Below are 72,089 nucleotides of genomic sequence, written 5' to 3'. Positions count from 1 at the left end.
GATTGACAAAGAAAGAGCTAACGGAAAATGAAAGGGCTAAGAGGTAGGCATTTTCCTTACATACAATGTAGCTTTGAGAAAAACATGTGCCCTCAAATAAGTCTTTGCATAGAAGCCTTCTACTAATTAACTGATGACATGAATCAGTTGACATGATCCCAGTCCATAATTACCATCATTAAAGAATGGATTGGAGGGGAGGGAGTTAGGATACAGGTCAATTTACTTTTCAGCTTTCCCTCCTTGCAGGTTCTCTTTTTGAGACAAGCTGTCAGAATAGATAAGCGGCTACTCTGTCCACCTCCATCTTATAGAAAATAGTACTTAACACAACTCAAAATGACAACAGAATTGAAGCAACAACAGAATTAAAGGTGACATCTCCTGTGCCGTATCTTCAGAAAGCTCTGCATAGAGCAAAATTATCCCCCTTTCAGAGACAAGCAGATGGGGACAAGCAGATGTAGGACCACATGGAATTGTATGATTCTGTCTTATCAGCAGAATCAGGAAAACAAGAATTTCAGGGAAAATTACTGATGGAAATATATCTGTTCACTCATAAGACCATAATGGAAAATTGTGGTTAACTCTTGTGTCTTGAGTCACAAGAAAAATGGTAGTTATTCTCACTAACAGTAACAGAGGACTTCTCTGTTCAGCCAGCTTCTAGATTCAATTCTGGCTTTTTTTTTTTTCTTTCTTTCTTTTTTAAGTGTAACTAGGCGCTCTCAGGAAAAACAAAACCCTAGCCTGTCTTTCTTGTAGAAAGACACTTTCCCTTGTGTTGATCTTTCTCTCCTATGAACCCAAACTCCAATTTGACTACTTTCATTCACAATATTTTCCACTTTTAGCAGAAGGAAACATTCTCATGGAAATGTAAGCCAACTTTGGTAGATTTGTCCTCTTCGTTTTTCCAACCCTCAAAATGAAACAACCTTGTTCTTTCTATTGAGTGCTTTTATTTATTAATTCAACGAACATTTACTGAGTTTTTCTATACTTTAGGCAATGAGCTAGACTTTGTCATTCCAATGATAAACGAGAGTTTGTTCTTGCCTTCAAGGAGCACATAGTTACTCTAAGATTCTACTTCTGTTCTCATGATTCTGGCCACATCCTACATAAAAGGGTTTCCTGAACTACGAAAACAAACTGCTCATCGCTTTGCCCCAGCCTGCTTTCAACTCTCCTGACCGCCAACTTCATTACTGCTTCTCATATTTCCAGCCAAATATCAACCAGAAGACTTGAAGTAAGCTACTATCTTCCACATTATGTATGATTTTGACTTTCTCAATGACAATTCTTGCTCTCCATCCTGGCAATGCTGTAGTCTTAGTTTGTATTAGGTATGACCTTCCTGGTTCAATTTATCCCTGGAATTCTCTTACACCTGACTTTAGCCTCAAGGATACAGCCTGGAGACCAAAGGATTAACCATCAACTCCAAAGCCTTCTTTATTTGTTCCTTTCATCCCTTAGGTGGATGGAGCCCCTGGCAAATATTTTTTATGGAGCCTTCTGTCTATATAAGCAATTTTATTAAAAATAGACTAAAAAGTAATGGGTTCATATGGACTGTGATGATCAATGGAGGTTTAGAAAAATATATAAAGAAGAAGTACCTAAATATTTGTATATTGTGCAACCAGTGCGCAAGATGATTCTTCAGGTACCATCTCTTCCTGTTCAGGTCCAGGAATCATATCTTCATGTTCTTCATTGTCAAATGTGTATATTCCTGTATGATTTTATAATTCGCACCATGAGATAAAGGTAGCAATGTGGTTATTACTCACAATGCCATGGCTCTTCAGAAACTCTTTGTATGGAAACAACATAGATCTTGCTGCCTTTGCAGCTCCTAATACCATTTATTTAAGGCTGGTTACATCATTATTCATGAGATTGCATCATCCTCATGCTTTCCATGGATACTGGCTTTCACTGACTATCTAAAACGTTTTTAATTTGTTTCCTTGATGACAAACATAACTGCAAGTTTTACCCAGAGTATGCAGGAAAATGTGAATGACAATTCATTTTCTGTAAATGTGAAATATAATGTTTGGAAATGTAGAGCATAAACATAGGGCAACTTATCTTCAACCATTTTTAAATCTCTGTGTGATCAATAATAGTAGAACCTTTTTTAATTCTTAATATTGAGTGTTTTCTCTTTTTCTCCTTAGTCATTCTCTACAGAAATTTATCAATTTTATTAATATTTTCAAAGAACCCATTTCTGGCTTCCATGATTTGCTCTATGTGTATCTGTCATGTGTTTCATTGGCTTTTTTTAGTTATCATTTCCTCCTTTCTCCTTTCTGTGTATGTAACTTGCTCTTCTTTTTCTAGTTCCTTGACATGGAAGCTTAGATCATTAATTTTTAATCTTTCTACTTTTCTACTTGTACATTTAAAGTTATATTTTTCCTCTAAGTCCTGCTTTAGCCACATTCTACAGGTTTTAACCCCTCATATATTTGTCATTGCTCAGTTCAAAATATTTTCTCTCATTGTTCTTTCTTCTTCACAGGTTATTTAGAACAGTGCTGCTTAATTTTAAGCATTTATAAATGTTCTAGTTGTTGTTCCACCAGTCCTCTGTCAGTTCATATTACTGTGGTGGCTTGCACATTGATGCTGGAAGCTATGCTACCTATATTTCAAATACCAGCAGAGTCACCCATGGTGGACAGGGTTCAGCAGAGCTTCCATACTAAGACAGACTAAAAAGAAAGACCAATCAATCTACTTCTAAAAACCCTGGTCACTGAAAACCTTAAGAATAGCAGCAGAACATTATCTGATATAGTGCTAGAAGATGAGCCCCTGAGGTCGGAAGACACTCAAAATATGATTGGGGAAGACCTCCCTTCTCAAAGTACAGTTGACCTTAATGATATGGATGGAGTAAAGCTTTCAGGACCTTCATTTGCTGATGTGGCATGACTCAAAATTAGAAGAAATGGCTGCAAGCATTCATTAATAATCAGTATGAAGTAGAAAGTATGAACCTAGGAAAATTGGAAGTTGTCAAAAATTAAATGGAATGCTTGAAGATAGATATCCGGGCATTAGTGAACTGATATGGACTGGCTTGGACACTTTGAGTCAGACGATCATATGGTATACTATGCTGGGATTGACAAATTGAAGAGAAACGGCACACATTCATTGTCAAAAAGAACATTTCAAGATCTATCCTGAAGTACAACACTGTCAGTGATAGGGTAATATCCATATGCCTATATGGAAAACCAGTTAATAGGACTATTATCAAATTTATGTACCAATCACTAATGACAAAGGTGAAAAAATCAATTTCTATAGTCTGAAATTGATCAAACATGCAATCAAGATGTATTGATAATGACTATTGATGGAAATGTGAAAATTGGAAATAAAGAAGGATCAGTAGTTGGAAAATATGGCCTTGGTAATAGGGACAATGCTGGAGGTCACAAGATAGAATTTTGCAAGACTTATTCATTAGAAATACTTTTTTTCAACAATATAAATGGCACTATACACATGGGCCTCACCAGATGGAATACGCAGGAATCAAACCTACTATATCTGTGGAAAGACACAATGGTAAACCTTAATATTATCAGTCAGAACAAGGCCATGGGCTGACTGTGGAACAGACCATCAAATGCTCATATGCAAGTTCAAGTTGACGTTGAAGAAAATTAGAACAAGTCCATGAGGGTCAAAGTATGACCTTAAATATATCCCATCTGAATTTTGAGATCATCTCAAGAATAGATTGGATGCACTGAACATTAATGACTGAAGACCAGATGAGATGTGGGATGACATCAAGGACATCATACCTGAAGAAAGCAAAAGGTCATGAAAAAGACAGGAAAGAAAGACAAGACAAAAATGGATGTCAGAAGAGACTCTGAAACTTTCTCTTGAACACAGGGTAGCTACAACAAATGGAAGAAATGACGAAGTAAAAGCTGAACAGATTTCAAAGGGTGGCTTGATAAGACAAAGTAAAATATTATAATGACATGTGCAAAGACCTGGAGTTAGAAAACCAAAAGGGAAGGACATGGTTGGCATTTCTCAAGCTCAAAGAACTGAAGAAAAAATCAAGCTTCGAGTTGCAATATTGAAGGATTCTATGGAATAAATACTGAAGGATGCAGGAAGCATCAAAAAAAGATGGAAGGAATACACAGAATCACTGTACCAAAAAGAATGGGTCAACATTCAACCATTTCAGGATGTAGCATATGATCAAGAACCGATGATATTAAAGGAAGTGGTCCAAGCTGCACTGAAGACATTGGTGAAAAATAAGCCTCCAGGAATTGACGGAATACCAATTGAGATGTTTCAGCAAACAGATGCAGTGCTAGAGATGTTCACTCGTCTATGACAAGAAATTTGGAAGACAGCTACCTTGCCAACCAACTGGAAGAGATCCATATTTATGCCCATTCCAAAGAAAAGTGATCCAACCAAAAAACCAAACCAAACCCAGTGCCGTGGAGTCAATTCCGACTCATAGCTACCCTACAGGACAGAGTAGAACTGCCCCATAGAGTTTCCAAGGAGCGCCTGGTGGATTCAAACTGCCAACCTTTTGGTTAGCAGCAGTAGCATTTAACCACTACGCCACCAGGATTTCCAGTGATCCAATAGAATGTGGAAATTATCAAACAATATCATTAATACACACACAAGTAAAAATTTGCTAAATATAATTCAAAAACAGTTGCAGCAGTACGTAGTCAGGGAACTGCCAGAAATTCAAGCCAGATTAAGAAGAAGATGTGGAATGAGGGGTATCATTGCTTATGTCAAATGGATCTTGGCTAAAAGCAGAGAATACCAGAAAGATGTTTGTCTGTGTTTCATTGACTATGCAAAAACATTCAACTGTGTGGATCATAACAAATTATGGATAACATTGCAAAGAATGGGAATTCCAGAACACTTAATTGTGTTCATGCAGAACCTGTACATAGACCAAGAGGCAGTTGTTCAAGCAGAACAAGGGGATACTTCATGGTTTAAAAATCAGGAAAGATGTGCATCAGGGTTGTATACTTATTCAATCTGTATGCTGAGCAAATAATCTGAAAGGCTGGACTATATGAAGAATGTGGCACCAGGATTGAAGGAAGACTCACTAACAACTTGTGATATGCAGATAACACAACCTTGCTTGCTGAAAGTGAAGAGGATTTGAAGCACTTACTGATGATGATCAAAGATTACAGCTTTCAGGATAGATTACGCCTCAACATAAAGAAAACAAAATCCTCACAACAGGACTAATAAGCAATATCATGAAAAATGGAGAAAATATTGAAGTTGTTAAGGATTTAATTTTACTTGGATCCACAATCAACATTCACGGAAGCAGCAGTCAGGAAATCAAACGACATATTGCATTGGGCAAATCTACTGCAAAAGACCTCTTTAAAGTGTTAAAAAGCAAAGATATCACTTTGAGGACTAAGGTGCACCCAACCCAAGTCATGGTATTTTTCAATCGCCTCATACGCATGTGAAAGCTGTACAACACATACGGAATTGACACCTTTGAATTATGGTATTGGCAAAGAATATTGAATATACCATGGACTGCCAGAAGAACAAACAAATCTAATTCAGAAGAAGTACAGTCAAAATTCTCCTTAGAGGCGAGGATGGTGAGACTTTGTCTCCTGTACTTTAGACATGTTATCAGGAGGGATCAGTCCCTGGAGGAGGACATCATGGTTGGTAAAGTCAGCAGAAAAGAGGAAGACCCTTGACGAGATAGACTGACACAGTGGCTTTAACAGTGGGCTCAAACACTTAGCAAGGACTGTGTGGATGGCACAGGGCTGGGCAGTGTTTCATTCTATTGTACATAGGATCGCTATGAGTCGGAACGGACTTGATGGCACCTAAATACAAGTTATTGTTCTGTTATTACTTCCTTAATTAATTCCACCATGGTCAAAGAACATAGTCTACATATTTGCAATTTTTTGTAATTTGTTGACATTTGGTCTGATATTTAGCATAACGTCTATTTTGGTATATAACCATGTGTGCTTCAAAAGAATGTGTACTCTGTAGTTGTTGGGTGTAGTATTTTGAATATGTCAAATAGATCAAGGCGGTTGTAATGGTTAAGATTGTGTGTCAACTTGCCTGGGTCATGATTCTCAGTGTTTTGGTAGTCGTATAATGTTGTGATCATTTCCCTGTTGAGATGTGATAGGTCACCACCCCATAATGGGATCTGCTGTGAGCAGCCAATCAGTTGAAAGGGAGTGTCCTTGAGTATGTGGCCTGTGTCCAAATATAAGCAGACGTTCTGGCAAGGCTCAGGGGCTTGTTCTGGATCCTGCAACTGGCCGTTTGTCTGACCTCCGGTTCTTGGGACTTGAGTTAGCAGCTTACCTGTGGTCTTGTTTGCCAATTTTGGGATTTGCTGATCTTCACAGCCTGTGAGCAAGAGCCCTGCTCTCTGACCTGCCGATCGTGGATTTCACAGCCCCTGCACCTACGTGAATCAGGAGAGGCCTCTATCTTGATCCACAGACTTGGGACATTCCAGCCTCTACAACCACATCAGCCATTTCCTTGATACGAATCTCTCTCTCTATATATGCATTTATACACTTTACTGGTTTTGCTTCTCTAGAGAACCCAACCTAAGACAGTAGTTATTCTTTTGCTCAAGTCTTCTGTCTTTACTGATTTTTTTATTTTTTCTATTATTACTTACAGATATTTATTAACATCCCCAGCTTTGATGTGAATCTATTTCTGTTTAGTTTTGTCACTTTTTGCATGTATGTTTTGAAGCAATTTTAATAAGTTTATTCAAATTTAGGATTGTTATGTCTTTCTAGACAATTGACCATTTTAACTTTAGAAATGTCCCTATTTGAGTCGAACTGCTGCACTTTGGATTAGCGGTTGTAGCTCTTATCCACCGTGCCACCAGAGTTTCCAATACTTTCACTTTAAAGTTTAAAGGTACCTACTAACATTTTTTTTAGTTAATGGTTAAAAAAATGGTTGCAAGGTATTTATTTCCCCAACTTTTTTTCAATTTATCCCTGTCCTTATATTTAAAGCATGCATCCTGTAAACAGAATGGAGCTGGGTGTTATTTTTTAATACAGTCTGACAGTATTTCCCTCTAACTGGAATGATTAGTCCATTTACCATTAACATAATTTTTTATATAGTTGCATTAAGTGTACCATCCTACTATTTGTTTTTTATTTATCCTATGGTGTTCTACATTCCTATATTTCTCCTTTCTTTCCTCCTTGGGAATCAAGTGTTTTTATTATTCCAGAGGTCGCTATGAGTTGGAATAAACTCCATGGCAACTGGTGGTAGTGATATTGGCTTTCTAGTTACACATTTTGAGATTAATCTTAGTGGTTACCCTAGAGGTTATAATAGCTATACTTTAATATACCCCAAATAGGCTTAAATTAATACTTCTGCTACTTCCCCCAAATGCAAGAACCTTACAATGGCTAACTCTACTTACCCCGTCCCTGCCCTTTTTGCAGTTGTTGTCATATGTTTTACTCCTACATGTTTTATAATCCTCAGAAGATATTTTTATTATTGTTGTTTTAAACAATCAATGTTATTTTAATTTACCTACACAATTACCCTTTCCAGTACTCTTCATTCCTTCTTTTGTGCTGCCATCTGTGATCATTTCCCTCCCCAATAAAGAACTTCCTTCAGAATTTCTTACAGTCGTGGGTCTGCTGTTGACAAATTCGTTCAGCTTCTATTGTCTGAGAAATCTTTATTTCATCTTTATTTTCACAGAGATAGAAATCTAGGCTGGTAGGTTTTTACAAATCATTTTCAAAATATAATTTCATTATTTTCAGTTTCCATAGTGACCGTTGAAAATTCAGCCTTATTCAGTGTTATTGTTTTAAAGGTAATCTACCTTTTGTCCTCTGGCTACTTTTAAGATTTTTTTTTTTCCTCTATGGTTTTGAGAAGCTTACCTATGATGTTATTTCCCATAGGAGATGTAGTTTTCTTTGTATTTATTCTCCATAGAGTTTTCTGTGCTCCTTGAATCTATCAATTGAGGTTTTTCATCATTTTTGGAACATTATCAGCCACTACCTTCAATTTTGATTCTCTTTCTCCTTCTGAGGTCCAGTTTATATATATACATATATATATGTATGTATGTATATGTATTTTATATATGTATGTATGTATGTGTGTGTATATGTATTTTATATATATGTATGTTTATGTATATGTATTATATATGTATGTGTATGTATATGTATTTTATATATATGTATGTATGTATATGTATTTTATATATATGTATGTATACGTATTTTACATGTATGTATGTATATGTATTTTACATATATATATGAATGTTTTAGTGTGTCCCACAGTCTTTACACACAGTTCTTTCCTTCTTTTTTCTCACTATTCTTCAGTTTGGATATTTCAATTGACCTGTCTTTGAGTTCAATATTCCTCTTTTTTCGATGTGCATTCTGTTGTTAAACTAATCCAATTGTGTCTTAATTTCAGATTTTATATTTTTCACTTCTAGTACATTATTTTTACAGAATACAATTCTCTGTTGAAATCTTTAATCTATTCACTCACTTTGTTCATCTTTTATTCTCTTTATCATTACTTTGTAGTTCTTTTCTACTAATTATAGCAGCTGGATCAATGTTGCTCTGCTTTTATTGCTTCTTCACATGTGCCTTAATTTTTTATTGTATGCTAGACATTGTGTATAAAAGAACCTTAGAAACCTCATATGATAGTATTTTCCCCCAGGGGGCATTGATTTTTTTCTTTGTTAGGCAGATAGGTTGGGAGATAATCGCCTGAATCCAATAAAGAATTAAGCTGTGCTGGAGCTGGGTTGCAGTTTTCAGTAGACTCAGTCCATCTTTTACTTACCCCTATTCTGGGTTTATGGAGCCCTGGTAGCTCAGTGGTTAACAGCTCGGCTGCTAATCAGAAAGTCCTCAATTCGAATCTATCAGCTGCTCCTTAGAAACCAGGTGGGGCAGTTCTATTCTGTCCTATAGGGTTCCTATGAGTTGGAATCAACTTCATGGCAATGGATTTTTTTTTTTTTTTTGTATTCTGAGTTTATAAGGAGCAGTGTGCAGTGGTGCAGTGGTTAAAGCACTCAGCTGCTAAACAGAAAGTTTGGCAGTTTAAACCCACCAGCTACTTCATGGGAGAAAGATGTAGCAGTCTATTTCCATAAAGAGTAAAGCCTTGGAAACCCTATGGAGCAGTTCTACTCTGTCCTACAGAGTTGCTATGAGTCGGAATCGACTCAATGGCAATGGGTTTGGTTTTGTTTTTTGGTTTATTCTGGGTTTGTGATTCAGGATTTGCCAGGTCTGTTTCCTCTTCCCTGAAATATTTCAGGATATTGAGGTCTTCCCTTCAGATATTTTGGCTCACTCTTTAGCTCCCCACAAATTACTTAAGAGAACAGCTGTGTGTTTAATGCAACCCCTCTATCCCAGAGGACATTACCTCCAAGGATCCTAAGATTGCCAGGGATTTCACTCACTCCCAGCTCAGGAATCTCCTCAGTTATGAACCCACTGATTTGTCTTTTCCCCAGTAGAGTCTTACCACATATATCAAGCTCATTCTTTAGCTTAAGTCCTGAATCAACAAACACTTGCGGGGATGAAAAGCCAGTAATATACAGTCCAACTGGAAGAGCTCTTTCCTCTCTAAAATTTTAGTTCCTCTAATTCTCATTGCTTCCACAACCCTCCACTATATACAAAATAGTATTTTTATCATATATCTTTTTTCAAGTTGTTGCATAGGGAACATTGTTCTTCTGCTACCTAGTGCTTCTACCTTAAAGTACACCTGCCACACCACCCTTTGCCGTCGAGTGACTCTGACCCATAGCGACCCTGTAGGACAGAGTAGAACTGCCCCATAGAGTTTCCAAGGAGCAACTGGTGGCCTTGAACTGCTGATCTTTTAGTTACCAGCCAAGTTCTTACCTGAAGCATAAGTACATACGTATATTACTTTCTGATTTGAAGCAGCAATGATGCTGCTTATGAATGCTTCTCTAATACTTAAAAATTAAACAATTGATTAAATTATTGGCAAGCATTTGCTAGTATTAACTAGTGTGAGAGAAAAACCAGAGTCAGCACTAACTCTTCTGCTCCCACAGCCCAGGGGGATAACGGAAAAGAATCAGGGTTCTGATAGAAAGAAGGAAAGTTAATGATTAGAGAAAATGCCAAAAAGGACAAAAAGGTAAAAATGTTAAAGGAATTTAGAAAATTCTTTTATCTCTTGATAAGTTCTAGCTCACATCATTACTGTGCTGCTAAAAACCTCACTTTGATAATCAAACCCTGAATGATTGCTGTATCAGACAAATGCTTATCAGACAAACTAGTTAGAAGGTCATGTACATGGAAATGCAAGAGAGAAAAACATCAATATATTTCAAAAAGTTTCCCCACTGACATAAAATCAGTCTGTCACCAGACTTTCAAATACAGTAACACTTGTTAGATAATGTTGACTTTAGTTGTTTCAGTTGGCTGATGACCAACATGTATTTGGAAGTCAGCAGTTCTGTGTTTAGTCATCTAATGCATCATTTGGCTGTTTGCAGCGTTATTTGGCTTATGTTGAGAGCTCTTTTTTTTCCCCCTGTATAACACTTCAGTTCTCAGCCAGCTATTTAAGTTAATTATAAATTTTACTGTTATTGTCAAAAATTACCTGTTCCAGAGTTTGGCTACAGCACGTATGTTTGCATAGTCATATATGTAATGACTACTGTAACTCCAGTGAAAGATAACATCTCTCCAGTGAGAGGTTGAATCTCTCTCATTCCCCTTACGAGAAATAAAATCCCCTGAGTTCCAACAAGGTATAATTTTCTTTTGACAAAATAAATCTATTTTTTTAAAAAAATAGCTTGAAAAAATTTGATACATCATTTTATCAATCAAAGCAAATATTTTCTTCTGCAGAAAAACTGATGAGACAGGAAAATTTTAGGAATTTTACAAATATATTTTTAGGAGTGTATTTTAGGGATATATTATGTTTATTCTAACTTCATCCCTGTTTTTTCCTAAAAAGATACTAATTTAGCCTTGCTATAATGACACAGTCTGATAAAACATATTCTTAAGATTCAAGGCTTTAACCACCATTTTTCTTAAGTCTCCAAACTAAATTTGATTGGATTTTATAAATTAGATAAAAATTGTAATCACCCATAGTATCTAATTAAATTGGTTTTACTTAAATAAACATTAAAATTAGTTGGTTGGAAACAAACATGATATTCAAGCCTAATTTTGTATAAGGGCCTTTACATTAATTTTTTCCTAGATAGGACAAAAAGGTAGAGCTCCACATGCTAATGAGGTTAAGAAACCAACTACTTCCAAATTTCCATTTCTAACGCATGTCAGCAAACAGCGGATGCTAACAATAGTAGGGTTGTGCTTTTGAATCCTTTAAAAACAAGGCCATGCTTTGAGAAGGCAAAGAAAACATGCATTATAGATTTGAAATCTGTAATCTGTCTCTCAGCCTCACCCAGGGTGCCAGTAATGCTGTCCACTTCCTGGGAGTTCAGCTGTCACCAGGCCCTATTCCAGTGACAATCAGACCTGGTGGCTCTTTAAACCAAAATCAGTTGCCGTTGAGTTGATCCTGACTCATGTCGACCCCATGTGTTACAGAGTAGAACTGTGCTCCATAGGGAGCCAGGCCTTTTTTCTGAGGTGCCTCTGGGTGGGTTCAAACTGCCAACCTTTCCAATTAGTAGTCCAGCACTTAACCAAGTGCGCCACCCAGAGACTCCTGGCGGTTCTTTATGAGCTTCTATTTAGCACATGGATGCATCCCTGAATGAACCGTCCTTGGTCCCAAAACGATCAGTGAGCTACAGCCTTCCTAATCTAGCCCCATCAAACATGCAGGTTCCTGGGAACTAAGTCGGTTTAGCCTTCCTCTCTGCACAATTGATAATGGCCCTGATCCTATGTCCTTATTCCTATAGAGACTTGTTCTCTAGGGCTGGGAACATTTCCAGACTCTTTCACCTTGTTTCTGCCTGGCCTTCCATCTACACACTCTAGATACCAGTCACAAACAAGGATCATGGCCATTCTGAAGCCAACCTTTGGATTCACTTGAATCAGAAACCCCTCATTTTATTACTTAGATCCATCCTGACTTTTCCACTCTCGTTCAGACTATATGTTGGACTGTTTTCTTGCCCCTAATACCCTGTCAGTTTTCTCAGCCTCCACCAATGTCATTACCAGTTCTGTCCCATCCCCAGGTCAATCCATTTGCCTTAGAATGAAATTTTATTACAACATGCAGCTAGGCAGGACTGCTAATGACAAATGGGTATGATGCATATTAGAACACCTGCATTTAGTTGACAGCCACATAATGAAAGTCACCTAACCTCATGAGCTAGTGCAAAAGCAAGTGACTATCCAAAGGAAAAACCTTTTATTTCCTTCATTAGCATAAGCGGTGTTTTCTAAAACTGTGGTTCCAACTTTGTTGCTAGAGAGCAAACAGCTGGTGGAAACTATAACAAGAAAGGAGGCTTAAAGAAAACTGTGATTTTTACAGTTCTTTCAATAAATGTGTGAGATGGCCAATCTGAAGGAATAGGAAAAGAACTGACAATGAATGAAATACTGTAAGGTCCCCTCCTCAATTATATGATCAGAAGCTTTTCCATTGTGAAGCACGGAGGTAAAGATAAGAGTGAAAAAAACAAACCCATTGCCATTGAGTCAATTCTGACTCACAGCGATGCTAACCTTATAGGACAGAGTAGAACTGCCCCAGAGGGTTTCCAAGGAGCGGTGGGTGGATTCAAACTGCCAGTGTTTTGGTTAGCAGCCAAGTTCTTAATCACTGTACCACCAGGGCTCCAATAGAGTAAGTCAGTCTTATTAAGCAGGCACTTTTTTTTTTTTTTTATGTACTATTTAATTCTCACATCAACCATAGGAGGTAGGTATATACAGTGAAACCCGTGAGAGCCAGAACTCAATGGGATTGTCTTATTTTTCCAGATCTCACAATCTTTCTGCCTTTGACAAGGTGCAGTCACCACTTTACTATTTCTATTTAGTGGAAAATATTCGAGTTTTCCTTCTCTGACAGGTTTCCACCTTACACAGGTTCTGGCCTTTGCAGGCTTTACTGTATTATAGATGAAGAAACTGAGTCATAGAAAGTTTAAGCAATTTACCTATAGTTTAATGACAGCTTATTAAATGGCAGAGTAAGAATTCAAACACAGGTAATCTGATTCCAGGGTACTCTTAACTCTTTCACCATACTGCAAAAATTGCAATGTAAGTAAAAATTAAACATCATGTAGAAATGAATGCAAAAATTCCTATGTGTCCTGTTTCACACTAAAATATTTCCAAAGGGACTTAGGAAAGCCTTTATTCTGTAGCAAGACAAGAACACAAGTTCAGGAAATTTCTTGTACTTAACTGAATGATTGATTTATGGTCAAATTTGAATCCAACATATCCTTTTGCCTCCCTCTATTATCCTGTCATTAAATATTTAAGTTCCAGCAGCAGTGTTCACTGGGTCTCCAGTGGGATAGACACTATGAACCTACTTGACTGGCTACTTAACATGGCTAAGTCTTGAGGGGTTAAAGCGTGGTGGACATTCTGGGAAAATAAACACTCTTTTTTACCAGTTAGGACTCGGACTCTGAATCCCAATTTGGTCCCTTGGTGAGCCTGGCCACACCTCTATGATGTTGGGAATCTTTTCTGTAGGGAATAGGCAGACCAAATGGCCTCTTTGGCCCTTTTCTTCTGCGCCCCATCCTGACCTTAGTCTTTGAGGTCTTTCTTTTACAAAGGTGAAAAGGAAGATGGAAATATTAGCCCACAAAAGAGCCCTATTCCCAAGGGCTTAGGGAGTGCACTTCATCCTCCCTTAGTCTTCAACTCTACACTAATCTTAAGAAGACTTTCCAAATGAGGATCCCAAAAGTACAACAGCACCAGACCCGTTCTATTGCACCAGACCTTGTTTCTGGAAGACACAGAAGCTAAATGACATGTGAAGCAATCACCAAAGGAAGGTAACACAGTGAGGGAAACCATCTAAAGTGAGCCTGCCACTTGAAAGACAAAACTCTACATGGCAGCTTAACCCAATTATGTCCTTGTCCTATCTTCTTCCTTCTCAGGAGAAAAGATCAGATTATGTTGTAGTAACAAAGAACCCTAAAATCTATGTGACTTATAAGAACAAAAGTGTGTTTTTTTTTTTTTTTTTTTTGCTCCCTCACATCCAACATAGGTCAGTCACTGTCAGGTGGTAGAAGACAAGAGACCATTAAAATCTCCAACTGGCTCTCAAAGCTTCTGCTTCCATTTATATTTCATTGGCTAAAGCAAATCAGATAGTCACTACTGAGTTCAAAAGGCAAGAAAGTGTAATCCTACTGCCAGGATGAGCAGCAAAAATTGCTTGATGCCCATGAAGTAAAAAAGAACATGAAGTAGGGAAGTATAATTTGCCCCAGAGAAGGGCAGTGAATATTTTAAGCAAAAACACAATCTACCACAGGTTGTGTCTTTTTGTCAGGTGGGTATTTGTATTCTATGCTACGTAATAAATTACTGCAAATTTAACAGCTCTCATAGTTTTTTGGGTCAGTAATCTGAGCACAGCTTAACTGGGTTCTCTGCTTCAGGGTCTCACAAGGCTGCAATAAAGGTGTTAGGTAGAGCTGTAGTTTCATCTGAGGGCTGGGCTACTCCCCAAGCTTGCATGGTGTTGTCAGTGTTCAGTTCCTTGTGGTTGTAGGACTGAGGCCCCCATCTCCCACAGGCTACCCATGTGGACCTTGCAACACAGGTAGCCACAATGTGGCAGTTTGCTTTCTTGAAAGCCTATGAGGGGGGTCTCTAGAGCAAGTCTGCCACCACAAAGACCATTTTATTAAAAAAAAAAAAAATCATAGAAGTGATACCCCAACACTTTTGCCATATTCTATTGGTTTGAAGCAAGTCATACTTGAGGGGAGGGGATCATACAACATCAGGAACACTCAGAGGTGGGAATCACGAGAATTACCTTAACGTTTGTCCTCCACAGGTGGCAGGGTGGGGGGCCACCCCTAGAGATTAGAGTATACCGCTAATATACACTTTAAAAACTTAGCCAAAGAATATTCCAATTATTATCAGAGCATTATACTGTAGCTCCATGAACACGTAAAGCTAATTTATTTAGACACTGGGATTCCCTGGGTAGCATAAATGGATAAACATCAGACTACTAACCAAAAGGTTAGTGGTTCAAACCTATCCAGGGGTGCCTCAGAACTGGCAATTTGCTTCCAAAAGGTCACAGCCTTGAAAACCCTATAAAGAAGTTCTTCTCTGCACATATGGACTTGTCATGAGCCAGAAACAACTCAGGGGCCTCAATTCAATGGGATCAATCGATTCAACGGGATCAATTTGATGGAATCAACTCAACAGCAACAAATAATGACAATTATGGAACCAGTTTTATTTTAATCCCATCATATTTCTGCTGCCCTGTGGCGGCTATTCCACATTTACTAGAAAAACCATTTAAGAAAATAATTGGTCATGATACTGAAGAAAACCATCTCTGGGCCTCTGTTTTTTACCTTGGCTACTAGTAAGAAAAAAAAAAAATTTTTTTTTTTTTTAATATGTACTAAAAATATCTTCACATCCTAAGATCTGTTTTACCTTCTTGTGAGCTATCAGTTAGCATTTCCACATTAGTCACAGACTATGTTTGTCGCCAGAATACCTAATAAACATAACCTATGCAAAGCAGCTCCTATCAAGAGAAAATGCCAATCTCCTGGTTTCCATAATTAGTCTATAGTGTGTGTTTACAAGCCAAGCAGTTCAAATGAAAGACATTGCCAGAGAACACACTGAATGAAAATGTTTGCTTACCAGAAAGATATTTCTAAATGTTAACTACGACCAATTTGGTTTTCCCTAAGCCTAAAATAATGCTGCAAAACACTCTCAAGTACAATTCGGCAAAAAATACATCTAGCCATTTGTAGTAGTTTATGGTGTATATATATTATGAGGAATGATTTGACTTGAATCAATTTCAAAGAGAAATACAAACATTTTATAGAACACGGATTGTGTTATATTGCAGTACTAATCAAGTGCCTGTTAGACGGGATGTATAATTTTCTCTCTCGATATAATAATGAAAGTGCCCTTGTCTTTCAACACAGTTTTATAATAAAATAAAATTATATTTACACACAGCTGCTAAATGTCACTGGTAATACCAATGGCAATATAATTCCTGACCCCAAAGATTGTATGTTGTTCCTGTCCTCAAAGACCCTGGAAGTTAACATGACACCGCAAATGAAAACTCTGAAAAGGAATTATATCTGGCATATAAGCAGGTTAGAAGATATTTAACCTGATTCATAAAAAGGGAAATATAAACTTGAACAGCATGATATAACTTTTCATCTAATATAGTGTCAAAGATCAAAGTGTTTCAAAGTGCTGTGTTGGCCATGGTGTGGGGTAAAGAGGCACTCTCATATGTTGTTAATGCGAGTAGAAATTGGGACAACCTTCTTGGCAGACAATTTGGTAATATCCATCAAAAACTTAAAATGCATATCAACATAGATGTAGCAGTTCTCCTGCCTAGATTTATACTCACACATTAATGTAAGCACATTTTCTCAAAAATAACTTCCAAAAAATGTTATAGAGTGAAAAAAAGACAAATGCAGATGTATGTACATGAGCTGTTCCCACTCACGTAAAAAATTGGAAGTATATATGTATATGTGTATGTACTTTTTTTATTCTTTTTTTTCCCCCTCAAAGGATAAACAAGGACCTCTTAGTAATGGCTGTCTCTAAGAAACAGAGACTTGGAAAGCAGAGTAAAAATACATTACTTTTTATCATACAGGTATCCCTGACTTACGACAGGGTCCCATTTCAACAATTCCAACATAAGTTGGTTCTGATGTAAGTCAAATACATTTTTATTTTAGTTTTCCTTTTTATCGCCTTTTACTTTCAGTTATCTTTATAAGTCCAATCTTTGAACATCTACAAGTGAACATCTGAGAATGGTAACATCAGCAAATTACATGCTACAATACTGTCTGTAGTACATATTCCTAATGCTAAAATGTACAAAAAAACAAGATGGTCGTTAAGTACGGTTCATCATAACTCAAGTATGTCGTAAGTTGCTGACTACCTATATAACCTTTAGTACTGTGGGGTGAAGAATTATTTTACCCAATGGATTTGGTCTTTGTCCTTCATTTCTGGGAGGTAACCTCTAAACTCTTGGGACTTTGGAGTGCCATAGGGTCGCTATGAGTTGGAATCACTCTACAGCAACAGGGTTGGTTTTTGGTTAAAGTGTCTTTGTTATTCATGAGGGCTTCAGACCACACCTGAGAGTTTATGCTAATTAATGAGTTGACTCATGTAAAGTGGGGACTGGCCACACCAGAAAGACCCACCAGGTGATATCAGTGCAACCTCCTGGGAGGGTACAGGTACTGGAGATTGCGTTCAATCAGTTGACTAATAATTCAATCAAGCATGCCTCCATAATGAACCCAATAAAAACTTTGGACACTGAAGCTCAGGTGAGCTTCCTGGTTGGTGACACACACAGATGCACCAGGAGGGTAATGCGTCATTGGGTCATGGAAGTTCCATGTTGGCGACCCTCTCAGACTGCACCCTAAATGTCTTTTCTTTTATGTTGTTTATAATAAAATTGTAATTGTAAATACAGTGCTTTCTGAGTTCTGTGAGTTATTCTAGTGATTTATCAAACTAGAAGAGGTAGTGGCAACTCCCAAATGTATAGCCAGTTGGTCAGAAGTGTTGGTGTCTTGGGGATCCCTAAGTCTGTAGCTGGTATTCTGAGAGGGTACTGTTATTATTGTTGTTAGGTTCTGTCAAGTCATTTCTGACTCATAGTGACCCTATGTACAACAGAACAAAACACTGCCCAGTCCTGTGTCATCCTCATAATAGCTGTTATTTTTGAGCCCATTTTTGCAGCCACTATGTCAATATATCTCCTTGAGGATCTTCCTCTTTTTAGCTGAACCTCTACTCTACCAACCATGATGTCCTTCTCCAGAGACTGGTTCCCTTCTAATAACATGCCCAAAGTACATGAGATGAAGTCTCACCATCTTCACTTCTAAGAAGCATTCTGGCTATATTTCCTCCAAGACGGATTTGTCATTCTTTTGGTAGTCTATGGTATATTCAATATTCTTCACCAAAACCATAATCCAAAGGTGTCAATTCTTCTTACCCCCCCCCCCAAAAAAAAACCCACTGCCATTGCAATTCTTCTCAGGTCTTCATTTTTCATTGTTCAGCTTTCACATATGTAAGTCACCTTGAATACTAAAGTACGCCTGACCCAAGCCATGGTGTTTTCAATCGCCTCATATGCATGAGAGGGTAGTATGCATGAGAGGGTAGTAGGAGCCCTCAAATTTGTAGCCAGCAGGTCAGAAGTGTGGGTAGTCTGGGAAACCCCTGAATTGCAGCTGTTGTCTAAAGTCTTTGGCAGATTTAGCAGTCTGGAGTACTATGCCCCTCTAACCTATGAGATCTGACCTAATTCCAGGTGCTTAGAGTCAAAAGAACTGAAGAATCGATACTACATTGCAGTTAGTGTCAGAACAGAGCAGAAATGTCCTCATTTTCTAAGTACCATTTGAAATTTTTTTTACCATTCCACTTTTTCAAATAAAAATAGAATAAATAATTTAAAAGATGAAACTGACTTCATCTGAATGAATCAGATACATTAAAAGTCATATTCTAATTAAAATTATGGAGTTGTATTTTGGCTTCCTAGCCTGATTATGTTTCAAATGTTCTTGAGAGGTAAAATGGATAATGGCACAGTTGTCACCCACAAAGCTAATTTCCTTCTTTGGCATTCTGAGAGGTATCTATGGTTTGAAGGCATCCAGTCTAGGATAACCAGAGAAACTCAGCCTGTTGGGTTCAGGGTCATCCTCTGAAGGCAAAAGGGTTGAGGTCACGGGGTTGAGAAACTAATCTGAGATGGACCCAAACTCTAAATCAAACCCTGATAGTATCACTGCAGAAGTTAAGCCATTTGATGAGGAAGGATTCAGAAGCCTCTCAAAATGTGATTAGGCAAGACAGCTTTGGGAAGTTTTTTATGATCAAAGTATAAGACAATCCTAAAATTGGATTCCCAGGGTTTGAAGACTAACAATGGGCCACTAATCAGCACAACTTCTCAAACCCACCTAAGTTTAGTCTATTCACGTGCTCTTAAATCAAATTTAGACCATCCCCTAGTGGTTAAGTCTAGAAGAGACATTCTTTTCTATCTCACTGTGGACAATGATTTAAACAAATGGGGCTTATTTTATTATAAGGATAATCAAACTAATAAGAAAGGAAAATGTAATCCAATTCACTTATAAATTTAGGACCTGCATTCACTAACAATGGAGGCTAAGACAGAGAAGACAATAATTGGTAGTAACATTTATGTTCTAGATGATAAAATATTTGAAAAGATTTCTCTGCTTTAGAATTGCCTTTTCTTCTGACCTCACAGCCTTTCAATTGCCACACTTCTCATTCTACACAGCACTGTAGGCCCCCACCTCTCTCAGCTGCAACTGATACATTGGCCCTAATTTTTACTTATGTGGGTTAATAACATGTTACTTTGGTGTACTATAAGGCACCAAAGACAAATAAGCGTTACCTTATCTTCTAAATTGCCTAACACCCTTAGGGAGAATTTGAATCTCACGGTTAGAACTGATTCACTTATATTTGTGTCACCGAATTTGGATTTTCAAAATTCAGTGTTAGTATGACTATAGTGTCTGAACACTTCCCAGAATACACGGTATCTTCATATAAATACCAAAACATCTATGAGTTTCTAAGTAGCACATACTAATATAAAAATGCAGAAATACATATGTTTGCAGACTTTTGCGCTCAGCGATTTGTTCTGTTTTATTTAGTCCTAGTGAAACTCTGACACTTCCTAGAGGGCTGACTTCTTGAAACTGCCTTTTCTCACTTGAGGCTGGAAAGAGAAATATGTTTTGTTATTCTTGGAAAACCACTGTAGAGTTATAGGTGGAAAAGAAGAGGTCTCTCACATTTCTAGGGTTTAATATCAGCTCTTCAGAACTTCTCCCCTTATGCAATGCTTCTTATTCCTCATTTTAAAGGGAAAGGATTATGATGTAGTTATGATGTCTTAAATAATAAAACAGAACAAAAAATAATATACTAAAACAGCAGATGAAAAATTTTAAAACAATTAAAATGAAAGCTGCATAATGTCAAAGAATAAAAAGAAACCCTGAACCCATAAAGGGCCCTTTGAGCACATTCAAATGACTAAAAAGCATTGTAGATATAGGATACCCCAAATGATAGACTCTGGAACTCTCTGGAAGAGTTCCTGGGTTGGAGCTCTGCATCATCCTTGATCTCGTGCCAAAGGTCCATGCATACAGTAGGAGGAGTACATTTATACATTCAGTTGGTGCACTGATAATCAATCACCAAGAGTCAACCCCAGCGCAAACTCATGGTGACTACAAGCCCTCTCTCTCTCCTCCCTCAACTCTTTCCATTGTCTTAGAAAGTCACATACCTGACCCTTGTTGGGTGTTGAAATAAGATCAACCAATCTGTGGTTGCAAGGTAACAGAGTCACCATGCTTGGCTGAAGCAAGAGTGAAAATTAGAAAGTCTTACTGTGGATTACAAAGCCCTACAAAATCTGAACCATTCCCTCTCTGACCTCATTTCTTGTTGGTTTTTCCCTCCTGTACTTTGCTCCAGCCACACTCACCTCCTTGATGATTCTCTATAGACCAGGCACACACCTGCCTCAGGCCTCTGCATTTCTTTTCTCTGCTTGGAATGCTCTTTCCACATATCCTCATGGCTCCCACTCTCTCCTCCTACAAATCTGGCTTAAATATCACCTTATTGTCACCAACCCAATTAAAATTCCCTCCACTTCTCCACCACTCCTGATCCCCCTTCCCTTCATCTATTTTTTATATACTTACCAAATCAAAACCAAACCCAGTGCCGTCGAGTCGATTCCAATTCATAGCGACCCTACAGGACAGGGTAGAACTGCTCCATAGAGTTTCCAAGGAGCGCCTGGTGGATTTGAACTGCCGACCCTTTGGTTAGCAGCCATAGCACTTAACCACTACACCACCAGGGTTTCCTATAGCACTTACCAGCTTCTTAAATACTAAGTAATTTAATAACTATGTTGATGTATTTCTATCTATCCAACCCCCCCATACACGCTTATTATATACACTAATATTATAATGTTATCTCCATAAGGTCAGAAATTTTTGTCTATTTTCTTCACTGATATAGCCTCAGTGTCTACATAAATCTTCAATAAATCCTTGAATAAATATATTAAAAATACGCTAAAAATAAAAATGAATAAATACATTAACACTGTTAGGCAAATCAGTTCTTTTACTGTGTAGCATAAAAGTAAGCCCAGGTCAAGGAAGCACGATCCTAGGCCCAGAGCCATCAAGCAGCACCCAAGAAGTGTACAGAACAGCAGAAGTAAACAGGGTCAAAAATTAATGTAGCAGAACTTGCCAAAGTCCTTGGTATTAATGCTACAATAAGTCTAGGGCAGCAGTTTTTCAAAGAGCTGCCTAAAGGATTTTACTGCTTTTTAATATAGAATAGCTCCAGTCTACCTACTCAACCCTACCCTGCATAGACATTCCTCTGGCTTCAAGGGGCTTTAGACATTCTCTGATCATAATTCTTCAGTTCTCTTTTTCCTTGAAGTGGCTCTTTCTCTGAAAGGACAGATGACCCTGAGGGTGATTCTAAATAGTCCCATTGCCATCGAGTCGATTCTGACTCACAGCAACCCTAAAAGACAGAGTAGAACTGCCCCATAAGATTTTCAAGAAGCAGCTGGTAGATTTGAACTGCTAACCTTTTGGTTAACAGCCAAGCTTTTAACCACCACACCTCCCTAAATAGTTCAGTAACTTAAAATTTGGCCCCATCCTTCTCATCAGCACTATCAACCTCCAAAGACACCCACTCTGATATTAATAAGGGGACCTATAGCAGCTACATCCAGTTGATTTGATGGGGGGGAGATTCTCATCCACTCTTCTACTCCCTTAGAATCATTCTGTGATATTACACTCAATGAGAATTATTCTCAATGTCTAGTTTTGAAGTAGTTGATTTTATGCTATGAATGCATGCTGCCCCCCTTTTATCTGCTCATGATTTACAGAATACACTCATGTTGTCACCTTTTTCCTGCATCACTGATAAGTTCAGGACCCACAATCGATTTGTAATAAAAAAATAATATTTCTTGGATGCTAAATCTTCTTGGCAACTGAAAACAATTGGGCATCCTGTATACAAAGATACAAATCAGAGGGGAATATTGATGTCTATTAAGCAAATAAGGTGTGCTACACACTTAACATATGTTACCTTATTTCAGCTTTATAAGGAACTTTCACAAGAAATGGAATATGTTTTACCTCATCAGCTAGATTATCAGCTCCTTGAATCATCAACCACGTTCTTCTTGTTCATCACTGTACCCCTGCATCTACCAAGATACCTGGCCCATAGTAGGTGCTCAGTAATTTGGAATAAATGAATGGATAAAATAAGGTTTGTTGTCCTTACTTACCAATCTGACCCACTTCCCAATTCTAAATCCAATCTATCAGTTTTATTTTATTCACAGGTAAGAGCCTCACAAAAGAGTTGGTACATTCCTTTCCTACTTCCCAAGACAGCTTCTTAATGCAAGCATGGCAATCATCAGATATCAACTTGGTTAATACAGAGGAACATCATATTGTCACTGCTGGATTTAATTCTGACATAGAATCTTTAGTAAAACATCCACTGCCTCAAACGCCAAGTTGCCCTGTTTTAGATGGTTCATTGAAACAACCTAGAATGAAATTCAAGATTCCACACACACAGAGCACTTTCATAAATACATATCATGTTCTTAAACCATGAGCTTTCCTCAGGACACCTTCTATCAAGTTACAGGTTATGGAAACAACAAAGCAGTTTATGGTTTCATTTTAATTCCCATTATCCCATTAGGTACGAATTAGACAACAAATTTGCACCTGTTTCTTGGCTTCAATCTTCTTGTAAATTGTCATTGGCATAGAGTTAAGCATGACTACTTATGGATGACCATTTTTTCATGTGTTCATTATTTTTAGTTACAATGAAATTATTATTCTGCTCATAGGCTCACTCAGAGACTACTTAAACCTAGAAAAGTAATTTTAACTTCAACTCCTTTACTTAATTATTAAAACCAACTGATGGCCCCTCAGAGCTTTGAATATTTTTTAGTAAAATAATGAAACAGTAATAACAAATCCCCTAAGCATTATTTCATAGCAAACATTCCAGAGTCCTATTCTCACAAACTCCTATTAATAAAACTTTAAGGTCAGTTTGACTTAGATAGAATTATTTCAGCCAGGATGGCACAAGCGAAATGTGACATTAATCCCTTGAGCTGGGGGAAAAAATCTTCACTAATAAAAACAGAGAGGAAGAGTTATGAGTTGTTAATAAAACTGAACTGTCCAGAAAAATTATAACCAATACCAACAATCATATAAACAAGAGAGTAAAATAGGCATTCTCCTTTGTTTTTTTAGTTTCTCAATATTTTCTTAACTATTTTCCTGAACGTTCTCTCCAGGTGAACTTTAAAATCAAGGTACAATGAAACTTGTGAAAGCTAGAACTCTAGATGACTGCCTTGTTTTTCCCAGCCTCACAAGTTTTCCACTTTTGACAGGATGCAGCCTTACCACTTTTCTATTGCAATTAGTGGGAAATATTTGAGTTTTCCTTCTCTGGCAGGTTTCTGTCTTACACAGGTTCTGGCTTTCAGAGGTTTTACTGTACAGAAAAAGTCCCGTTTAGGGTTTTTATTACAATTATTGGAACACCAGGGGCTCAGTAGTTAAGCACTCAGCTACTAAAGGAAAGTTTGGTGGTCTGAACCCACCAGCTGCTCTGAGAGAGAAATATGTGGCTGTCTGTTTACATAAAAATTACAACCTTGGAAACTCTGAGGGTAGTTTACTTTGTCCTATAGGGTCACTATGAGTCAGAATCGACTGGATGGCAACAGGGTTAATGGGGATTACAATTATTACACTGAATTTATAGATTAATTCAGGAATAATTGATAAATTCACCATACTGAATCATCTACACTGTAAATATTATACCTCTCTGTTTTGTTTTTTATCTTTTATGTATTCTTCAGTACAGGTTTAAACTTTTTTGAAAATACATACCTTAAATATTTTTTGTTAAATTTATTCCTAGGTGTTAAAAAATGTTTGGTGCTCTAGTGAATAGGCTCCTACCATAGCTACAGATACTTAAAAATAAAAAAGTAAATTACACTCAGACTCCATTCTTTGACCTGATTATCAATATGAGGCCAAGTCAAAATTCAAGTGTAGTCTTTTTAGGTTTGTTTTTTAAACTATATCAGAAGATGATGGTTCAAAAGAAATTATTCAAAGAATATCCTGATCAGAAATGAAACATGTACAATATGATGATAATTATATATGATAATTATATTTAGCTTTAAACAAGCAGTCAAGACACATTATAAGACAAAAATAAGAAATAACCTCATATAACTTCACAGAACATCATTAGCATAGAGCTCATTGCAATACCTACACTGGCTCTTTCAGAGCCAAGAAAAGAGGACACAAGAGGAGCATTATTCCAGCAACAGCTGCCAAAACTTTTCTGAGGCACATGCAGAGATTATAGTTTTGAAATTTCCATTTTATTTACCTCCTCAAATCCTGTACTAAACACCTATGGACTGGGTGGTTTCTCCTTGCAAATGATAACCTGTCAGTGTCTTCACAAAAGGATTACTAGAGACAAATAGATGGCTTATTATTAAAAACAAGGTTTTTTTGGATTGGGAACAGAATGGTATTTATCATAAAGATTTCTTGTCGTGGATTGAATTGTATCCTCCCAAAAATTATGTTGACATTCTAACCCATATACCTGTAAATATGAACCTGTTTGGAAATAGGGAATCTTTTTTGTTATATTAACGAGGTCATACTGGAGTAGGGTGGGTCCTAAACTTAATCCCTTTTGAGTGGTGTTCTCTAAAAAGAGCAGAATAGACACAGGCACACACAGGGAAAGTAAACACCATGTGATGAGGAAGACAGATGCATCTATAAGCAGCAAAGGAATGTGAAGGATTGTGGCAGCCACCATAAGCCAGGAGAGAGGCCCACAGAAGGAATCTACACGGCCAAGGCTCTGATTTGAACTTTTAGCCTTCAGAACTACGAGAAAATAAATATCTGTTCTTTAAAGCCACCCACATTGTAGTATTTTGTTATGGCAACTAAGACACTCTTATTTGCTGAGCTTTCACAGAAGCAGAATCACTTGCTAGACATTTCTTCGCTATATGCTTTATGTCTTCTTTTTTTTTTTTTCCTCATTTAGCTTTAAAAGTCACATCTTCCACTTACTGAGTTTACTAAGAAGCCCAGTCATTTCCAACTCTTATGGGATGAAGCAGACATCTCAGAGAGTTCTAAGAATAGTTTGTCCTATTTAAGAAACACCAGATGGAACAGCTAATGCCGTGCCTTGCCTCATCTGTGCTGTCAACGTGGCACAACTTCTACTTTCTATCAAAATCAGAAAAGTTTTTGCCTCCAAAGAAAGAGAAAGGAGAGAAGCATCTTTCCATCTTCCTCCTCTAAAACAGCTGCATCATAACCTTAGCCCCTACCCCAGGATCAGTTTCTAAAACAGGGATATAATCAGGATTAAGTAAATTTCTTGATTAAGACTTGGATAATGGTATTAGGTTGGTATTGGGATTTCAGTGCTGTGTTATCTACATATATCTAAAAAGAGGGGAAAGTGACATCCCTGCTAGGAGAATCAGAAACACCGAGGTTTCTGGTCATGTAGTGGAAAAAAATGAGAAATCAATTTCTTTCGCTGTACTCCCAGAAGCGTCTGTCCTCCCTCCTCCTGAATGTATCATCATGTATATTCATTCAACTTCCACCAGTGTCTACAGAAGATCTAACCAAAGTTTGCCTTCACTGGGGACATAAGTGTTTAAAATACATAAATGGCTATATTAGAAAAAAACCTGGAATAGAAAATATCTCAAATCAAAGGGTCAGCTTGATGTCTCCCTGGCTTACAGGTCATTAAACTGCAGATGGAAATAACAGAAGAAAATGCTGAGTAATGAATGTCTTCCTTAAGATTTCCCAATAGAACATTGATATTGCCAGCTGAACTCAATATTTTACCTAGCCATCTCTAAGTCAGCTACTATTGCCACATCACATTTATAAAGTTCTCTCCTAGGGAGAAGTTATTCTCCTGTATCAGTCATTTGCACCATCAGCCTTTTATAATCAAGAGGCCAATTGTCAAATTATAAAGAAATCAAAGGTTAGTCCTTATCAGGAAAATTTTGGGGAATCCCATGTTATAAACTTCGCACTACCTAGCAAAGAGCAAGGTGTGAAGTATAAAGATTTAGCACTAGCTCTTCCCCAGAAAACAGATTCAAGCTCATATTCCTCATCTGTAAAATATAGATAAATTAGACCCACTACCTTCTGGAAACAACAGTTGATCAACTTTTTGTGTGTTTATTAGTTGAACCAACGTGTCATATATTTTCTCTCCTATGAAGTCTATCTCTTGACATCAAAGGTGTTGGGGAACCAAAAAGATCTAGGAATATAGCACTCTGTACTTCCCTTAAACCCTGGTAGTACAGTGGTTAAGAGCTACAACTGCTAACCAAAAGGTCAGCAGTTCAAATCTACCAGGTGCTCCTTGGAAACCCTATGGGGCAGTTCTACTCTGTCCTGTAGGGTCACTATGAATCAGAATCTACTCAATGGCAACAAGTTTGGTCTTTTTGGTTTTTAAAGTTACTGGAAGGGGAAGAGAACTAGTTTAAGTCATAGTTTGGTCCTTCTTACATACAGATGATGATGAATATGAAGTTGAAAAGAGATCATGGGCCAAAGAGAGACAGGAGAAGATATCAAAACCATGGAGTTTTCATAAATTAGATGAACAGGCCCCTGAGCCACTGAAAGTTGACCCTATATCCCCAAAGGTGTTATTATCAGACAGAAATCACCATTCTTAAGTTTTTGTAAGTTATTCTCCTATTCTAGATGACACTTCCAGACATAATGTTTTGTTCAAGTTCAATTTGATTATTTACCAATTCTTTGTGTGTAAGAATAAAAACATTAAAGTAAATATTATTAACAGCTGAATATTAACAGAGGCAAAAAGTATAGTGCAGGGGTCAAAATGTATTAGTCAGGATGGAATAGGCTATGCTGTAGGAACAAATTCACTCTGAAATCTGAGTGGTTTAACAGAGCAAAAGTTTATTTATTGCCCACATCACAGACAAATGTGTATTAGAAAGAGTTCCTTGGTAGCTCTCATAAATCGTGACTCAGAATTCTTTCATCTTATGACACTGACATTTTAAAATACATGGACTTTGTAGTCACGAAGTAAGAAGAAAGAACAAGGATGAGGAACACCAGCTCTTAATCGTTTCAGCCCAGAAATCACACAAGTCAATTCTGCTCCCATCATACTGGCCAGAACTCAGTCTAATGGCTGGGAGGCTGAGAGATGCAGTCTTCCTGGTTCCCAGAAAAAAAAAAAATAAACACAAAGCACGATTTCTGCCACAAAATACATGGGCAGGCAGACAAGGGATTGGTTCCTACAGGGCCTCAAGTAAATTGGCTAACCTCTCCTCACCTTAGTTTCTCCATCTGTAAAATGGGAATAACAAAATATTTACCTTGAAGGCTGTTTTGATGATTAAGTCAATTATCTCCACAGATTACCTGGCCCAAATTTAATGTTCAATGTAGGATAAAAAAAAAATAAAAAAAAAAAATTTTTTTTTTTTACAGCCATTGCTAAACCAAAAAAAACAAAACCATTGCCGTTGAGTTGATTTTGACTATTAGTGACTCTAAAGGACAGAGTAGAACTTCCCCATAGGGTTTCCAAGTAGCACCTGGTGGATTCAAACCACCGACCTTTTGGCTAGCAGCTGTAGCTCTTAACCACTACACCACCAGGGTTTCTGAGCCATTATTGTTACCATTTAAATAGCTTGGGGTGTTTACAACTGGCCCTTAAGACCATTACGGATTTCGGTGCCATCAAATCATAACACTAACCTAGCCTTTAAAATCATCCTGTTGTGGTGTGAGCTTATATACTTTCAAGCTTGCTTCACCAAGATCAAACTCTTCACATACAAACATCCATTTTTTATTTATCACAGCTCTGTACTCCCTGCTTTCTTATGGAATGTTTCAATTGCTAAATTCTTGAGGTATTTAACCTGATTGTTAACCTTCTGAGTTCTGATGTTTGCTTTTTTCTCCCTTATATGTTTCTTCCCTTTACGGTTTTTTTTTTTTTTTTTTTTTGAAGTAATGGGTTGAAAGAATTAGAGATAACATTCTGCTAAACAAATACCTCTTGCAGAAGGTTTATTGTTTTCAGAAACTAGTTTGGAAAAACATCAGAATTCCTGAATATCTTCGTAAGCAATGGAACCTGAATGACAGCATTTTTATTATTTTCCTATTTAATTTTGCCTTATCATATTAAAGAACTCAGTTTAACACAGGTAAACAAACGAATATACCTTTCACACTAAGCGCTGCTGTATTCAGATGCAGAAAAGACTACATTTCAATTGAGATGCATCTTCTAATTCTCTACTTTGGAAAAATTAAGTAAGAGTTTTAGGGAAAAAAAAGAAGTGGATGAGAGCTCTAATGTTGCTTTTTCTCATTATGCCTTTAAGATTTGATTCACACTACAAAGATCTGTCAACACAATCATTCAGGTGGCAAAAGAGAGAGCAGCTTCTACCTAACTAGGAAACCGATATTATTCCTGGAGTGTTGTCATCCTGCAGGGTTTGGATTAACTCAATACGGATACTTCCTCTTCAGCGCTGTTACAAATCACTTCTGGTAGTACCAGAGGTACTGCTAAGAAGCATCCAACACCCACCAAGAAGTTATTTAAAGATGAAGTATGAAGCATTCTGACTGCTTCTGGATTATCTTTGCTGCATTTCTTAACGAATTCTTTAAAAGGAAGCAGCAACCTTTCTTCTATTAGAGTTCCATAAAATCTGCTTGTGCATATATCAGCTTCAGTCAAGACAAAAATACCACCTTAGAAAACAAGAACCTATCCACCAGAAGTAGTTCTTCTTATACCTTTAATTACTACTGTATCAGCATAATTCAAAGGCAATCCTGACTCAAGCATATCTGTGTTACAGAATGGATCCTAGAGGCTCCTCCAGTACCTGGTAGACCATTGAGTTTCCAGCTACTGCTACCCCTATTCCGTTCTCCAACTTTCTCTCCCCTTAACTAGGAAGAAAAGTTCAAAAAGCTCAACAGACCATCTTATTAATGTCTAATGCTCCAGGGTTTTTGGAGTTTAATGCTTCAGGATAGTCCAGCCCTCAAGAGATGACCTAAGAACTTGGTTTCCACTCGAACAAAGGCATTAAAAGGATAGCCAAATTGTTCTTTAAATCCATTGCCATGAACTTCTCCAATTCCTTAAATCATCTTGCACCTTAAATTTTGCCTTTTCGGGACACGGCGAAAGCAGTGTTCACAGGTCAATTTATATCAATAAATGCACACATACACAAAGAAAAAAGGCCAAAATCAAAGAATTATCCCTACAACTTGAACAAATTGAAAGAGGGCAACAAAGGAATCCTTGGGTACCAGAAGAAAGCAAAAAATAAAAATTAGAGCAGAATAAAATGAAATAGAAAACAGAAAAACAAATTGAAAGAATTAACAAGACCGAAAGCTGGTTCTTTGGAAAAAATAACAAAATTGATAAACCATTGGCCAAACTGACAAAAGAAAAACAGGAGAGGAAGCAAATAACCTGAATAAGAAACGAGATGGGTGATATTAAACAGACTCAACTGAAATTAAAAGAATCATATCAGATTACTATAAAAAATTGTGCTCTAACAAATTTGAAAACAGAAGAAATGGATTAATTCCTAGAAACAAACTACTTACCTAAACTAACACAAACAGAGGTAGAACAACTAAATAGACCCATAACGAAAGAAGAGATTGAAAAGGTGATCAAAAAACTCCCCCCCAAAAAGCCCTGGCCCGGATGGCTTCACTGGAGAGTTCTACCAAACTTTCAGAGAAGAGTTAACACCAATACTAATAAAGGTATTTCAGAGCATAGAAAAGGACAGAATACTCCCAAGCTCATTCTATGAAGCCAGCATATCCCTGATACCAAAATCAGTAAAGACACCACAGAAAAAAAAACTTACAGACCTATATCCCTCATGAAATTAGATGCAAGAATCCTCAACAAAATTCTAGCCAATAGAATTCAACAACATATCAAAAAAATAATTCACCATGACCAAGAGAGATTCATACCACGTATATAGGGATAGGAAACCCTGGTGGTGTAGTGGTTAAGTGCTACTGCTGCTACCCAAGAGGCCGGCAGTTTGAATATGCCAGGTGCTCCTTGGAAACTCTGTGGGGCAGTTCTACTCTGTCCTGTAGGGTCACTATGAGTTGGAATCGACTCGATGGCAGTGGGTTTGGTTTTGGTTTATACAGGGATAGTTCAACAGTAGAAAAACAATGAATGTAATCCATCATATAAATAAAACAAAAGACAAGAATCACATGATTTTATCAGTTGATGCAGAAAAGGCATTTGACAAAGTTCAACACGCACTCATGATAAAAACTCTCAGCAAAATCGGAATAGAAGGAAAATTCCTCGACATAATAAAGGGTGTTTATACAAAGCCAACGGCCAACATCATCCTAAATGGAGAGAGCCTGAAAGCATTCCCCTTGAGATCAGGCACCAGACAAGGATGCCCTTTAACACCATTCTTATTCAGCATTGTGCTGGAGGTCCCAGCCAGAGCAATTAGGCTAGATAAAGAAACAAAGGGGATCCAGAAGACATGATCTCATACACAGAAAACCCTAAAGAATCCTCAAGAAAACTACTGAAACTAATAGAAGAGTTTAGCAGAGTATCAGGGTACAAGATGAACATACAAATATCAGTTGGATTCCTCTACACCAACAAAAAGAACATCAAGGAGGAAATCACCAAATCAATACCATTTACAGTAGCCCCCAAGGAGATAAAATACTTAGGAATAAATCTTACCAGAAATGTAAAAGACTTACACAAAGAAAACTACAAATCACTACTGCAAGAAACCAAAGAGACCTACGTAACTGGAAAAACATACTTTGCTCATAGATTGGAAGACTTAGCATTGTAAAAATGTCTATTGTACCAAAAGCCATCTATAGATGCAATACAACTCCAATCAAATTCCAAAGACATTTTTGAATGAGATGGAGAAACAAGTCACCAACTTCATATGGAAAGGAAAGAGGCCCCAGATAAGTAAAGCATTACTGAAAATGAAGAACAAAGTGGGAGGCCTTATTCTACCTGATTTTAGAAACTATTAAACTGCCACAGAAGTCAAAACAGCCTGGTACTGGTACAATAGCAGATACCTAGTCCATTGGACCCCCACTTGTCTGTCAGTTTGCCGTACTGTGGGGGCTTGTGTGTTGCTGTGATGCTGGAAGCTATGCCACCAGTATTCAGATACCAGGAGGGTCACCCCTGGAGGACAGGTTTCAGCTGAGCTCCCAGACTAAGACAGACTAGGAAGAAGGACCTGGCAGTCTACTTCTGAAAAGCATTAGCCAGTGAAAACCTTATGAATAGCAGCGGAACATTGTTTGATATAGTGCAGGAAGATGAGCCCCCCAGGTCAGAAGGCATTCAAAAGATGACTGGGGAAGAACTGCCTCCTCAAAGTAGAGTCGATCTTAATGACGTGGATGGCTGATATGGCACGACTCAAAATGAGAAGAAACAGCTGCAAACATCCATTAATAATTGGAACCTGGAATGTATGAAGTATGAACCTAGGAAAATTGGGAATTGTCAAAAATGAAATGGAACACATAAACATCGATATCCTAACACATTAGTGAGCTGAAATAGACTGGTATTGGCCATTTTGAATTGGACAATCATGTAGTCTACCATGCTGGGAATGACAACTCGAGAGGAATGGTGTTGCATTCATTGTCAAAAAGAACGTTTCAAGGTCTATCCTGAAGTACAACTCTGTCGGTGATAGGAAAATATCCATATGCCTACAAGGAAGACCAGTTAATAAGACTACTATTCAAATTTACGCACCAACCAATGGGGCCAAAGATGAAGAAATAGAAGATATTTATCAGCTGCTGCAGTCTGAAATTGATCAAACATGCAATCAAGATGCATTGATAATTAAGGGCAGTTGGAATGCAAAAGTTGGAAACAAAGAAGAAGGATCAGCTGTTGGAAAATATGACCTTGATAATAGAAACAATGCCAGAGATTGAATGATAGAATTTTGTAAGACCAACGACTTCGTTGCAACTACCTTCTTTCACCAACATAAATGGCAACTATACACATGGACCTCACCAGATGGAACACACAGAAATCAAATTGACTACATCTGTGCAAAGAGATGATGGAAAAGCTCAATATCATCAGTCAGAACAAGGCCAGGGGTTGACTGTGGAACAGACCAGCAATTGCTCACATGCAAGTTCAAGCAGAAACTGAAGAAAATCAGAGCAAGTCCATGAGAGCCAAAATATGACCTTGAGTATATCCCACCTGAATTTAGAGACCATCTGAAGAATAGATTGGACGCACTGAACACTAGTGACCGAAGACCAGATGAGTTGTGGAATGACATCAAGGACATCATCCATGAAGAAAGCAAGAGATCAACAAAAAGACAGGAAAGAAAGAAAAGACCAAGATGGATGTCAGGGGAGACCCTGAAACTTGCTCTTGAGCGTCGAGCAGCTAAAGCAAAAGGAATAATTGATGACGTAAAAGAACTGAACAGAAGATTTCAAAGGGCCTCTCAAGAAGACAAAGTGAAGTAGTATAATGACATGTGCAAAGAGCTGGAGATGGGAAACCAAAAGGGAAGAACACCCTCGGCGTTTCTCAAGCTGAAAGAACTGAAGAAAAAATTCAAGCCTCAAGTTGCAATAGTGAAGGATTCCATGTGGAAATTTTAAACGACACAGGAAGCATCAAAAGAAGATGAAAGGAATACACAGAGTCATTACACCAAAAAGAATTAGTCGATATTCAACCATTTCAAGAGGTGGCATATGATCAGGAACCGATGGTACTGAAGGAAGAAGTCCAAGCTGCTCTGAAGGCATTGGCAAAAGACAAGGCTCCAGGTATTGATGGAATATCAATTGAGATGTTTCAACAAACTGATGCAGCGCTGGTGGTGCTCACTTGTCTATGCCAAGAAAAGTGGAATACAGCTTTCTGGCCAACTGACTAGAAGAGATCCATATTTATGCCTATTCCCAAGGAAGGTGATCCAGCTGAATGTGGAAATTATAGAACAATATTATTAATATCACACGCAAGCAAAATTTTGCTGAAGATCATTCAAAAATGGCTGCAGCAGTATATCGACAGGGAACTGCCAGAAATTCAAGCTGGTTTCAGAAGAGGACCTGGAACCAGGGATATCATTGCTGATGTCAGATGGATCCTGGCTGAAAGCAGAGAATACCAGAAGGATGTTTACCTGTGTTTTATTGACTATGCAAAGGCATTTGACTGTGTGGATCATAACAAACTATGGGTAACACCGCAAAGAGTGGGAATTCCAGAACACTTAATTGTGCTCATGAGGAACCTTTACATAGATCAAGACGCAATTGTTCGGACAGAACAAGGGGATACTGATTGGTTTAAAGTCAGGAAAGGAGTGCGTCAGGGTTGTATTCTTTCACCATACCTATTCAATCTGTGTGCTGAACAAATAATACGAGAATCTGGACTATATGAAGAAGAACAGGGCATCCGGATTGGAGGAAGACTCATTAACAACCTGCGTTATGCAGATGACACAACCTTGCTTGCTGAAAGTGAAGAGGACTTGAAGCACTCACTAATGAAGATTAAAGACCACAGCCTTCAGTATGGATTACACCTCAACATAAAGAAAACAAAAATCCTCACAACTAGACCAATGAGCAACATCATGATAAATGGAGAAAAGATTGAAGTTGTCAAGGATTTCATTTTACTTGGATCCACAATCAACAGCCATGGAGGCAGCCATCAAGAAATCAAAAGACGCATTGCATTGGGCAAATCTGCTGCAAAGCACCTCTTCAAAGTCTTGAAGAGCAAAGATGTCACCCTGAAGACTAAGGTGCGCCTGACCCAAGCCATGGTATTTCCAATCACATCATATGCATGTGAAAGCTGGGCAATGAATAAGGAAGACCGAAGAAGAGTTGACACCTTTGAATTGTGGTGTTGGCAAAGAACATTGAATATACCATGTACTGCCAAAAGAATGAACAAATCTGTCTTGAAAGAAGTGCAGCCAGAATGCTCCTTAGAGCAAGGATGGTGACACTGAGTCTTACATACTTTGGACATGTTGTCAGGAAGGATTAGTCCCTGGAAAAGGACATCATGCTTGGCAGAGTACAGGGTCAGCGGAAAAGAGGAAAACCCTCAACGAGGTAGATTGACACAGTGGCTGCAACAATAGCTCAAGCATAACAATGGTTGTAAGGATGGCACAGGACTGGGCAGTGTTTCATTCTGTTGTGCATAGGGTCACTATGAATCGGAAACGACTGGACGGCACCTAACAACAACAACAAGTCCACTGGAACAGAATTGAGAATCCGGACATAAATCCATCCACATATGAGCAGTTGATATTCGACAAAGGCCCAAAGTCAGTTAAATGGGGAAAAGACAATCTTTTTAACAAATGGTGCTGGCATAACTGGATATCCATCTGCAAAAAAATGAAACAAGACCCATACCTCACACCACGCACGAAAACTAACTCAAAATGGATCAAAGACCTAAATATAAAATCTGAAATGATAAAGATCATGGAAGAAAAAATAGGGACCACATTAGGAGCCCTAATACATGGCATAAATAGTATATAAAACATTACTAACAAAGCAGAAGAGAAACTAGATAACTGGAGCTCCTAAATATCAAACACCTATGCTCATCTAAAGACTTCACCAAAAAAGTCAAAAGATTACCTACAAACTGCGAAAAAGTTTTTAGCTATGATATTTCTGATCAGCATCTGATCTCTAAAATCTACATGATACGGCAAAAACTCAACTACAAAAAGACAAATAACCGAATTAGAAAATGGGCAAAAGATATCAACAGGCACTCCACTAAAGAAGATGTTCAGGTAGCTAACAGATACATGAGGAAATGCTCAATATCGTTAGCCATTAGAGAAATGCAAATCAAAACTACAATGAGATTCCATCTTACTCTATCAAGGCTGGCATTAATCCAAAAAACATAAAATAATAAATGTTGGAGAGGTTGTGAAGAGACTGCAACACTTATACACTGCTGGTGGGAATGTAAAATGGTACAACCACTTTGGAAATCGATTTGGCACTTCCTTAAAAAACTAGAAATAGAACTACCATACGATCCAGCAATCCCACTCCTTGGACTATACCCTAGAGAAACAAGAGCCTTTACATGAACAGATATATGCACAATCATGTTCACTGCAGCACTGTTTACAGCAGCAAAAAGATGGAAGCGACCAAGGTGCCCATCAACAGATGAATGGATAAATAAATTATGGTATATTCACACAAGGGAGTACTACGCATCGATAAAGAACAGTGATGAATCTGTGAAACATTTCATAACATGGAGGAATCTGGAAGGCATTACGCTGAATGAAATTAGTCAGTTGCAAAAGGACAACTATTGTATAAGTCCACTATCATAAGAACTCAAGAAATATTTTAAACAGAGAAGAAAATATTCTTTGATAGTTACGAGAGAGGGGAAGGAGTGAGGGAGGGAGAGGGGTAGTCACTAATTAGATAGTAGATAAGAGCTATTTAAATGAAGGCAAAGACAACACACAATACAGGAGAGGTCAGCACAACTGGACTAAACAAAAAGCAAAGAAGTTTCCTGAATAAACTGAATGCTTTGAAGGCCAGCATAGCAGGGGTAGGGGTTTGGGGGCCACTGTTTCAGGGGACATTTAAGTCAACCGGCATAATAAAATCTATTAAGAAAACGTTCTGCATCCCATTTTGGAGAGTGGTGTCAAGCGGCCATCTAAGATGCATTAATTGGTCTCAAACCACATGGAGCAGAAGGAGAATGAAGAACACCAAAAGACACAAAGTAATTATGAGCCCAAGAGACAGAAAGAGCCACATAAACCAGCTACTACATCATCCTGAGACCAGAAGAACTAGATGCTGCCCGGCCACAACAATGACTGCCCTGACAGGAAACACAACAGAGGACCCCTGAGGGAGCAGGAGAGCAGTGGGATGCAGACCCCAAATTCTCATAAAAAGACCAGACTTAATGGTCTGACTGAGACTAGAAGGACCCCAGTGGTCATGGTCCCCAGACCTTCAGTTAGCCCAAGACAGGAACCATCCCCAAAGTCAACTCTTCAGACAGGGATTGGACTGGACAATGGGAGAGAAAATAATATTGGTGAAGAACAAGCTTCTTGGATCAAGTAGATACATGAGACTATCTTGGCATCCCCTGTTTGGAAGGGAGATGAAAGGGCAGAGAGGGTCAAAAGCTGGCCAAATGGACACGAAAAGAGAGAGAGGAGGGAAGGAGTGTGCTGCCTCGTTAGGGGGAGAGCAACTAGGAGTATATAGCAAGGTGTATATAAATTTTTGTATGAGAGACTGACTTGATTTGTAAACTTTCAGTTAAAGCACAATAAATTTTTTTTTAATTGCCTTTTATAAGATGACTGTGCTGGATCTCTGCAGTTATCTCTAGCAGTTGTTCTTAGCCGTCATAACTAACTTTAAAACTTTCAGGGGAGGTGGCATAAAAGTCTCTCACGAGTGTGAGGTGACAAACCCACTGAACTTGTTGACTATTCTCTCTGTTGTTTGACTCCTTTAAAGTCTCTTTACACTCATTTGAACAAGAATAGAGAAACAAGAATCCTTTAACTTTGCTCCGTGGTAGTCACCAAGAAAGCATTTTGAGAACGACTTGAGTTCTTAACAGATTTTATCATGCCAACTACCCATTGCTCCTCTGAGCACAGAAAGCTTGGAGACAATTTTGATTACATTCTAACTGGACTTGTCATTCTCCTATAAAGAGGGCTCCATCAGGATCAGGTCTGGGAGCCCTGATTAATAAGTAAAGCTGGAAGGAGCTAACCTCATCACATACCAAAACTATTTTTATGGCTTATGAGGGCAAGGTGTTTAGCTGCATGTCTTGGGTAACTAATTTCTCCTCCCTGAATCTCAGTTCCTCACATACAAAATGAGATAGTACCGACCTATTCTCTTCAGAGGCGTGAAATAATGGTTCCGTCTATGACCTCACTTCTGGGATAAAGTGAAAACAGTACGGAATGAAACAAGAAAGTGTTAATCAAGTCCTTCGCAAATATAAAACGGAGATAAAATTATTGGATACAAATACACAAGAAAAACTTTGACAGAGTGACTGACAGATTACATGTGTTAGCCAGGGGAGGCCCATCACACAGATAAAACATATAATCAGCTATGAAATATGATTTTGGTAAAACCATGAAAGACAGCATGCCCAAATGTATCTTCTCCACGAAGCCCTCAGTTGAGGGCTTGAGCCCTTTAAAAATCAAAGCATGTACTGGGAGAGGAGGGTAACAATAACATCTTAGCATTAATGGGTTTATCAGAAAAGATCAGACCTTCTAAGAACTCATGAAGGTTTCAGAAGGTTTTATAAAGGGTAAGGCAGGACCCCTGGCCCAGAGGAAATTGGTAGTAATAGAATGGGGTGCAGAGAGGGATGCAAACACATTAAGGAAGAAGAAAGAATCAGAGTTACTGAAAAGCAGCTATAAAGGAGAGATCAGTTCACAAAGACATATATAAATTCCAGATACTACTGACAGAGGAGGGAAACAGGACCTCCAGAGAGACAATTTTCAAGCTACTGATCTGAGTTTGCTTAATGCCAATTGACACAAATTGATCTATAAATCTGGATGAGGCCTGAACTTTTTTGGTGGTTCAATGGCCCCAGCTATGACAAAGGTGTCTCAAATGCTGGAGTTAATAGATAATTCTATCACTTCCTCACCTAAGGCTTCCTCTATTAGAGAAAGCTAGAGGTTGAGAGTAACTCCCTATGTCATGGGCATTTTCATCCCCTCCCTTCATTGAACAGCCTCATCATTTCCTATGATTCTAAAAAGATTTATATGCTAGGTTTCTGAGAATCAAACACATAGATCAAAGCAGATCTCTAGTCTGGCCTTATCCTTTCACAGCAAGTGGTCAATGGCAAGGAACCCAGGCTAATATTTAAAATCAATGCTCTGAATATACCAGGATGGGGTACAGAAAGGAAAATTCATTCCTTCTCTGGTCTGCTTTGAACCTTTCTATATCTAAAATAATATTTAAGAGTTTGCAGCCAGGATTGGTTTTCAGTTCTGTCATAGACATGGGAAACTGTCTTTCATGACCTGCATCAGGCAAACAAGCAGACTTGCTCAGTTTGCTGGAGCAGTTCATTTGACTCACAGACAAGAGGGAGTCTCACAAAGGCTGGGCCTCAGACTCACTGTATTGCTCTAAGCTCTAGTCATAAGGGCAATATCTATCATTTGTTGAGCACTTACTATATGCCAAGTGATGTTCTGAATGTTATGTTTACTCATTTAATCCTCATTAAAATGCTATGGAGTAGTACCATTAATAACTACAGTTTCTAAATAAGAAAACTGAGGCACAGATAGCTAAAGTAACTTGCCCACACACACACAGCTAGTAAGTGGTTTGAAAAGAGCCAAACTGACTCCAGAGCTTAATCACCTCACTGCACCTCCTCCCATTGCTTATGCCTGCTGCTAAATCTCCTTCAACTAACTTTAGAGGGGGTCTTCTTAGGCCATCAAGCTCCCATAAAAGACAGCTTTAATGCTGAATGCCCTTGGGTACCACACTGTTTTCCTCAGAATTCTGTTCCCAAGGACATCAATCAGCAAGCTGTGAAAAGAGAATATCTACTGATGTAAGTTTGGGAATTCTACACACTATATCCCCTCACAGAGTTACAATTCACACAAGCATCTCAAAGGCAATGAGAAGTACTGCAGTAAGGAAATCTGTTTAATTTTGTTTAACCCAGCTTGTGTCAAACTTATTTGACAATAGAAATCGTTTTGTTTTAAACCACGCATCAATTAACATTCTAGGGAATAGGATTTGTGGAACATCAGCTTGAAGAAAGTTGGTCTGGAGCCATTATGACATATTCAAGCTGTTCTACAGATGGCTTAGTGGGCTGTGTGTACTCTGAGCCCTGAATGGAAACTGAGAAACATGCCTCTTCCCAGGTGACTTTAGGGGACCAAAGAGCAGGACGTCTGGTACTATAGCAGTGGCTGTTAATCAGGGGTGATTTTGGCCCCCAGAGGACATTTAGCAATATCTGGAGATTTTTGTCACAACTGGGGTTTGCTACTGGCATCTAGTGTTTGTATAGGCTAGGGATGCATCATACTACTCACAGGACAGTTCCCCACAGTACAGAATTATTCAATCCAATATGACAATAAGGCTACTGTTGAGAAAGCCTGCCTTAAAGAAAATAACAGAACTCGACTACTAACAGAAAGGTTGGTGGTTCGAATTCACTCAGAGGTACCTAGGAAGACAGGCCTGGCAATCTGCTTCCAAAAGGTCCCAGCCTTAAAAACCCTATGGAGCAGTTCTACTCTGTATACATGGGGTTGCCGTGAGTCAGAATCAACTCAATGGCAACTAACATTTCTGACTTATACTCAGGCAAAAGACCTGTCCATTGGACTGTAAATTTCATGCTTCCACAAGCAAATAGCTGTATCACCAGGACATGGCACTGTTCCTGTAACATTACAAATACTCTATGAATGTCTGTTGACTGTCTAAATAAAGGATCCTTCTCTAGGCTCTGTAAGCTGCGGAACTACGAAACAAAGTCTTTTCATGTGGAATCTCAGTGGTTTAGGAACTTCTAACTAAAGGAAAACCCTGACACAAGCCTCCTGATTCAGAGAGACTGGTTGAATTTAATCTTAGAGGCCAAAGGAGCAGATGGTAGATTAAGGCACCCTGGTCAGCAGGCACATTTTTGTAATGATGTCCCATAGTCATAAGGAAACCTGTCCTATCATTGAGTGCAATGGCTGGATAGAATAATCAGTTAGGGTTTCTTTGTGCTAGGAGACAGTTCTTTTCCTCTCTTTTTGGGCTCTTAGTACTAGCATTCCTCCAACCCAGAATAAACGGGTGAGTCTGGCCCCCTGGGTTTGGAAGAAAGAACTGGACTAAAGCTAAATGTAAACAGCTTGGAAAATCAATAAACTGAATGGAAATAAACTCAGTTGTGTCCTTGCAACACCCGAGAATAATGTTTCGTTGTCTTGAGAAATCAGCTGGGGGCCTAGGAGAAGTGGATTTTGATAGTTTGAGGCCATGCAAGACCAGGGATCTTTGTTCAGTATTATGTCCACGATACTGTTCTGTTGTGGCCACAGATTTCCTCAAACTAGGTGCACACATGTCCATAAAGGATTAGGTTCCAGCCTCTCAGCATTTAGCTTTTTCTACATTCCAAGTTTGGAGTAACTGCACTGGGAACCATCTGCTACTAAACGTCTGGTTGGATTTGGATCTGATCCATCTCTGCCAGGTGCCTGATAGTCACACACTCTGAAAATCCCAACACCAAAATTATATTTGCATCAAGGACCTAGGGTTCCAAAATGATCCAATTAGGAAATATTTTTAGAACTCGGCTTAATTTTTCTAAGGCTCAGACTTCAAGGATTAGTATTATTACATAATTAACAATCTTTGAAATGAAATCCAATTGAATATAGTTTTTAAACTAGAACATTTTTTACCAGGGTTTGGTAACTTCGTTAATTTAATATATCCACACACTTTTTCCAGAATTAATACTATTTTTGTACATATTTTCCAGAATTATAGTATTCATAAATTTTTGCCTAAAATTAGTAGATAATGGCAAATTTTACTTGGTTAGATTTTGTTCTGGCAATTAACTACATGAACAACTGCATCCTACATAAAACCAGCTGCTGTCTGAGTCAGTTCCGACTTAGGGCAACCCCATGTGTGTCAAAGCACAACTGTGCTCCACAGGGTTTTCAGTGGCTGATTTTTTAGAAGTAGATTGCCAGGCCTTTCTTCTAAGGCTCCTCTGGGTAGGCTTGAACTTTCAACCTTTCGGTTAGCAGCCAAGTGCATTAACCATGTGCACAACCCAGGAACTTCACATCCTATTAAAAAACAAAAAGAAAAAACCCATTGTCATCTAGTCAATTCCGACTCATAGCAACCCTATAGGACAGAGTAGAGCTGCCCCATAGGGTTTCCAAAGAGCAACTTGTGGATTTGAACTGCTGGCATTTTGGTTAGCATAACCACTGCATCACCAGGGCTCCCCACATCGTATATAAAACCAAAAACCAAACCCATTGCCATTGAGTTGATTCTGACTCACAGCAACACTATAGGACAGAGTAGAGCTGCCCCATAGAGTTTCCAAGGAGCACCTGGTGGATTCGAACTGTTGACCTTTTTTTTTTTTGTTTTTGGGTTAGTAGACATAGCTCTTAACCAGTACACCATCAGGGTTTCCACATCCTATATGCTGCCCCTCAAACAGCTATCTAAAAACACAACACTGCCAATCCATAGACCTATATACTCAGCACCATAATGGATGACAATTTTGTCACTCAAATAGCATTTGAAGTTTTTTGAAGAATAAAACCATGTCTTTCACTGCTTTATATCTATATTGTGCTAAATATATAACAGGTATTTAATAAATACTTCAAAAAGTCTAATTTTATCACCCAGGGACCTTACTAACAATGACAGGGGTAATGGCTAATACATATTGTGCATCTTCTATTTGCCAGGTATTGTGCTAAGCACTTTACATACATCACATGCTTTTTCCAATAACAATATGATGTAGTTTCAGACAAACCCCCATCTTACAAATAAAGCAATTGAGATTTAAAGAGGTTAAGAAATTTTCCCAAAGTCGCGAAGCTAGGAAATGGCAAGTTGGAGTCAAAAACTCAAATCTGACTTCAGAGCCTATCTCCTTTATTACTGTTTTTCCCCAGCTATAGACACTTTCCCCTTCTGGTCTTCTTGTGGGAAAGGATTGATATGTATTCAGTAATTCCAGGCAGCGAGCTAGCATCTTAAATCGTGTATGCTTACTGGAGGTCCTTCCTGGGACTCCAATTCATCTATCACCTTCCTTCTTTAGTACACAAGTCCAACTCATCCCCCTACTAGATAACTTGGAACCTTGAGTGTTCAATGCTCAACCCAGGTGTCTGGAATTCTCTACAGAGTCAGAGGAGCCACTTACTTAGTGGCAAACTAAGAACCATTATTTAGATGGTCCAAGGAGACTGAGAAGGTGGCACAGGAGAAAACAAGTGTTTACAGAATATTCAAAATGCATCTTGTAGAGCATCTAGTTCAATCCTCTTATTCTATACATACGGTCTCACGAGGTGAAGGGACTTTCTTGAGCTTTTAGTAATTAGTGACAGAGCCAGGAACTAGACCCCCACTCTCCTCTCCTTTAGGACCCATTTCCACTACACCACATTCCCTCCACCTCAAAAGCAAACACCAGTGTTTTATGCCAGGTGATGCAAGGATTTTTCCAATGACCCTTCTTTCCATGGAGCTTTCTAAAAATGGAGAAGGGAATTATTTATAGACCTTATTTCAAGGTGCTTTTCAAATATCTAATTATCCAATGACCCACACAAGAGCTAGAGGTGGCAAAGGACAGTGGATTGGCTGTGCATTTTGTAAGCAGTCATGTGATGACCCAAACTCCAGTGCTTAGACAATGAATGCTCAGGGTGAGGATGCTTGGAAGTGAAGGCAAACATCTGTGCCTGTCATTTAAATATATGCTGAGGACAGGAAAATATCTTTGAAAAGCTCTTAACCCATTAAAAGTAGGTAGCAGAGTGTTTGATCTCTAAATGACATCAACAAACTTTGCAAGAGTTGTCAGGGGCAGATTTTTTTAAAGCATTCCTTTGGGCTTTCTAAATGATGCAGCATAGGAGAATACAATTACGAGTTGTAGGAGAGACTTCAACTTGAAGCATTTATAATACAATCCACAAGTCTTAGAAATGTTTCCATCTCCCAAATTAGACTATTTCCATCTGGCAAACACTGCTATTTGCTTTGGGAAATGAATGGAGCCGAAATGACCATGGCTGCTTTTCAAGGTTTCTATTCAATGTGGGCAGCATTCTCATGCCCAGGTCTAACTTGGTTTCACTGCTCTGAGAGTACAGCATCACAGTTATTATAGATCAAAGAGAAAGATTAACTGTTCTGGGAAGAACCAGAGAAGACAATAAAATTATAATCACATATCCTGCGATCTGGCATCAGGTGTTAAAAGGCATGAGCCAGAAAGTTCTGGCAAAAGGGTAGATAGAAGGAGGCATAAAGAAAGACACAAAAATAATCAAGATGCACAATGTTTCCAGTTTTTTCTTTTCTCCTTTTTAGCCATTTTGCAAAAAAAAAAAAAAAAAAAAGAGAGAGAGAGAATACCATCAGAGAAATACGCATTTTGTCTGCCTTATGCTTGAGGTATCATCAGTGATACGAGTGATGACAGCAGAGTCTTGAGCAGGGAGCTCCACCAAAAATAATCACAAAACATTAGCTCTCTAGGCTTTTTTTTTTTTTTAAAGAACTTAGGTTCTTTTCAGCCACAAAATTTTCTCTTTATCACTGCTTATATTACATCTCCCTTCACCCCCTCGAAGATCCTCTTACTACCCTCTATCCGTCCTCATGTTCACCAACTGGCTCTATGTTTTCCTTGGGAAAATACACCCATTTCTGAGCTACCACTTAACCTGATGTAAAACTAGGTAGCTTCAGTGGGTCACCATGTTGACATCATTCCTTCCAATTGTATGTGGTCCTCTAGTGTATACCCCACATCTCATTTTCTACCCTGCTTTAATTTTTAATGGCATTAACTCAATGAGCAAAAGCTTTGGGACTTAATGCTGTCACACTGACTTCTCACAGGACTCCTTGTCAATCTTCCCATTTCCATACATGAGACCATGATGTAGGCAAATAAAGCTTACAATTGCCCCTAGAGCTACAACCCTTTTGTTCTCTCTCTCTCATCTCAAATAACCTATTTCTTAAAGGTCTTGGGACACATTCTTTCCAGAAACTGGGTTGTTGCTGTTATTGCATGCCGTCGAGTTGATTCCAACTCACAGTGCCCCATGTGACAGAGTAGAGCTTACCTATAGGGTTTTCTGGGTTGTAATCTTTATGGAAGTAGATCACCAGGTCTTTCTCTCACAGAGCCACTGGGTGGGTTTGAACCACCAACCTTTCAGTTAGCAGCTGAGCACTTAACCATTGTGCCACCAGGGCTCCTTTAGAAATCGGGTTAGAAGGTAATATATCATACCACAATCTAGTACCCCAAATCGTCAGTCTATCTCCCAGAACTGAGCTTGACCACTTAAATTTTCTGTCACTCCAGGATAACTTGTTGCCTATTAGGACGTTATTTTGGCTGTTCAGAAAAGGCTCTTTCTCCCTAAGTTCAGCCATGCATCTATCATTACCAGCTGCTTCTGAGAATCCCACTGCAGACTCAAGCAAATAAAGCCACTAGTGGCCTTCCCAAACATGCCCCAAAGTGTCAGAATTTTAACAATGTTAACGTTAAGCAGCCACTTCCTACCTATCCTATCCAAGGGTCTTGCTCTCTATGTGAAGTCACCAAATGGCCCACCTTTCACAGTGAATTCATTTAAAGGATGCTCTAATAGTATATGTGTATATAACTGAAAAATTTTTCTATACTGTATGTGTTGGTCATGAAGATCTATAGTTTAGGTACGAAGTTTAAGAATTACATAATTATTTAAAAATAGATAATATTCTTATCCCGTAATAGCAAAAAAAACACTCCATGAAGTTTTCTCTCAACCCAACCACAATAGCTTTTATAATTGCCATGCCTCATTTAAAAATATCCTTTCCTAAATTGTATTGCTTGTGATTTTTGCTTCAGCCATTTATTTAGCAGATATTATTAACCTTATTGGAAATCCTCGTGGTGTAGTGGCTAAGAGATATGGCTGCTAGCCAAAAGGTCAGTGGTTCAAATCCATCAGGTGCTCCTTGGAAACTCTATAGAGGCAGTTCTACTCTGTCCTATAGGGTTGCTATGAGTCAGAATCAACTTGATGGCAGTGGGTTTGGTTTGGTTATTAACTTTATTAAGTACTTACCACAAGCAAGGTATTGTTCCAAGTGTCTAGATCCAAACCTTGGCTCTGATATTTTAATGCCTTTCTCTTAAGTTGTTCTAAGGATTAACAGAGATTTTAGACTTAAATTAAGTATATAAGCAGAGGAGTTCTGGAAAGACTGTGAGGAGCTCTGTGCACCCTCTCAATAGCAAAACAACATAGTATTAAAATTATTTTTTAAAATATATAAAACCTTTGATAATTGTCCTAAGGGGATACAGTAAATGAAGAAAAAATTATTCAATAAAATTTACCAAATCTCTGCAAGAACAAAAAGAGTCTGTGGCATTTACATCACCAATCTCTCCCTCCCACTCCCATCCAAGCTCAGTATGATAGACACTCTACTTGGGCAGGTATAGCTAAGAACACAGGACTGCCTCTCCTCCCAGCTCCCAGTTGAGGGCTACAGTATCTCCTTCGGAGGAACAGACCACCAGCACCTCTCACTTGCCCTCAGCTCTGTGTTGCAGAGATTCTATTCAAGGCAAGAAGACCCTGAGAAGTCTAGGGCTGTCTTCCTTCATCATCCCCCACTCAAAGAGTGAAATCTGTTCCCCAGGCTCACAGGTTGAGAACACTGGCTCTCCGATCACTCTCACCACAACTCGTTCATAGGGCAGAGGTTCCATGTCAGGACAGGCAAGCCAGAAAGAACAGGGGCTGCTGCCCTAGTCCAGCACACTTCTAGGAATGCCTTTATTTCACCTTCATTTTTGAAAAACAGTATTGCTGGATATAAGATTCCTGGTTGAGGGTTTTTTTTCTTTCAGCACATAGAATTTATTATCCCATTACCTTCTGGCCTCCATTGTTTCTGATGAAAAGTCAGCTTTTGTATTTGGATTCCCTTGTACGTGATGAGTTATTTTTCTCTTGTTTTCAATTTTTTTCTTCGTATTTGTCTTTCAACATTTTTACTATGATGTGTCTAGGTATGGCTCTCTTTGTGTTTATCCTACTTGGAGTTTGTTGAGGTTCTTGGATGTGTAGATTAGTATTTTTCATCAAACTTGAAATATTTCAACAATTACTTCTTCAAATATTTTTCTGCTCCTTTCTCTCTCCTCTTCTTTGGTTACTCCTGTTTTGCATATGTTGGTATTCTTAATGATGTCCCACATTTCTCTAAAGTTCAGTTCAGTTCTCTTCATTACTTACTCCTCAATTCTTCAGATTATATAATCCTTATTAATTTAGCTTTAAGTTTGCTGACTTTTTTCTTCTGCCAACTCAAATTGACTAGTGATTTCTCATTTCAGTTATTGTACATTGTACTTTTCAACTCCAAAATTTCCATTTTGTTCTTTTTTTAAAATAATTACTATCTTTCAGTAATTGAGCGAACAACTTGACAGGGATTGACAGGAAAACAGAAGACCTGAACAAACCTATAAGCCAAATAGACCTAACTGACATCTACAGAACATTCTACCCAACATCAGCAGAATACACTTTCTTCTCATGTGTACAGAAGTTTTCCCCAGAACAGGCCATATCCTAGGCCAAAAAACAAGCCTTAAGAAACTTAAAAGGATTGAATTCATACAAAGCATTCTTTTCAACCACAGTGCAATGAAATTAGAAATCAAAATAGAAATTTGGGGAATTAACGAATATGTGTAATGAACAACAGACTCCTAAATAACCAATGGATGAAGAAGAAATAAATAGAAACAAGAAAATACTTTGAGATAAAAGAAATGAAAAAGAACCTACCAATATATCAGCAAATGGTAGACCTGATGTCTTCTATGTTCACATTTCCCCTCTGTTACTCTTAAGGGCTGGTGGAAAAATAAAGAGCAGTTTTAGGTGGAAGTGAATAAATAGTTCAGAACCTCTTCCAAACATGACCATGTCACTCTTATTCGTCAGAAACCATCAAAAATAATGATAATAGTAATAACAAGCATTTATTGAAGAACTGCTCTATGCCCTGTGCTATATATAGTGAGCTAACATACATTACTTAATTAAGCAATTTCTGCCTTTGCCCACAAAACAAGGCATGTCAAGAACTTCCATCGTTACACCATGAATATCTCCCGTCTTTCTGTCAGTAAAGCACAAACACACAGATACGTAGGGCGATTTGCCATTCTTACAAGCCTCACCTTTTCCTGCTTTGTCTTTTGCCTAATGTGCCTTTGCTTTTGTTGTTCTCTGAGCTTGAAATATCTTTCCCACTCATCTCCATCTGTTCGTTTTCTATTTATTCCTCAAGGGTGTGCTCAAATGCCACCTCTTCTATGATACCTCCCCCAATCTTTTCCCTCTTCTCCCGCCCCGTCAGAGACAGTCTCTTCTTCATCTGCTCTTCAGCAGCCCTTTATACCTCCGATATAAATTGTAAATACTCTATTTTGTACTCCTCCTGGAAACAACGTATTCAAATCAGGAACCCTATCTTCTGAAACTTGGCATCAAAAAAGTATACCCAGCACCATGCCTTGCACACAGTAGGTGCTCAGAAACTCCTGACATGAATTTAAAAGCTGATTATGAAGACATTCTCAGCAAATTCTGGTTTATAGACTGGGGGCTAATAAAATGCGCCATACGTGATGGCTCTATGATAATCTTGAAGGCACTACTATTTCATTTCATAAAGTACCCAAAATAGTGCCTTAACCTTCAGAAATCTTATATTGACTGCCATTAAAACGTATGAAATAACAAGAAATGAAGATAGTGTGCCTTCTGTTGAATTTTAATCTATGACTTAAGTTAAAGGACGAAGTGCTTGGAATAAAGCATTTCTGAATTCTAAATAAATCAGTAGAAAGGAGACACACAGGAGATTTTCATATTCTCAAATCTTACCAGGAAAAGTGACAAATTGGATATGCAAAGAGAGGCTTGAAGAACCTCTGAGCATATACCTCATCCCATCTGCGCCACTATTCATATTAAAGAGCCTCAGGGTATTGTGGCAAAATCATGCAACTATTAATCAAGGTCTGAAGCAGAACAACTTACCAGTACACAGGAAACTGGCAAAGCTGCATGAGTATGTGCTAGGGAGTGTCAGAGTAGAGCAGAGGAGAATGATAGCTATCAATTAAGAAATAATTATTTAATTCAAAATACAATGTAGATAATGTTTTTAAAAAATCTGGGCTAATTTGACAATTACTATAAACCAAACCAAAAACCAACCCCGTTGTCGTCAAGTTGATTCCGACTCATAGCAACCCTGTAGGAAAGAGTAGAACAATTATTATATGATGACCCAAATGTTCAGTCAAAATAGTTGATTTTATTAAATGTTCTCAGTATTTTCTTCTATCAAATCTCTTCTTATCCTTCTTTCAAGGAACCAGCTCATTCTAAAGTTATCTGACGATGGATAAGAAAAATAAAGTAAAAACAGGAATCCAAAAGACTCACACACTAGATAATTTGCCTCTGGAGATCATTTGACAGCGTTACTAGCCTGCCTCTTATAGTGTCATGTGCTCCATGATGCTCAGAGCCCTTACACCCTCATTTAAGCAGTTGTACGAGGTTATATGGAGCCCTGGTAGCACAATGGTAAGAGATCAGCTGCTAACCGAGGGTCAGCAGTTCAAATCCACCAGCCGCTCCTTGGAAACCCTGTGGGGCAGTTCTACTCTGTCCTATAGGGTCGCTATGAGTCAGAGTTGACTCGACAGCAACTGGGGTTTAGTTTTTTTGTTTGTTTGTTTATAAGGTTATATCTCAGAAAACTCTGAGGTACACAGCAGGACCAAGTTTTATGTCAGCTTAAAATGGAATTCTCATCTTGATACCAGGTTCTAATTAGAACATATATGCCACACACAAGCAGCTTAAGCACAGTAGTTAACAGCATGGACTCTAGAATCAGAATGCTTAGGTTTGTGTCCCAGCTCTTCCACCCGTGGGACCTTCAGCAGTTTACTTAATCTTTCTGCCTCAGTTTCCTCACCTATAAATACAGATAATAATAGTACCTACCTCTCAAAGTCTTTATGAACATTAAATAAATATTTGAAATAGCTTAGAACAATGCCTGGCACAAATTAAGCACTGTATCGTAGTTGTTGTTATTGTTGTTGTTGTTAGCTACCATTGAGTAAGCCTGACTCGTGGCAACCCGTGGACAAAGAAACAAAATACTGCCTGGTCCTGCACCATCCCGCTGATTGGTTGCAAGTCAGACCATTGTGATTCATAGGGATTTCACTAGTTGATTTTCAGAAGTAGATTGCCAGGCCTTTCTTCCCATTGTTGGTGTTAGGTGCCATCTATCAGTTCTGACTCATAGCAACCCTATATATAACAGAATGAAACACTGCCAGTCCCGCACCATCCTCACAATCGTTATTTTTGAGCCCATTGTTACAGCCACCACGTCAGTCCATCTCGTCCAGGATCTTGCTCTTTTTCGCTGATCCTCTTCTTTACCAAGCATGATGTCCTTCTCCAGGGACTGGTCCCTACTGATAACATGTCCAAAGTACATGAGACAAAGTCGCACCATCCTCACTTCCAAGGATCACTCTGGCTGTATTTCTTCCAAGACAGACTTGTTAGTTCTTCTGGAAGTCCATAGTTTATTTGATATTCTTTGCCAACACCATAATTCAAAGGCATCAGTTCTTCGGTCTTCCTTATTCATTGTTCAGCTTTCACATGCATATCAGGCAATTGAAAACATCATGGTTTGGGTCAGGTGAACCTTAACCCTCAAGGTGACATCTTTCTTTTGAACACTTTATGAGGTCTTCTGCAGCAGATCTGCTGGATGCAATACATAGTTTGATTTCCAGACTGCCGCTTCCGTGAGTGTTGATTGCGGATCCAAGTAAAATGAAATCCTTAACAACTTCAATCTTTTCTTCATTTGTCATGATGTTGTTTATTGGTCCAGCTGTGAGGATTTTTGTTTTCTTTATGTTGAGGTGTAATCCATACTGAAGGCTATAGTCTTTGATCTTCATCAGTAAGTGCTTCAAGTCGTCTTCACTTTCAGCGAGCATATCAAGCATATCGCAGGTTGTTAATGAATCTTCCACCAATCCTGATGGTATATTCTTCTTCATATAGTCCAGCTTCTCAGATAATTTGCTCAGCATGCAGATTCAATAAGTATGGTGAAGGATGCAACCCTGCTGCACACATTTTCTGATTTTAAACCACGCAGTAACCCTCTGCTCTGCTGGAACAACTGCCTCCTGGTCTATGTACAGACTCCACATGAGCACAGTTAAATGTTCTGGAATTCCCATTCTTCGCAATGTTATCCATAATTTGTTATGATCCACACAGTCGAATGCCTTTACAATAAAACATAGGTAAATGTCTTTCTGGTATTCTCTGCTTTCAGCCAAGATCTATCTGACAACAGCAATGACACCCCTCGTTCCAAGTCCTCTTCTTAATCTGGCTTGAATTTCTGGCAGTTCCCTATGTACTACTGCAACAGCTTTTGAATTATCTTCAGCAAAAGTTTACCTGCATGTGATAATGATATCGCTTGACAATTTCAGCATTCTGTTGTATTGCCTTTCTTTGGAATGAGCAGAAATATGGATGTCTTCCAGTCAGTTGGCCAGGTAGCTGTCTTCCAAATTTCTTGGCATAGACGAGTGAGCACTTCCAGTGCTGCATTCATTTGTTGAAACATCTCAATTGGTATTCTGCCAATTCCCGAAGCCTTGTTTTTCAACAATGACTTCAGTGCAGCTTGGACTTCTTCCTTCAATACCATCAGTTCTTGATCATATGCTACCTCCTGAAATGGTTGTATGTTGACCATTTCTTTTTGGTACAGTGACTCTGTGTATTCCTTCCATCTACTTTTAATGCTTCCTGTGTCAATCAATATTCTGCCCATAGAACCCTTCAAAATTTCAACTCAAGGCTTGAATTTTTTCTTCAGTTCTTTGAACATGAGAAATGCCAAGAGTGTCCTTCCCTTCTGGTTTTCTAGCTCCAGGTGTTTGCACATTTCATTAGAATACTTTACTTCGTCTTCTTGAGCTGCCTTCGAAATCTACTCAACTCTTTAACTTCATCATTTCTTCTGTTCACTTTAGCCACTCTACATTCAAGAGCAAGTTTCAGAGTCTCTTCTGACACCTATTTTGGTCTTTTCTTTCTTTCCTGTCTGTAATGACCTCCTGCTTTCTTCATGTATGATGTCCTTGATGTCTTCCCACAACTCATCTCGTCTTTGGTAATTAGTGTTCAATGCATCAAGTCTATTCTTGAGATGGTCTCTAAATTCAGGTGGTATATACTCAAAGTTGTACTTTGGTTCTCATGGAGTTGTTTTCATTTTCTTCAGCTTCAATTTGAACTTGCATATGTGCAATTGACAGTTTGTTCTGCAGTCAGCCTTCTTCTGACTGATGATATTGAACTTCTCCATCATATCTTTCCACAGATGTAGTCGATTTGATCCCTGTGTATTCCATTCAGTGAAGTTCAAGTCTATAATCACCGTTTGCGTTGTTAAAAAAAAAAAAAAAAGTATTTCAATGAATAAGTCATTGGTCCTGCAAAATTATATCATGTGATCTCTGGCATCATTTCTATCACCAAGGCCATATTTTCCAACTACCAATCCTTCTTTTTTGTTTCCAACTTTCACATTCCAATCACCATTAATTATCTGTAAATCTTGATTGCATGTTTGATCAATTTCAGACTGCAGAAGTTGGTAAAAATCTTCAATTTCCTCATCTTTGGCACTGGTGGCAGTGCATAAATTTGAGTGATAGTCATATTAACTGGTCTTCCTTGTAGGCTTATGGATATTATCACTGACAGTGCTGTACTTCAGCACCTAGGATATGGATCTTTATGAGTTCCTTTTCATTTCTGATGACTTCCAATTTTCCTAGGTACATACCTTGTACATTACGCATTCCGGTTATTAATGGAAGTTTGTAGCTGTTTTTTTCTTATTTTGAGTCATGCCTCCTCAGCAAATGAAGATCCTGAAAGCTTGACTCCATCTATGTCATTAAGGTCGACTCTACTTTGAGGAGGCAGCTCTTCTCCAGTCATAATTTGAGTGACTTCCAACCTGAGGGACTCATCTTCCAGCACTATATCAGAAAATGTTCTGCTGCTATTCACAAGGTTTTCACTGGTCATTTTTTTTTCTTTTTTTTTTTTTTGTGGTCCTTCCTAGTCTGTCTTAGTTTGGAAGTTTCTCTGAAGCCTGACTATCATGGGTAAACCTACTGGTATTTGAAATACTGGTGGCATAGCTTCCAGCATCATAGCAACACACAAGCCACCACAGTATGACAAACTGACAGACTACTGCTGGAAAGGGGTCATTATCCCCCCCCAACGTTTGACAGGTTTGGACACTACTACTGATATTACTACTATTTCTACCACCATTTTACAATACCTTACCTGACAACAGCTTCCTCAGAAGAGGCAGGTGTGGTAACTCTGTTTAAAGAAGCTGTTAGGGGACTCTGGAGGCTGAAGATACTGAAGACACCGAATTAACTAGTACCCCACCAGGTATCAGGCCACTCCCGGTCGCCTCCGCACCACGTCACTCACTTTCTCTAAGTTGTTTTTCAGACCCTCCAGAGAGCTTCGGCAAAGTCCAGACCTAACCAGCTCAGAGTAGCCTGACATGCGCAGGGTAGACCACAGTGACCAACCAATGACCCTGGGCTGCCATGCATGCTCAATAACGCAAGAGAACTTACACGTCAAGAAATTAGAAGACTCATGCCAAGGAACCAAAATCACCGGAAATGCATCATCGACAATAGTGGAGCCAGTTTCAAAAGCGTTTGGTCCGTCGGCCACTTCTGTGTGGAGTCTTAGCCTCCCCTCCTAACAATTGGCAGAAACTATGAATAGATAAAACCTCTGATCCTGCCTACAATTTCCCTCCACCCCCAAATGAATATGTATAAGTATAAATTATACATTGCTGACGCAGATCGGGGAACTCAATGTTTGGTCGATACCTCTGGGTCCCTGCTTGCCAGCTCTGAAATAAACTCTTCCCCTCAAAGATAGCGTTTGAGAGTTTGGCTTCTCGCACGCTGTGCTGGAACCCATTGGTCCGGTTTCAAAGGCACTGAAGCCACACTGAATATTCCTCCCTGTTCTAGACCTCAGATGTAAGTGTGGGTATGGTGTGAATGCCACAGTTTGAGCAAAGAGTAAAGCAATGAAAACAACAAAAGAATAACCCACACACACTCTTTATTTTGGGAACCTGTTCTTAATTGATTTGAAACATCCAAGAACACATCATCTTCATCTTTTCATGCAAAAGAGGACAAAAAAAAAAAATGATCAAGGATAATTTTAGTTATGGACCTTTTTAATAATAATTCTGTTGTTAACTATGAATTGTCTTGCTATTGCCAGGAACTCGCCTCCTCAGGTACAAGTTTTATTTATTTTAGCCAAAAATTTTACACTACTTTGCTGATGAAGTGTATTGGTTATTAAGGACAGCAACTATTCATCCCCTTTTCTAGGAATACCTCCTGCTCACACACTCAGCCATGTTTCTACCCTCCCTTCCCCAGGTCATAGCTGACCAAATCTGGAGTATAACCAGACACAGGCAGCATATTCACTGGCCAAACAGATTCTCTCAGGATTTTAAAAAAAGAGACCTACAGAAGGTGCACCACTGATACATAGTCCCATCTTGGATAGTAGCATTTCTGCTCCCCTAGTTCCCATCTTCAAAATGAGGCTTATGATTCCTGTGTATATGAAATAATGTATGTGAAAGTATAAAGTGTTCTTGTCATCTCTAAGCTGAGATAATTTTTTAAAGTCAATAATAAGACTTTTTGTTGTTTAAGATTTTTTTATTCGCTTGTATTATTTTATGGAGTATTACTTACCTGGTGGGTCCACCAAATTCAGGTATTAATAATATGCAATTGCTGAAGTAGTTAACTTAGATAATGACAAAGTAAGGTTTAGTTAAGAATGGCCAAGTGTATAAAATGGAATGAACTCATTTATTTACTATATATCTATCTATTATACATACGTACATATAGAATACACAAACAGATAAACAGGACATACCCACATTACAGATGATAAATGACATGACAGTGGTGCTAGAGTAAGGATCGCTAAGGTATCGGTTAAGTCCTTAGTCCTATGTTCCCATATTTCCACTACCATGACACAAGTAATAAATGGTAGTATTTGTTACAGCACACTAAGGTAAACTGCTAGAAAGATCAACACATGGGGCACACTGATTGTCTATGAACTAGTGCTTTAGGCTGTTTTTGCTACTAAAACAAGTATTATCTTAACCACAACTCTTCTAATTCTGTGTTTCTACTGATCATTTTTTGTGCTCCTCATTTTCTCAGTCTCTGAGCCTGTCTACCTTGAAATGATCACTTCCTCATATCAGGGCATTTATATTAATTTCTGAGCATTCTTAGTCTCTTTGCACTTGCTCAGGGTGTACAGAGTATATAGCTTAATCCACTGCCATCTCTAATTTTTTACTAAACAAATCTTGCAGTGCTGATTTTAAGGAAAACTAGTATTCTAGCTTAGGAAGCCGTTTATGATAAGGTCACTGCCTAACGCTCTGCCTGCCTCTCCTTCCATTTTCCCTTTTGCTAACAGACAGACATGCTGCCTTGTACCTGGTCTTCAAATACACCGACTTGGTCATGCCATTGGCCTTTGCACCGGCTATACCCTTTCGCAGCAATGTGCCCTCCCTTCTCTGCGCAGGGCTGACCCTTTCTCATTGTTCATAGCTCAGCTAAAATCTGAACGCTCTTCCCTAACCTTTCAATCTAAAGCAGCCACCCAGGCACCATGTCATGTCAGCCTAATTGATCACCATCTGGGATTGTGTTTATTGTATTTGTTTATTGTTTTTAACCCTCCCCAATCCATGTAAGCGCCATTCGCTTAGGGGTTACATGTCTTGTCCATTAGTGTTCCTAGAACCTAAAAGAGTGTGAGCATTTAGTCAGCACTCAAATATTTCCTGAATAAATGCATGCAAAAAAAATTCTTCTGCAACTACCTTCTGCCTAGAAATTATGTCTCTATAAACTCAGCTATTAATTTAAAATAGAGCAAGTTCTCAGGGAAGTGCATCTGAAATGTCCTTCCCACTGCAGAGAACTCATTGACCATTCCTACATCACATTAATAAATAGCCCCCTGAATTAATAAACAAGTCACCTAAGGTTTTGTATTTTAGTTCATTTTTTTTTACGTGTGGGTTATAAAGCATTTGATAAATCACAGCCATATAGAAATATAAGGTTTTTAAATTATTATTACTGATAGGCAGAATAGGACTCCACCCCTGGCATATGTTTCAAAGGTATCCCTAGGTCTTCTTACCCAAATATACCCTAACAAGTACCTGTAATCTCCAGACTACTCATGACTTTAGGTTATGCTGTTCAAACCTGTTAAAATCCAAATGTATAGTGAAGCCCTATGCAGTTCTAAAGGCAATTCCTAAGGTAAAAAAATCACTCACAGACAAAATTATACTTGAGAGTCCCTTAAATCACCCATGAAGTACAACATGGATATTACTCCATTTTTCAGTGAATCAAACACAGTCAGGTTCTTTCTTTCCCCAACACTATTGGAACAGAGACCTATTCTTCAGCTTGGCACCAGATGAAGCAGTTAGCTACACTATAAGAAATTTACAGCTATTTAAATTTTATAATCAAATTCAGCCCAATAAAAGATTCACATTGTGAAAGCAGGAACTGAGACTGATGAAGGAGAAATAGAATCTTATCTGGCATCTCTTGTTCATTCCTGGCCATCCATAGATTGAGTAGAATGGGGAACAAATTACTCCTCTCTATTTACTTCTCTGAACCCCCTGTGTGGTGCAAATGGTCAAAACACTTGGTCGCTAACCAAAAGTGTGGCACTTTGAGTCCACCCAGAGGCACCTTGGAAGAAAGGCTTGGCGATCTACTTCCAAAAGAAGTAGCCATTGACAATTCTTTGGAACATGGTTCTTCTCTGACACACATGGGGTCACCATGAGTTGGAATTGACTTCATGGCAACTGATTTGGTTATTTACTTCTCACTCTCTTTCATCTTCCCCAACTCCCAAGCCTGGTGCTCATGCTTGATTTATTTAAGCTAAATGTTCATCTGATACAACTTTTCTGTAACACACTGAATCATAATTGGCCATTGCTACCTTAAGTAGAGGAGTCGATCATATTTGTCAGCCAAATATCAAGCAAAGGGTGCACAGAATGCATGAGAGCAAGTTAGGACAAAAAGAAAGCAGTCAAGAAAAGCCTGAGCACAAAGCATCTCTGGAGGGAACACAGGAGTATATGCCTATGGGTGGATTTGGGCTTGAGCATCTAACAGGCAGCTGAAAGGTTGGACACTAAACTATACAAATTGGGGAAGGAGACATACAAAGAAGATAAAGAAAATAAGATGTGTTGGTAGCAAAGACAACTTTCTTGGTTGGCCTAAGGCTATTTCTGCTCATAAACATAATTGTGAGAATTTCTTAGTGTGTTATTAACCTTACAGTAGACAAACAGTCCCACTTACCAGCTCTTCATATGCTGTCTAGTGATCCTCTCAGAGAACAGGAGAAAACTCAGTTCCAGAAATGACAAAGGGAAAGATTACTTATTCACACCTATGTGAAGGTTTAAGCACACTTACACCCAAAAGTAGGGGAATCTTCTCCAATGGGAATGGTTTCTATGATTTTCAGGCAGGGTGAAAAGGAGCCACTTCATTTATACTTTAACAAAATGGGGGATTTGGAGTTAGAGACATTGGATGCTGAGGATTTGAGATAACTTTTAAAGGACTTTAATGGATTCTTTTCTTGAGACTCAGTGCTTTATGGTGGTTTCGAATTTTCAATTTCCTCCACCGTAACAGTCAAAATAAAAGGGGAGCCCTGCACATCATAGTAATTAGTCTAAACGAGGAGAGAGCTATGAAAGGAATTATGAAGCCACAGAATGTTAGTATTAATGCTGTTTATATTTCAGATATGAATGGACAGCAATGTCCATTCCAAATGAATGAAACACCGGACATTCAATCAATAGCGTTCTCTGACACCTATTGTGTGCAGAGAACCAGCCTGGCTGCTGTCTGAAGAAAGAAAAGCAATACAAGACAGTTCTTATCTTCCTGCTTTCAAGGCTGCAAGACTCGGCACACCAACACACTTGGGGAAGACTGTAGCCATCTCCCCCAGAAGAGGCCCTTTGTGGAACACGATGACAATTGCTAAAGATGAAATTGTGTCTCTGTTATGCTGTTGTTGCATTGTATGCTGTCAGGTCGATTCTGACTCACAGCGACCCTGTAGGACACAGAAGAACTTCCCCATAGGACTTCCTAGCCAAAATCTTTATTGGAGCAGATCTCCAAGTCTTTTCTCAGGTTTGAACTGCAAACTTTTTGGTTAGTAACCAAGCATTTAACCAAATTGTTCTACCAGGGCTCCTTGTCTCTGTTACAGACAAATGTAAAGTTGTGTGGAAAAAAAAAAATTTAAAGAGACAATTAATTTCAAGAGACTGGGATTCTCATTTTTTCTTAAGTCTTAATTTTGTCTATTACCTGATGTAACTTCTTCAAGAAAAATATAGTCCAAATTTCAAATCTACATTTTGCAGCATTTTTAAAAGCTTGTCATTCTTCAGTTTTGCTACTAACTTTACATTTCTGTGTTACACTGTCTAAAAACAACTCTTTAGTTCCCTGGGTGATGCAAATGGTTTGTACTTGGCTGCTAACTGAAAGACTGGCGGTTCAAACCCACCCAGCAGTTCCACAAAAGAAAGGCCTAGCAATCTGGCTTCATAAAGACTACAGCTGAGAAAACCCTATGGAGCTCAGTTCTACTCTGTAACACATGGGGTCGTCATGAGTCAGAATCAGCTCGTCAGCAACTGGTTTGGTTTTTTGGTTTTTAGTTCCTTTACAGCTAATAAACTCCACAGATCAAGCTAGCACGAGATATTTTGTGTGTGACTCAGAGAGGTCCTCAGAAAGTGAGCTCTGAGCCTGGTACTGACAAAACTTGCCTACAACAGAAATTGGATTTGTTCCAGTCCTTTGACCACCCAGAGCAAAGACTTCCTTGAAGCTCTCTTTATAAAGATTAAAAAAAAAAAAAAAATTAATTCAGTTTAATAATTCCGTGCTGATTTAAAAATAAAGCTGGTGAGAAATTTCAGCACCAACTAAAAATGTGCTTGACTTGCAACAGAAATATTTTCAGGTTGACATGAGAATCGATATCGTACTAATCAGGACAGAGCTGTGAAGTAGACATACATAACAAGCATGACTCATGGGATGAAATTATAAACAACTTCATTTCTATCTCCCACTGTCTCTTCAAATTTATTCTGTGAAGCTAGTACTGCCACTGCCTCCAGATGAAAATTTGGGCAGTCCTCATTACTTTTTCTGGCCTCTCTTAGATAACAAAAAGTCCTAGAGTCACTTTAAATCACAAAACAACATTTTATTTCAGTAATAAATCAAATGTCGAAACTTGAATTAAAGTCAAAGCTTCTCCCTCGCCCCAGCTGAGTCCCAGGGCAGGAGAGAAACACACAGTTGAAAAAGGGTAAAAAGAGATTTGCAGTCTCTTTTTCTGCTGCGTGCTTCTACTTCATCGCCCCCAGCTTAAACTTGGAAGGAAGAAAGACAGAAGGTTCAGAAAAGCCCATACTTCACCGATACTCTTGTGAGTTGGTGTTTATCTTCCTCAGGCTTGGCAAATGTTGAAGGGTAAATTCTCTTGTGGGTTTCTTCTGAGATCATCAACAGGCAAATTCACCCATATACTCAATGCCAGAGACCTCTTCGCCACGATGCCTTTGGTGCAAGGGATGAGTTCTCAATATCCTTGGCTAAGGAACCTTCCTTCCACATCTCTGGGCATGTGCCAATGCCTCCAGGTTACTCTGCTGTGCTCAGGTCACTCTTCTAGGTGTCTTCTTGGATATAACGTAAGATAACCTCAGACCAGGCCTCTCTCACAGTGTGAGACCCATGTCAGTCCCAGAGAAAACACTCTTGCATTAATGTATCTATATATTCATTCTATTAATGCCTGTTGAGCTCCCACTAAGTGCCAAGCACTCCTAAAAACATCCATATGCTGAAGTATAAATGAGTAACCAGGCTTAAACTATACCTTTCCCAAGGAGTATTTGCATTTAAAGACATAGTGTTTTAAGCCACGTGAATAAACCACATCGCCCTAATCACAAATCTGGATTTATTCAGTAGAGTGAGTCCCAAGAGCATACCCAAAAGGCACAGCCATTGGATTTCTATGCGGAAGGCACTCCAGATGCAGCAATGTGTTAGAAGTGTGAGGCCAGGGGGGTTTGAACCTGCACTTGCACAGCACCACCACTACCTTTACCTACATGGTGTAACTATTTGAGGCAATTGGGGGGTAACCGATGGGTTATGTAAAAGAGATAGGGTTTGCTGATGGAAGCCAAATCCTCCAAGCCACTCCTTGGGTCTATCTTCATATCATTAATAATTCTGTGTTATTATTAATTTTTAATAATAGAATCATGGAATATCTGTGCTAGAGGAAACCATACAAGTCTCTCTGCACATACCTCTCCCGTGTATGTGTATGTGACAGTACGTGCGTGTGTCTACTAGGGATGTTTCCTAAATAAGAATGTGCTCTGAACATGGGTACAGGAAATCCACCTATACTGGCTCTGACTCCCTTTGACAGTTGTTTGGACTTCACAAGCATTTATCTTGCATCCTTAGCTCACCAAGGGGAGGGCTAAATTATCAAATGTTGGTTCTATTTGTATATGAGGGACATGCAACCTGATACTGAGTTTGACTCAGGGAAAAAATTAGAAAGGGCTAATCAAGATCCTTCTACTCATAATTTTCTAGGGATTGTGGCACAAGGTATTTGACACCTTAGCTAAAGACCTAAAGAAGGCAAAAGAGTAGAGCCACGTTAAGACAGGGAGCAAAGGCCCTGAGATCGGAGGGTGCCTGTTTGAGAAATACCAAAGAGACTGTTGTGGTTAGAGGAGAAGCAAGTAAAAGAGAAATAGGCTATACTACAAGGCAGGTAATAGGGGGTTGAGTGTCGAGACAGAGACTTAGTAAGACAAGGAATAGAAGGGCCCCCAAATCTGCAAACAAAATAACAGGAAATAGCCTAGGGTGCAGAAACAAAGCCCTCCCCCAGAACAATGGGGCAGAGTATGTAAAAATAGCCTGCACACCTCTTTAAAGTTGCCTTTCAGAAGCAGCTGGAGAGAACCAGGCCCAGGGACATGTGCAGAACACCCATCTGTGACCGCTGTGTGACCTTCCACCAGGGGCTTCCACAGCTGGGGAATCGAACCTGGGGAGCGAGAGACTGCACAGACGTGACACCCCATAATAAGTCCTGCTATGAATCCCAGAGGTCTCCGGGACAGAAGCCATCTTGAAAAGCTACTGTGTGTGCACTTTAGTTAACATGTCCCCGCCTGTGCCTATGAATAAACATGAATCTTTTCTTGCCCAAGAACTTTTAAAAATTCTGGCCCATCTTTTGTTCTGTGAGATGAAGGTATGCTTTGCTCTAGGCCCTTCTCGTCTCCTCTTGCAAGCCTCTTCAATAAAGCTTTGCTCATGTGGAAAACTACATGCCTTACCTGCTCATTCTTGACCAGTGAAAGGCAAGAACCTTATTCCAGTAACAACGTGAGCATTGGAGGGAGCATTAGCCAGCATAAAGACTCCAAGGTGGGAGCGTGTGCCTGGTGTGTTGGAGATATAGCCAGGAGGCCCTTGCGTCTGGAGTGTATAGAGGGAGAGGGTGAGAAAAAGATGGTAAGGAAAGAAGAAGGTGAGCAGATTGTGGAGGACAGTGGTTCTCAACTCTGGAGTCACATTAGAATCACTTGGAAAGCTTTCAGCAAATACCAGTGCCCCAGCCCTGAAACCAGGTCTCTAAATGGTGCAAACAGTTTGCACTCGACTGCTAATGTAAAGGTTGGTGGTTGGAACCCACTCAGCGGTACTGCGGAAGAAAAGGCACAGAGATCTGCTTCCATTAAGACTATAGCCAAGAAAACCCAAGGGAGCAATCCTACTCTGAAACGTATGGGGTCGCCGTATGTTCGAATTGACTTGACGGCAACTAACAACAAACAACAGCCCTAAAACCAACATAATGAATGTTCCAGGGGTGGGTCCCCTACATCAGTATTTCTTTAAAACTCACCAGATTGTGTCTAATGTGAGCCAGAATAGAGAATCTGGTGCAGGATCTGGTTGGTTATTTGAGTTAAATGTGAAACCACTAGACTATGTTTTTTTGAGCAGTGGAATGACTGATTTCACTCAGGTTTTCAAAAGGTCCCTCTGACTACTGTGTCAAAAATAGACTGTAACGGGCAGAATCAGGAAACAAGATGGTATGTTGGTTGAGGGTGGGAGCAGTGGTGGTGTAAAAACTGATCAGACTCTGGCTATATTTGAAGAGAGAACTGATGGGATTTGCTAATGAATCTGGTGTTGGGAAGAGAGGAGTCAAGGATGATTCAAAGAGTGTTGGCCTTTCTTCCATTCTTTCCTCTGACAAACTCTTGAAGTGCCTGTCACCCTGTCAGCCACAACTTCTTCATGCTATTTTCTCTCTCTGTGATTGTCCCATTCCTTCCCTTCCACATCCCTTTTTCCTCTTGTTTCCTTCTCAAAATTTGGCTCTTTGGAAAAGATCTTGGATACTTTCTCCACTGAGATATGAATGAGTAGTAAGTATAAAGGTAAAGTATGCAAAGGGTATTTGCATCGTAAAGAAACAGTGTCTTTTAAATTTCATGAATAAAGACTTACTCTAATCTTAATCTCACATACTGATTTGTGCTACAGAGCAAATCCTAATAGGAACAGATGGAGAATTTCTACTTTGGAAAAGCTTTAGAGCCAGCAATACGGGGTAAAGGAATGGTCAGAGAACTTCTCTAGAAGCTGAATTTGCATAATCAACCTATTGTTTATATTTAGAACACAGTCTATTGAAAGTAGTTTGTAAGTGACTGATGTATGGAAGGGGCCCTAAAACCCCAGGCCATCCACTGACACCATCAATATTTTCACACATATGTAATTTCTACAACTATTATTATTTTTAAACAATTGAATAATAGAATATCTGTGCTGGAAGAGATCTCAGAAACCACCACTTTCACATCACTATGGTTCCAGAAGAAGACACTGGGTCTTGAAGAGGCCGAGTTTCTTGCTCAAATGTGAAGCTGTGATGTGTTTTAGATGTGAAGGACTTTAATATTACAACAAAACTCAAGTCCTGTGGACATAAGATACAGAGAGAACCCATCTAAACTTCAAGGCATTAGTGCTCTTGGAACAGAATATTGTGTAGTTGTCTTCCTCTAAAAAAATATTTCCATTTCCTTTTCTTTACTAAAAATAATGTTTATCATAATTAGTAAAATAACACTAGGTTTTATGCAGCACAATAATTCACTAACCTCCTCCATTACTCTATGTCCTGAAATAAACGACTGAAATAAACAATTTCTTCTATGTCGTTAAAAAAAAAATTTATACACACACACATAGACATACACATCATTGTGTGTTGTTTGTTCTGTGCTAGCAAACCTCTAAAACAGGCATTTGGCATAATAAAATGGCTGACATGAAGTCTAGATCAAAACTCCATTTCATTGCAGGCTGCCACTTCTGTATTCCTGAGAATGTAACCTTGACTTCTTCCCATTCATATGCATATGGCCTTGGGCCTCTGGCTGGGTGGGATCAGAAGACCCTGGCCCCCTATCAATCATCTTGTTTAATCAGCCCAGCTCTTGCACCAAGCCAGGCTTAGCAAATAAGGGTAGGGCTCAGGAATGTCGTTTAACCACTCTTAGTAAACGAAAGTGAGCGTCAGGAATGTAATTGTAGGAGAACAAGTTTACTCGAGATGTTCCAGGAGGAAGGCAGTTGAGCTGATGACTTACCCACATTATGACCATGTGACCATCACACACTCCCCTCCCCCATCTTTACTACAAAAGCACACCTCTCCCTCCATGCTTTGGAGCACTGAATAAATCTCAGGTAACACAATTTTAATACAATATATGATATGCAGATAACACAACCTTGCTTGCTGAAAGTGAAGAGAACTTCAAGCACTTACTGATGAAGATCAAAGACTATAGAGCCTTCAGTGTGGATTACACCTCAACATGAAGAAAACAAAAATCCTCACAACTGGACCAGTAAGCAACATCACAATAAATGGAGAAAATATTGAAGTTTTTAAGGATTTTATTTTACTTGGATCTACAATCAACACCAATGGAAGTAACAGTCAAGAAATCAAAAGACTTACTACATCGGGCAAATCTGTTACAAAAGGCCTCCTTAAAGTGTTGAAAAGCAAAGATGTCACTTTGAGGACTAGGGTGCGCCTGATCTAAGCCATGGTGTTTTCAGTTGCCTCATATGCATGGGAAAGCTGGACAATGAATAAGGAAGGCCAAAAATGTCTTTAAATTATGGTGTTGGCAACGAATATTGAATATAACATGGACGGCCAGAAGAACGAATAAATCTGTCTTGGAAGAAGTACAGTTAGAATGCTCCTTGGAAGTGAGGTTGGTGAGACTAATCTCATGTACTTTAGACATGTTATCAAGAGGGACCAGTCCCTGAAGAAGGACATCAGGATTGATAAGGAAGAGGGTCAGCTAAAAAGGGGAAGACCCTCAAGGAAATGGATTGACATAATGGTTGCAAGCATGGGCTCAAAAATAACAAAGATTGTGGGGACGGCGAAGGACTGGGCAGCGTTCCCTTCTATTGTACATAGTGTCGCTATGAGTCAGAAATGACTCAACAGCACCTAAAAATGACAATAAATCTCTTTCCTTTGATTTTAACAGAGTGATCGTTCTTACCCTTCCATGGGTCTTACAAAAAATGAACGATGTATATACGCGTGTGTATGTATACACAGTACGTACACTCACTTAGCAATATTTTGTGGATATCTCCCAGGAAATAAATGTAGGTCTAATTTCTATTTTTAAATAGCTGCATGATACTTCATAGAATGGAGACATATACTTTATTTAACCATTTTACTCTTGATAAGTACTTTTTTATGTTTTTACCTCTAGAAACACTGAAAAAAAAAACTGTGCATTTATCCTTACATTTATCCTGATGTTTTTATTATTATATGATATAACCTCCGAAGGCTTCAATAAGATTAACTGACTATAAAAACTTTTTTCTCCTGAACTTCTTTCTATAAATCTATGCTTTTTATTCTCACTAGGCTATATTCTTAAAGTCAGCCTTTGATCTTTTCTTTTTATTAGTTAATTCTACACATATTTATTTAGTGCTGTTAATGTACTATGTCCTGAGGCCTTTCCTGAACCCTGTATTTTTAGTTGCTACCCAGGCTTATCAAAATAACTCTTAATAAGTGGTTTTTCTCCATACCTCCACCAACCCAACTTACCTCCTATTGCCCACTGTAGTAACTAAAATGATATACAAGCATTTGAGGCCTGAATCTGTGAAAGGTAATGAATCATTTATAGAAATCACCTAGTTTGCCTTGGGCCAGGACTTTCATTTTGCTAGAGAAAGCACCTTGCACAAGGATCACTATAAAATTATGAGTAGAAGAACCGTGATTAGCCTCTTGTAGTCTTTGTTCCCCAAATTAAACCCTCAAGCAAGATCAGATTAAATTTTCTTTGAGCAAAACTGCCATTTGAAAATACAGCCTTCACCCTGGTGAGCTAAGGGTGCAAGATAAATGGTTGTACAAACTAAGCAATGGCCAGAGAAAATCAGATCCAGTATTGGTGGATTTCCTACATCCATGCTCACAGCACATTCTTATCCAAGAAACATCCCCCACGGATATAGACATTACTCTTACATACACAAGAATGATAAACATAGAGATAGCTTCATTTCACATATAAGCAGAAAGTTGTCTTCTGATTGCACCAAGGATATATTTTTGGGTGTGATAGTTTGAAGGCAGGGTCCCTATCTGAATAGGAATCCAATGCTAAGAGAAGACCCTGCAGTTCAGTATCGAAGAGCATGGCCTTTAGCGTCAGAGGGACATGGATCCAGATGCTAGCTCTACCTTGTGCTTTTATGTCGACTATGTCTAAGTCATTTAACTTCTATAAAAGTCTCGATCTCCTCACCCATAAATGAGAACATAAATACCTAACTCTTACAGCTGTCATGATCATTACACACATACTGAACATAGAGTAGAGCGTTTGCCACACAGTAAATACTCAAAGAACACCTATTATTATTGCAATGATCAAAGGAACTTCAGCTTCCCTATTCTTTGATGAGGTAGAAATGGATTGCATTAAAAAATAGTATCTATTATATAAAACCACCAAAGGCCTAGGGGAAACAGTCATAAATGTAAAACTTTTTAAATATAAAATATTTCGAGAGATAAAGAGCATAGATCAAGAAGGTGGCAAAAGTTAATACAGCTAACCCAGAATGGAATAAAACCCTCCAGTTCTCATGAAGTCCATGAAAGATTCTTCAGGGCTATATTGAGAATTCAAGAATCAAAAATAACTAGATGAAAAGAAAAAGCACAAGTAAAAGGACAGATCAAAAAAGACTGGTAAGACTGGATATTATGAAGGTTATTAGTCTCCAAGTTACTCTGGAAATAAAAAAGGGAGATAGGAACAAATAATACAAATTGTCCAATATAGTGCTGGAAGATGACTCCCCTAGGTTGAAAGGCACTACGCAATAGCCACAATAGCGCACTCCAACGTACAACAATCATGAAGATGGCACAGGACTGGGCATTTAGTTCTGTTGTACGTGGGGTCGAGATGAGTCAGAGCTGATTCAACGGTGACTAACAACGAGAATGGTATGGAAATGTATTTGTATGTTTGTGTTGGGAGGTGTTGATGAAGAAACTAAATTAGTGGAGAAAATCTGGAGTCATGTTTTCCTTCTGTAACTTCACCTTTTTATGGGGATTTGTACTCATCAGAGGTATATGGATACAGGAGGCTACACAATTATATTAAAGCAACTCATTCAAATAAATCTGATACTTAAAAGACTAAAATTCCCCAGTTCAATATGCTGAAGGAAAAAATCAACTACTGGGGTTCCAGGCCTCTATAGTAAAGTCTACTGATTATTTTAGAGAGGAGGGTAAAATCATAGTATTATTGATTGATATGTATTGTACTACCACTAAAAGGCAAAAAAAAAAAAAAAAAAAAAAGATACACTTACTTCTCCATTATCCACACCAACAAAATCAAACACGGATACAGATAATTCGAAGATTATTGTGTAGCTCTTATTTTCTTCAGAGATTAGATTTCATATCCTTTTAATTTCTCATTCATTTCTTGGCTCCCAGGATGTTCTGTGCTTATTCTGAGCTGCTTTAGCAATCCTCACATCTGTCCTAAGGGGTTAGTCAGTCAGCCAGTCAGCAAAAAATTGTGAAGCAAACCTCGTGCATGGGATCAGGGCAGTGGGACAGGCACTACTTGAACTCAGCAGCAAACAGAACTCCAATAATAAAATATTCAGAGAGACACACTACTTTGAATGGAGATGAAGTCAACCACGAGAATTCTAAATGGAAAAAATGAATTTTTATTCCCCCTTTTTAGGATTTCTAAATAAGTCATTTTCAAGCTTCGAGAGGTCTGAAATGCTAAATTTCAGGAAACAAGGTTCTAGAGTGCCTGATAAATGAATTCTGGTCTTATTACAGTGCTGCCTCTAGTTTTGCAAAGGGAATTCAGTCTTTAACAGTATCAGAAAACTAGAGGCAGTGTGGTATAGTGGAAACAGTCTTGGGTTTAGTGTTAGAAAATAGGATTTGAAACATGACTATGCCACATTCTAAGTGTGACCTTAAGCAAATTATGTTTTCTTTAAGTCTGCTTTCAGGGTTGTTTTGGAGATTATGTGAGATAATACAAGTCCAAGTGTTTTTGTAAATGTAGAGCATTATTCATTCATGTCTTGCTATTAAACATAAGGAAAATATTTTACTTTATTTTAACATCAGTGAATTTTCCTTAAGATCATCACAAATAAATATATATAATCCATACCATCTGCTTACCCTTGTATTTGATTACAAAAGAATCTTTAACCATCAAGAGAGACTCCTAATATTTAATTGAGTTCTAAGTTACTGCTAACGCTTTACTTGGCTATTTGTCCAAAAAGAGGACAAAGCTATTGAAGGCTTATCAGTAGAACTTCAGGAAAATAATAGTCATTTTGATTTAGTCCATAAAATGTGAAGCATTTACAGGTCTTGGGAAGCATTGGAATAAAAGTACTTAATAAACAAAATTACAAAATTTGAGTGGCATCAGTTCGACCTCCATAGTCACTAAACCCTTGCCACTGAGTTGATTCTGATTCCTAGCAATCCTATAGGACAGAGTAGAACTGCCTCATAGGATTTCCAAGGCAGTTATCTTTACGGAAGCAGACTGACGTATCTTTCTCCTGCAGAGGGTCAGTGCCGAGGAATTAACCAATTCACCGCCAGGGCTTCTTTTGCCTAGCCCCTAAACCAAAAAACCCTGAGCCATCTAGTCAATTTCAACTCATAATGACCCTATAGGAGAGAGTAGAACTGCCCCATAGGGTTTCCAAGGCTGTAAATCTTTAGAGAAGTAAACTGCCACATCTTTCTCCTGTGGGTTCAAACTGCCAACCTTTCAGTTAGCAGCTGAGCACTTACCTGCTGTGCTACTGGGGCTCCTCCATAGTCACTAGGCTTTCCTATTTTTTACTCCACCAGTCTACTTTCTCAATGCACTTATTATCCTCAAAAGACTCTACATAAATCCATTATCAACAAAAGTAAATTATGCAAATTATCCATGTAAATGTACTTAAACAATTAAATCCACACAGATATTCAAAATTAAAGAACAAAAGCAAAGAAATGCTAGTTCTAATTAGAGAGCAATCACACACGGGCTTAACGGTCTCTTAGTGCCTGGTAGCAAGGGACTTCTTAATGCCTCCTGTGTATATTTATGTATTTGCCATAATTACTTTAATGCATATAAGTCTGCATATGTTAAATACATAAATATAAAAGCTCCTTAAAGTTGATTCAGGTTTCCCCCACACACACGCACACACAAATTATCCCTCTTTATAATATGTCTGCATATTTAAATCATTATATTAATGCAGTCAAGTCAGAGACTAACATTGTCTAGTTCTGCTCGCTATTATGGGAATACCAGGATCCGCAGCTGCCTTCCATTAACGCTGTCATACTGGACTTTTATTTCCAGAATGAGACCCATTGATTGTATCAAAGAACATCAAGTTTTGTCCTTTAGTGACTCATAAGCTCTTTTCAAGAGCAGTTCAGTAATGGTTACTACATTAAAACTTCAGACACGCACAAACACAGATGAGCTTCTAAAGCACCACTTTCATCAGCCTTATAGGGTCATGTGGGAGAAAGACTATTGGCCTGGGAACCAGACACCTGGCTGGTAGTGCAGACTCTGACACTAACTGTTCTTGTGACCTTATGCATAAGGTTGCCGGATAAAATATAGATACCCAATTAAGTTTGATTTTTAAATCAACAACAAAAAAATTATTTAGTATAAGTATATACCAAGTATTGCATCAGACATATTTATACTTTAAAAATTATTCACTGTTTACCTAAAATTCAAATTTAACTTAGCATCTTGTAATTTTTATTTGCGAAATCTGGCAACCCTACTTGGGCAAGCCATTTATGGACAAGGATAGCTTCATAATTTGAGAAGGGCAGGGTTGAACAGAATGACATCTAAGTGAGAAACCATGAAGAATATTCTGTTCATAGGAAACAAGAAATAAAACCAATTACATTTGTTTCCCTAATGGTTAAGCAGATTCATAAAATCACATGCATTTAAAACTAAGCAAGCTAAACTGCTTGCCTAGTGGTAGAAATACATACAATATCTCTGTAAATTTCCAAACACAGAAGAAAAGCAAGCTTAGGAGGTCTTCTAAGCCAAATATTGTAATAACTTCTGTATTTACTATCTATTGCTGCATAACAAATTACCCCCAAAACTTAGTACTTAAAACATTTACTATCTCAGAGTTTAAGTGGGTGAGTAATCCAGGCAAGATTTAGACTCAGGATCTCACAAGGCTAAAATCAAGGTGTAGGCTGAGGCTTAAGTTATCTTGAGGGTCAAAAGAAGGATATACTTCCAAACTCACACACATGGTTGTTCATTTGTTATTGTTGTTAGGAGCTGTTAAGTTGGTTCCAACTCATAGCAACCCTATGTACAACAGAACAAAATGCTGCCCGATCCTGCACCATCCTCACAATTGTTGCTATGCTTGAGCCCATTGTTGCAGCCACTGTGTCAATCCATCTTGCCAAGGGTCTTTCTCTTTTTTGCTGACCCTCTATTTTACCAAGCATGATGTCCTTCTCCAGGGATTGATCCCTCGTGATACCATGTTCAAAGTAAATGAGACAAAGTCTCACTATCCTCGCTTCTAAGGAGAATTCTGGCTATACATCTTCCAAGACAGATTTATTCTTTCTTCTGGCACCCCATGGTATATTCAAATATTCTTCGCCAATGCCACAATTTTTCAAAGGCATCAAATCTTCTTTGGTCTTTCTTATCCATGTCCAGCTTTCAAATATATATGAGGTGACTGAAAATACCATGGCTTGGGTCAGGTGCACCTTAGTCCTCACGGTGACATCCTTACTTTTCAACATTTCAAGGAGGTCTTTTGCAGCAGATTTGCCCAGTGCAATGCATCATTTAATTTCTGGACTGCTGCTCCCATGAGTATTGATCATGGATCCTTACTATGAAATCCTAGACAACTTCAATCTTTTCTCCATTTATCATGATGTTGCTTATTGGGACCCTTGGGAGGATTGTGTTTTCTTTATCTCGTTGAGGTATAATTTATACTGGAGGCTGTATAGTTCTGATCTTCATCAGTAAGTGCTTCAAGTCCTCTTCACTTTCAGCAAGCAAGGTTGTGTCATCTGTATACCGCAGGTTGATAATGAGTCTTCCTCCAGTCCCAATGCCATGTTCTCCTTCATATAGCCTAGCTTCTTAGATTATTTTCTCAGCATACAAATTGAATAAGTACGGTGAAAGGATACAACCCTGAAGTCCTCTTCTGAATCTGACTAGAATTTTTTGGCAGTTCCCTGTCAATAAGCTGCTACAACTGCTTTTGAATTATCTTCAGCAAAATTTTACTTGCATGTGATATTAATGATACTGTTCCATAATTTCCTCATTCTTTTGGATCACTTCTTTTGGAGTAGGCACAAATATGAATCTCTTCCAGTCAGTTGGCCAGGTAGCTGTCTTCCAAACTTCTTGGCATAGACAATTGAGCACCTCCAGCATTGTATCCATTTGTTGAAACATCTCAATGGTTGTTTGTTGGACTCAGTTACCTGCAAGTTGAGGGCCTCAGTTCCTCACTGGCTGCTGGCTGGAGGCTGCTCTCAGTTCCTTGTCACATGGGCATACCCACAGGGCAGCTCACAATATGGCAGCTTACTTCATTAGAGCAAGCAAGCAAGAAGAGCCAGAGAGTATGAGGAAGAAGTTAGTCTTTTATAACCTAACCTCAGTAGTAATACGCCATGACATTTGCCAGTTTCTATTTGTAATAAGACCAGATGTGTTGTGGAATGACATCAAGAACATTACACATCAAGGAAGCAAGAGATCATTAAAAAGACAGGAAAGAAAGAAAAGATCAAAATGGATGTCAGAAGAGACTCTGAAACTTGCTCTTGAACATCAAGCAGTGAAAGCAAAAGGAAGAAATGAAGTAAAAGAACTGAACAGAAGATTTCAAAGGGCCTCTCGAGAAGACAAAGTAAAGTATTATAATGACATGTGCAAAGAGCTGGTGATAGAAAACCATAAGGGAAGAACATGTTTGGCATTTCTCAAGCTGAAAGAACTGAAGAAAAAATTAAAGCCTCGAGGAGCAATAGTGAAGGATTCTATGGGAAAAATATGAAACAATACAGGAAGTATCAAAAGAAGATGGAAGGAATCCACAGAGTCATTATACCAAAAAGAATTGGTCAATGTTCAACCATTCAAGAGGTAGCATATG

This window comes from Elephas maximus, chromosome 6 (assembly GCF_024166365.1).
Source record: "Elephas maximus indicus isolate mEleMax1 chromosome 6, mEleMax1 primary haplotype, whole genome shotgun sequence".
In the NCBI taxonomy this organism is placed as follows: domain Eukaryota; kingdom Metazoa; phylum Chordata; class Mammalia; order Proboscidea; family Elephantidae; genus Elephas; species Elephas maximus.
Note: the sequence above shows the minus strand (reverse complement) of the source record.